The sequence below is a fragment of the Anguilla anguilla genome, chromosome 15 (genome assembly GCF_013347855.1).
Source record: "Anguilla anguilla isolate fAngAng1 chromosome 15, fAngAng1.pri, whole genome shotgun sequence".
Classification (NCBI taxonomy): Eukaryota; Metazoa; Chordata; class Actinopteri; order Anguilliformes; family Anguillidae; genus Anguilla; species Anguilla anguilla.
Genome location: NC_049215.1, coordinates 22,024,354 through 22,096,442, shown reverse-complemented (window position 1 = coordinate 22,096,442; position 72,089 = coordinate 22,024,354). Strand labels below are relative to the sequence as shown.

General features: G+C 39.6%; 1 protein-coding gene across 4 annotated transcripts; it reads right to left on the bottom strand.

Annotated features, from left to right (window-relative positions):
- Positions 1-25,822: 25,822 nt before the first annotated feature.
- On the bottom strand, positions 25,823-45,651 carry nkpd1 (NTPase, KAP family P-loop domain containing 1). 4 transcript variants are annotated; one of them, XM_035392801.1, is made up of 9 exons: positions 45,614-45,651; positions 45,271-45,506; positions 41,935-42,102; positions 34,894-34,963; positions 34,683-34,756; positions 32,926-32,989; positions 30,486-30,614; positions 28,295-30,066; positions 25,823-27,953 (listed from the first exon to the last, which is right to left on the bottom strand). In XM_035392801.1, the coding sequence occupies exons 6-9, from the start codon at positions 32,963-32,965 to the stop codon at positions 27,675-27,677; spliced, it is 2,220 nt and encodes a 739-aa protein (XP_035248692.1). In that variant the 5' UTR covers positions 32,966-32,989; positions 34,683-34,756; positions 34,894-34,963; positions 41,935-42,102; positions 45,271-45,506; positions 45,614-45,651; the 3' UTR covers positions 25,823-27,674. The 4 variants fall into 4 exon arrangements, with proteins under 4 accessions (XP_035248692.1, XP_035248690.1, XP_035248693.1 ...); XM_035392799.1 differs by having other exon boundaries at positions 34,683-34,963; XM_035392802.1 differs by lacking the exons at positions 34,683-34,756; positions 34,894-34,963.
- Between the last annotated feature and the right edge of the window lie 26,438 nt (positions 45,652-72,089).

The following is a 72,089-nucleotide window of genomic DNA, read 5'->3' as shown; positions in this document are numbered from 1 at the left end:
TGCTTTACTTCAGTACAAGTTTAAAACCAAAAATCAATTTGTATCTCTTTAGAAATTCCAAAAATCCACACTCTCTCTCTCTCTCTCACACACACACTCACAAAGTCTTTTCCATAGAAATTTTTTGTTTTGTTATGATTTTTTGTTTTTTTCTATCAAAAGCAAGCCGTCACGGTAAACTCATAATAAACTCAGTAATATAGCATATGAGTACCACCATGAATTTTTCATTGAGGGAACATTCTGCTGGAGTCTGCCTGAGCCTCTTGTACCCGTCAGGCTAAATGTTCCCATCAGCATCTGAGTCTGAGGGAGAATTCCCTCTGGCTATTCACCCAAAGAATGATTTTACATAGGTCCCAATCCAGAGTTCACCCTGCGACCCTTCCTGGCCTCAGCAGTTGACACATCCCATCCATGTCACCAGCAGGAGTGGTTTGATTCGGGGGGATGAGGGCGGAGCCACACATTGGTCTATGACAGAAGCCTGGTCAAACATAGGAGGGAGCGATTTTCACAGTGGCAATAGGGACAACAGCACAGTATAAACCATACATACATATACACTCACACTACCCTGCACTTACACCTGACCTGTAGGGTGTTTTCTTTCTCCTTGTTTTCATGCCAATGTGGTCAGATGGAGGAAAACAACAGATTGGTTGGTTTAAGGACTTGACTTTATTTTTTGTTGTTTGTGTAACCTTTGTTAAGGCCGGCAAGCAGCTTACCTGCCTGGGGTTAGACAGGAGCTTCAAGGCTTTCCAACATGCAGTAGAAAGGCTCAGTTTGGAGCAAAGGTTTTGTTTTCTTTGTCTCCACTGACCTGTGAGACTTGTATTTCATTATAAAAGTCTCGGCATTTCCTTGCAGGAACCGTGTCTACTCTGGGATTGTGTTGATCCGTTACACCGCTCACACCCTCCTGGGTTACTGACACAGTGTTGGGTCACAATGTATACACACACACACAATACTGTCTAATTCTCCCTTTTTGTGTGTAATGCACTGGCAGAGTTAAACTCATCCCAGCACTCATTAAAGACTAAATTTCTGTTTAATTAGCGCTCCAGTGAAAAACCCATAAAGAGCTCAATACCACAGGCATGAACTGACCTGAGGTTGTTTTTGAACACATCCACACAACTGAAAAGCCAACAAGCCCAAGAGCTGAAATGGCATGCCAAACAACTCCTGTCGGTGTTGCTCCTCATTATGTTTTCATATCCCAGAAGAGGGAGAATGTTCTGTGTCACCTGTGGATTGCTTGACATCTCGTCTCATTTTTCAGTCATTTTTATTTTATTTTTTATTTATTTGCTTCTTCCTGTGGGCCTCTCAGATCAAAGCTGTGGCGGCTCGGTGCAGAGGTGTCAGCGATGCATGCCGCTCCCCCGGCAGGTCTGTTTTGTCTGTGCAGTGCACGTTTTAGACCCCTCCTGGGTTCCTGCCTGCGTGTGAAAGAGGGATCCCTCCTCCTTTGGGCCCCACCCCTCTCACCCAGCCTCTCCGGGTAGGCATCTCGCCTGAGGCCGATCACTCTGGCCGCCATCCCAGCATGACCCTTCCTGCCAGCAGAGAGGCTTCTTCGGCCTCTCCAAAACTCGCTTGCATCACGTGCCGTAATTTCATATTATATCTAACAATAAATTAGAAGTGATGAGTGGAAACATGTGGGACACAAATTTTAAATCCTGTCTCCTTTCCAGAGTGTTCTGCGTCATAGAATGCACTCGTTCATCTCCACCCCATGCAGTCCACAATGGAAAGTGATTTGAGGATGCGCATACAGCCCGACACCCTTCTCCAGCATCTGGTGTGTGAGCTATAAGCTATATCAGAGCATGGAAATTAACGCCTGCTTTCAGGAGCTCTACAATTCCATACGCAAAGCAGGGATTCAAAATTAATGCATGCTTTAGTAAATTAGACTGAATAATTAATTAGCCTAATTTACATCTCCACCCTGCTTTAGCGCATTCACTCCAGGTATACATATGCATGAACACATTTAACATTAGTTGCAGAGTAATGCAAGCCCTGCAAATTACATCATAATAGCGATTTTGACCCATTGTGACAGTTCAGTAAATCCAATGTAGATATTGCGACCTTGCAGCGACTGCATTTGCATCAGAAAAGCAGTTGCAGTCCTTTAGTAAAAGTGGTAGCTCCCCTGAAAGTGATAAAAATGGCACACTGGCCTTAGTGTAAAAGAATCTCCAAGAAGCAAGGCAAAGAGGTTTGGACCCCATGGCCCATCTATGGTAATCTAGTTTTGCCTGAACTCACGCAGTAGCCGTTCCTCTCTGCTGGCAGGTTCACGCCTATGCTGGACACACCATAATTTTTTCTGCGTGAGAGGTGTCACCCAGCCTCCCGCCACAGAAGCCCACATTGAACTGAACCTGCCTGACTAAAGAGGGGGCTCCCAGAAGGCCTGGGGGTGGGGAAGGTCAGGTAACAAAGCGGGTTAATGGAACAGAAGGGAACGGGAGGAATAGGGAGACCGGCACTCTCCTCTGGCAAAGGACAAAACGCACTGTGTTAACCAACAGTCCACAGCAGTCTCCATAGGAAGAAAAAAAATGAATTTATCAATTTCAATGTCAAAAGATTAATTAATTTGTATTTGAATGGGTAAAACTCTCAATGCTGTCAGTTAAAAAGGATCCCAGTACACTCAATGCAGTTCAGCCAGTTCACTGGAGAAAGAGCATTGCAATGTTTCTGTAGTTGACTGTGCATGAGGGCTTTTATTGTAATAATTCTGGCTGTTTTTCATTTATTTATTTATTTATTTATTAATTAATTAATTAATTAATTAATTAATTAATTAATTCATTCATTCATTCATTCATTCATTCATTCATTTGTTCTTAGGGAATGGCCTGTACTAGTATTTTTTAAGGCATTCTGAAAATAAAATAAGGAGGGATAGCTAGGAAGGACCCCCGCAGCTGCTCTTTGTGTGATTTATCAGTAGGTTTACCTTTTAGTAGGTTAGTAGGTTAGTAGGTTTTGTAGGTTTAGAAGGTTATCCTTTTAAGATGTAGATCACATTGTACATTTTTTCAGTTATTTTTTCATCATCTATCAAATGTAAAAAGGAAAGGTATAGGGCTGGCACAAATATTTTTCATCTGTATTCCTGGCATACATAAAGATGGAGATTTACATGCACAGGTCAATCACTTCCATGGACGTACCCTCAGAGTTTAAGGGCTCGATTTTGTGACCAGTGCATGGTGTGTTACGAGCTGTTGCATTGGCAAAAGGGTATTTTCGTCTTGGATTCTGACATTGACCTGAACCATTTGGTAATTATGCCACTCACCATGTGCCAGAGTGGGAGGGGAGCTGCTGCTGGGAATGCATCAGTCAATATCTCAGCATCGTGCAGTGGATTGCTAATTTCAGGGCTTTCCCAAACATGCGTGCATAACCACAGCCTATTTAAAAGCAAATCAACGGTTTTCATGGGATCATATGCTATCCATTTAGACTTTGATATAAATCCCATAAGCAGGAAAAAAGCATAATTTGCATTTATTTTTCATTGTCTTTTCTGTTTTAAATTTTAATTCCTGTATTTATTTCTATTTTTTTTATTTTCTAAAATGTTTTTATGGCTGTTCTTATACTGCATTGTGATCCCTGGGGTACTGTATTTCATTATTTTTCTTCACTCATCTGGAATGAGATCAATGACAATAACGCAACTTGAACAATCTTTTCATTTTAATTGACTAATTAAAATTATGGTTACAGTGCTGGCACAAATTATGGATATTATGGATTATGGACTGCAATTAATCATTACACATTCCTATATATTTTATTTCTAATCAACATATTTGAGTAGTCTAACATATATTACAAGTGGACATTTTATAATCAGCTTGAACATGTAGGCATATTGCTTTGTCCAGTAATTTTCTGCATAAAATGATCATGATTGTGCGGGGAGAAAAAAAAAGTAGGATTTTTTGGCTTGTATAATTTATTTCAAATTACTGATGGTCACAGAGTGTCATTGCAACTTGTGATCAAGAAGATATTTTGAATAGTAGAGAACTGATAGAATTGTGAAAATTTTCACTTTTTACTAAATTACTTAGAAATAATGTGACCAAAAGCTATGGAATTTTACTAAAAAGAGTGCACCCTTGTCAACTACAATAAGTCACATTAGGTTTGAGGTGATCACAAATTAATTATGTACAATTTCAAAAAATGTGAATGAAGTGATGTTTAAACCAGCAACAAATTAGGAAAGTTGTGTTTTTTTTTTGTTTTTTTTTGTTCACTGCCAAAACAGTACATATGCAGGATTGGATAAGTGGTGGGTTCCTCATGTTTTAAATACACTTATTTTCTCTATGTAGTCATGCCAGTAGGGAAGAGTAAAAAAACATTTTTAAGCTAATCTTGATTTTCTGTAGGCTTTATGTCATTTGCTGGCCAGTTACTAGTCATGTGTGAGGTGAAAATCAGGTTTTACTTCTTCTATACCCATCTACATGTATGTTCTATTTACATTCTATATGTAGATGTTACAGCCATGCCACATGGGGATAAACTAGCAGTTTCACTACTTACAAATGTCTATGACTAAGCAATATAAGTTGAATATGAACCAGAACCAGATGATAAATGATCAAAATAAGTGCATTTAAAACATGACAAAATCACAACACAGACTCTCACTAAAAGACTGCATGTTTTTGGACAATGATTTCGCTTCTCAGTGCATTTTTTCCTAGCAAGGGACCTAACACTTACTATACACATTGATAGCCTTTTATCTTATTCCTGCTATCGTAGACTGCAAACCTCTTAACATTATTTAACTTTCTGAAATATAAGTATATAAAAAACAAAAGCAAGTACAGGAAACAAGCTGTTTTTGTCTCCTCTTCTCCCAGAAGTCAGTCCTTTTTGCACATCCAAAAAATGAACATCAAAATAATATAGCTGGTGGAAAAAGATAAGTGGAATGAAAACACTGGATCAGGATCAAAGTAGCTAGAGAAAGGATCAATAATTTACTTTAGATCCTCTGTATACAAGTACAGCTTTTTGTAGTCAGAAAGTGTTCTTTCATTGGGAATTATAACTTACAGTAAGATATATTGTATGTGCTATCTAGCTGTATCATTTAATATAATTGAAATGGGTTTAATGCTGTTCTGAAATGTGTACAATATTACAGAGTATGCATTTGAAAATGAACCACAGGGATTGTTTTGTTGGTTATCCTGCATCTTAAGCACGGACATCAAATCAATGGCCTAAACGTATTGAAAAGTTGGCCTATAAATGCTTTGCATTTCGAATCAAGCAATTTCTGGGGTTTGCTTACTTATTCAGCAACTTGTTGTGGCTGTTAAAGGTACCCCAGATCAGGAGCGACATTAAGAGGCTTTCCCCACTGGCTTCAAAAGGGCAATTTGGCTATAACACTAACTCAATATTGTTGCTGTTGTCAGGCCATTCTGCTCCCAAAACTCCTGTTTGGCTTCCATGCTCCAGAGCAACTTTGGCTTCCCCTGAGATTTAAATTTTACACATTTAGCAGATGGTCCTATCCAGAGGGACTTGTCCAGCTTACATTTTTTGTACATAAAATCTATTTATACAGCTGGATAACTGCTGAAGCAATGCAGGTTAAGTACAATGCACAAGGGTACAATGGCGTATGATTGCAAGCCAAGTTCACAAATCACTATACTACACTGGAGGCTATTAAAGAGTCTAGATTAAATCAGCATTTGATCTTAAGTCTCATTCATAGGAAACTACAAGTGTGAGTTTGTTATTCTCTTCAGATCTACAGGCTGGTTTTGATTTTGGGATTATGCAAAATGAACACATCAAAATAGAAAAGCTAATGCTCACATTTAGCTGTATGTAAAAGTTAAGGACAAAATCCAATGGGGAGTAGTCATGGCAGTTGTGTGTACTATTACAAATTTTCCCAAACCAGAGAGCACTTTGCCCAAAGGAGACGTGTCCTACAACCTGCTGCCCACAGCATGACAGAGGGTCTTGGAAAAATGAGGAATGGCAACAGAATGAGAGAAACTGGTGCTCTGATTGCTCACCATGGAAACAAATGACCAAGTACAATTCTTGTGCAAGAGTTTTCTTTTCAGTATAAAAACAAGTACAGACATGTTTTCTTTGTGCATTCTGTGAGCCTTCTGCCATTGATAATGTCAAATATTAATGCTTTTTCCCATTTATTTTCTGTTTACATCCATTAGTCGTGAGTCCATTCATTCATTCATATTTGATGATGAGTTTGGGGGCAGCGCTGCTCCACATTTGCATAAACGAGGGGGGCTGTTATTGTTTATTGGGCAAGGATTGTGTTTACATCCAGCATTCACTGCTTCTCTCATTTGTGTGATCCTGGAAAATAAGCATTAATTTATAATGCTTGACTGTGTGAGAAATGGGTAAATGCTCTGTGGACGTCAAAAAAGGAAAAGCAAATCCTAACTTTTAAGCTTCTGAACTCAACCGAAAACATAATTAAAACGATTAACTTATCCTAGGAAGCTTTACATCACAAACAGTTAGAGGTTGACATGTTTCGGTTCGCTCACACATTTATTCAGCAGGAGTAAAGGACCATCTGATTAGGCTGCAATGTACAAACACAAGAAGCTCCCAGTCTTAGCAGGGGTTATCATTATAAGAGTACATAAAAACATAAAATAAAAAGCAGACGTGTGAGCGTATAATAAGCATAAGGTCTATTGCAATAAGGAACAATCCTCATGCCAAGTGTTGATGACATGTTCACTCTGTTGGGTTGAATCCTCCATACTACACAGTGTCTCTTGATCAAAACACAGGAAATACATACAGTACATTCTACATATATAAGCCCACTGCTTGTTTTATCTCAGTCAGTCAGAAGGGTGTGTTTCACAGGGTAAATACAGACAAACCAGAACAACTGGTCCACTCAGTTTGACCTGTAGTTCAAACAGCTATTTATTTATGTATGTATTTATTTAGCTTCAAATCTCTCACTCTGTCTCTTGCGTTCTCGCTATTTCTCTCTTTCTCATCTAAGGAAACCTCCTTCGACATTTTTAATTGAATTAAGGTCAAACCACAAGGCACAACAAATTAATTCCTAAATGAATTTATAGTGGGGAAAAATAAGGGAAATAACCTTATAGAAATAAAAAAGGAATTTGGTAATAGTTGTATACGTGCAATGCTGTAGGCCACCATATAAAGTGCTTCAAAGCCAGCTATCTGTTTACACAGTTTAATTGAGGACAATCAATAATTCACCAGGAAGTCCTGAATAATTGATGGAAGGAAATGCACCAATGAGGGTTTGTTTGACTTTAAGACAGAACCTCATGGTTTTAAAGATTCATGGTGTCTCTATCTTGAACTTGTTGAGGCCGTATTTTACAAGGAGGCACACAATATCAGACCGGCATCTTATCCACCACCAAGAGGAGGTTAATCTCAGAGCTCAAAATGCAATTAAGATGCAGATAGTGGTTCACAGTTCACAGGTAAGCCTATGGTTAATTAACATTCCAAATATTGTGTGTAAGTATTATGACAGCACTGGTCATAATTGTTCTGTCACCTGCAATTTGGTTATCTCTCAGAAAAAGATCAGCAAACACTACGAGGATATTGATTACAGTGCAAGTGTAAATCTCTATGAGTTACCTGCTTTCGGAAAAAAAAAATGGTGACCCCAGTCATACTACTTAACTGTCAACAAATATTTATCTCTAACTTGTGGTCCCCGGGATATAGGGAACACAATAGTCCATTAAAATGTAAACACAAAAATACCATGGAAATCAAACTCATATCAGATTTCTTTTTTACTTAATTCCAGTCTGCCCATCAACACAATCACAACACACACACATATATCCACACACACACACACGCACGCGCGCGCGCACACACACACACAGCCATCCTATTAACTGGAAAGGCAAAAACGGCCAGAGGGCTATATGAATAAGGCAAATTACATACCAAATTACAAGTGTTTCTGAAATTAATGTGTGGACTAGTGATTTCACAGCCACTGTTGGGCTGAAACCTATGTACTACAGTGTCCCTGTTTACAGTGATCTACTGTAAACACGTGGACAATACCAATATTGCATCCAACCCCACTGCTTATTTTACCTCTCTGCTCTTAGAAAAAAAAAAAGTCTTTTACAAGGTAAATACAGGAAATGATTTGGTCTGCACAGTCTGACTTACACTTCGGAATCCTATTTATTGATTTAGAACAGCATCATTCTAACCCCCAGCACAGTTCAATTTTGCCCATTTGTCTGTTATATGAAGACATTCTACAGCAATGGTTTTCACTTGTGCCCTTGGAGAGCCAAATGGAGTTCAGGTTTTCTTTGTAACTCAGCACTTAATGGATGAAACATTTAACTGACCTCATCTGGTTTCTTCTGTTTGAATTACTTGCTGATTTTTAGCTGTAAACAAATACCAGCCACCATATGGCTCTAGGCTCTAAGGGCAAAGGTTGAGCTCTGGCATCTCCAATGAATTCTGAATTGGATTGGATCCATGTACACCTAGGCAAGGTTATTATAGGTTTGTCTTTTCAATTAGATTTTATTTCTATACTATTTTCAAATTAAATTTCCAATTCAGTTTAGTTTCAGTATTGCATCAAATTCTCCGTGTTAGCTTTTATTTATTTATTATTTTTTGCCAATTTATTTTTTATAGTATTTGTTATAGTTTCAGGGGAGAATGCATGTTTCAGTAAAAGTGCTGTGAGAATTGAGGACCTTTGCCACAACAAAAAGAGAGAGGAAACAAATACAAATAGACCCAAAACAAATGTGATCTCACAGAATATATGCAATTTTTCAGTTTGTACTTTTTTAAATGTCACAGATTAAAATGAACAACCACCTCAGTTTAAAAAATTGGTATGATTAAAATACATCCTTTCAGTTACAAAAGGCAAGATTAAAGATGATAGCTAGCAATGATCGATCCCTTCTGTGGTTAGAGAGTTGATAATGCACAAGGTACTATATCAGCATCTAGTAGCCACAACACCTTAGTGGCCAAACAGGCTGGACAAAAGCTGAGAATGCGAAGGCCAAACCAGAGCCAGTATCATCAGAATCCAGAAGTTTGTTTCCCAGTCCCTGCTGGGAATAGTGATGATGAGTTACTAATTCTGTTGCAGTATTCTGTAAATAGCGTGGAACAATTTTATTATAATAATGGAAGAAATATTAACTTGTGATCCATAAATGTTACAGAAAAACAGCAACCTCATAGCTGTTCAAAGGCCAAACTGGTTGCTTTACTGACATTTTAAAATGCTCTTCAACATTATGATCTCAACTCTTTACTGCTGTAGATTATATTCCCAATTTAATTTTTTTTCCATAACATTGCAGTGCAGCAATTATTGGCCATTCCTTTCCCCAAAGGGCTCAAAGAGACTTGAGAGAAGCACTCATTAAGGGCAGTGTCAAGCCCTCTAACACTTGCAAACTGCTCGTATGGGACAACCCTGAATCCTCACTCAAACCAGTGAACATTCATTGAAGTGTGTGATTGCTGAAGGGTAGACTGTGGGATGGGGGTGCATCACACTAAAATTTATTTGAATGTCTGGTTTTATTGACTTTCACATGCCCTTTAAAAAATGACTACTGTACAGTAAGTGCATTTGATTAAATCTAGGGATATGTTTGTGAAGAAGAAATATCTCCCATGCATTTAATCAAGGGACAGTTAATAAATAAAAAAAGATAATTCCTTCGAACCATACTTTTCACCCTTATTCATTTTTTTTTTTTTTTTTGCTTTAATAATAAAAAGTTAAAATAATAAGAAAGTAAGATGACAGATCTATAAATCAGACCAACGGCTTTAATATAGTTGAAGATAAATGTTGCATTTTAAAGATTAATTTGAGTAGAAGCTAATATCAGATAACCATAGAAATGTAATAATCTTCATCATATAGATCCTATTTACTCATGTCTTTCCCATAGATCTAAATGCAGATGTCACTTTAGTCACTGTTCCTGTTGAAACACGAGCCAGTTGAGCCATCCATGCCCTAATAATGAACCCTCTTTCAAAGTCACTTAAATATTTTCCTCTTGCCATCTAAATCCACAATCGAGGTCAACATGGCCTGCTCAGAATTTTTATATGTTGTACAGAGCATGATAGGATGTTAATTGCTTAATTGTATCATGCGGTACACTTGGATCGAAGTGTCTGCATTCTATAAGATTCTCCACTCATTTATTCAGGTTTTTCCTCTAATTTGTCGCCCGTGGGCAAAGAGAATGCAAATTTTAATTCATATATATTTCTTCAGTTTCTACATAAATATAGATTCCTCAGTTGTACTAGTATCTGATATCCCCAGGTCCCCTACTGAGACTTTTGAAGATTACAGGTCGGCACGACAACCCAGAGATGGATTTCACTAGCCTCTAGACAGGGCATGTCGACGCCGGAGAAAGGGAACTGAGCCAGTCCTGTCACTCAGAAACAGCCTTGATCATATGGCAGCAGTACAAAGGCCCATTGGTGCCGCACCAGAGGGGAACATGTTTCAGAAAGCAGGCCAGTCCTCCATGGTTTTAAAGAGATGGTCACATACATTCAAATGTACTCATTTACTCTCATTATACAAGAAACCTCATAGCTCCTTCGGCTGGCTTCAGTGCCTCCGTCACTGAGCAGACGTGGAAGTCACCTGAATTGGCTCAAGAAATATCAAGCTGTGCATATAGGTTACATATAGTAAATGTTCACATATAGTAATTGCACGCAACCTCAATGATCTCATCCGCCAAGAAAATTATTAATAGTCCAGTCCTCAGTAGTTGAGTAAATTGTTTTTTGGATTAAGTTGGCTGTCATTAAACATCACCAAGAATTGAGAAAGATAACCTTATTATAAATACCATTCAAACTGAGAATTGCTGCCCACAAGGTGGCAACATGTAATCAATGGCACACAACAGGTTCTTGTTGCTTCTAAATAGTGATGTTTTAATCATGATAATGACATCACTGATCATGAAACCACTGCTGACCATCTGATTTTCTCCTGTCCACTTTGGAAAAGAGAAATTTGTTTTACTAGTTTTTTCTACCATGAAAGCCATATGAAGTCTGAAACAGGCTTATTTTTTTGTTATTTGTTAGTTAAAAGTGTTATTTTTACTCAGATCTAATAGTCATACACCAGGTACATTCTTGTGTTTGACAATGTAGCGGTTGATTAATAGCTTGTATGCTAAACGTTTTGTTTCTTAGAGAAAAACTTTTTCTTTCTATATTTTGTTTTTTCATTTTTATTTATTTATTTTTTGTTTAAAAAAATCCCAAGTGATCTTCCCATGCAAAGAATGGGAACAGTGGAACCATAGACATGGGAAAATTTAAATCCTGATGGATACACTAAAAATATGATAATGGAATGACATATAGTACCACAGACAGGATTTGCAGATTTAAGAGCCTGTGAGTTGAACTTCTTGTAGTCTCAAACAGTTTCTGCTGATCTTTTTATTCCATGTATAGGGCGATTTAGATGGTGGGAGTGCAATTATATGATGAAAATAAATCAAAACTCAGTAGGCAGTAGATGACAAACCCTGAATAGGACTAAAGATAATCCTATTTTACTTTGACATAGTCTGCATTCTGCAGCTTTCAGCTGATTTCATGAATAACTGTTATATTAAATAATTAGTGGTTAGAATCACAGATTTTAGGTGGTCGATTAAAATAAAATGAAAAATAATGACCACAAATCAATGAAGACAAGCTCTTAAAATTAAGTGCAGCCTTCATCTTTCCCTGTCAGCATCAACCTTCTGCAAAAAAGAAGTCTTTTTGCCAAGCCTCACATGACACTCATAAAAAGTAATCCGCCTGGCTTCTCCCATTCGCGAAGCCCTCTTCAGCCAGTCAGTCACCTGGCCTTGTCTGACTAGCTGTGTCCACTCCCTGCACTTGACATGTAGTGGTATTAGTAGTAGCAGACAAGGAAACATGGTCATTAATTTATGATTGTACCATTTTATTCTGTGATATAATCTTTAGCAGCTGTTCTGTAAATGTTATGAGTTTACATTGCGTCTGCACCCTTGAGTTTTCACTTTTTGCCATATTGATGAAACAAGCCTTATGTTCAAGCCCAGATTTATGTTCAATGGTGGCATCTTCATTTGAGCCTGACAAGGTTTGTGTGTTCCTGCACAATAGCCACCCATTGTGCTGTATTAAACTCCTAACATATCCCATGCTCTTAATTCCTCTCACAGTTTCCTCAAACTATTCTTGACATCAGCAGTTAGGGGCAATCATACACACTGCTGTAATCATGCACATAATTCTGTTATTAATTTATGTCGACATAGTGATGATGGCTGGTTAAGCTGAAACAGCAAATAGCTTTCATACCCACTGGCATTTCTATTTTTTTGTGGCCCTCTTCATTTTAAAAATAGCCATTTCCTTTATGCAACGTGATAGGATACTTTATTTATTCTACCTTTCCTTTTCAACCTCAAAAATTAAAAAATAAATAAATATGTGCAATGTAAACCAAAATAGCCCCAAAAACTAAGCACCATACATAAAGTGTATCACTCTAGAGCTGACCTTTATCTTGGCTTTGAAGAGTACATACAGAGCAAGTTGTTCAGTTGCAGCCTGCCTTTTTTGGAAAATGTCATTGTGCTGGTTCAGTGCTGGCGTTTCAAAGAGTGATTACTTCACATACCTATAAATGTCATTTGGCAAGTGGAAGAAGACAATTGTTCATTCTGTCATAAATTGAACTTGAAAAAAAAAAAAAGATCGGAAAACATAAGGAATGTTGGTTCCAAACGATAACAGCCAGAGGCATAGATTGGAAATCGTATAAACATTATTAATCAACATCTCAGATTTTTTTTTACATCATAAAAAAATCCAGACTTTAGAGGTTGAATGGTTGAATGGATAAATGATTGATCCAGTGCCATGTCCGCAAAACATGTCTCGTGTGCTGTAGACAGACACCCCAAAAAAATAAATAAATAACTGGAGAGACATAATTAAATTAATCACACTATCTGTCAGAGACAACCACCTATTCATTATAATGCTATTTTTAGATTGTGAATGACTGCCTCCATCATGCTTTCATGAAATAGTACACTCGGTATTGCTACCTTTCGTCAACATAAGTATTATTTCTGTATTGATTTCCTGTATTTCCATTCCTGTTTGAATACTATCCTAAAATAACACACGCATATGGGTTGTACATTTGTCAGACCTGATCCTGAGCAAAAACACTCTTTTTAAATCACCAAATACAGGGCTTAGAATGTATACTAGTCTGCAGCAGATATCTTATCCAAGGACCAAGCAGGTAGGATCGGTGGCGACTGCAGTCTTCTTGAAGTGCACCCTCGCCCCTGGAAAGATAGCAGGAGTTATGGCAAGACCGAATGGTCTTTTTGGTACAGTTGCAAAGTTTGGATGATGTGTTGCGCATGCAGAGATGACTGTAGGTTCATTCCTCTGTTGATGCAGGCAGCAACTATAGAAAGTGCACTGCAGTGCAGCATTCTCTGCATACTGAAAGCTGTAATCCACAAGGTGTGCACAATATTTTACTTGCGTTTTGTCTAAAATTTGTAAATCAGAATTTTACCCAAGCTTTAGCAGTCAAGCACAGAAACAGCCATTATTTAAGCTTTGAGCGACTCCATAGGTAAGCCATGACAAGTCTATTTATTTATTTATTTATTTATTTATTTATTTATTTCAGTACCATGATTACTTGGGTCCTATGCACAAACACCATTTTTAGGTGTAGAATTGTGCTCTGACTGTGGCTAATATTCCACAGCCACCCACAGAAATGACACACCCGATGACTGGCTGGAAAAGTGATCGACATTTTATGACGTCTCGTTTTCAGCGGGCTTGTTTTTGAGTGGCCGTAAAGAATCTGAAGAGACTGTCCGTGCGGAGACAACTCCTGGAAGGTTTCAGTGGGAGGCAGGTGAGGTGAGTTAATGGGAGCGAAACAACCGAAGACCCTCAAACAATAAAGCCGACACAGAAATAGAGAGCTGGCGCAGTAAAAAACGGACGCTGTTCAATCCAATTAGCGCTTAATGGCTTATGTCAGCACGCCTTCACATCCACGCGTTTGAGCTTGACATTTGGAGCGATGCCATTGCGGTCTTCACAAGTCATGGCACACGCGGGGTCAAATTAAAGTTCAGCACACAATTGGCACAATTCACATGAGATAATCATGCTTTAGAACCTGCAATTGTGTGAAAATCCTGCGGTTGAATGGAATATAAACATGAAAACTGAGACATCCCATGCTGGCTGCATTCTGAATGCGTTTCATGCAATCGTTCCTTGTTCCCCTTCATTTGATGGAACTTTTGAATAATAAATAAGGTCACACAGCACGTGTACCATGTGCATCCTATTTTAAAGTCGGTGTCATGCCATTATGGCCTGTAATCAGTAGATCTGTAACGACGGGATGTACTTAGCTTTATACACCAGGAATAATGTACATTTAGGCCAGCCAGGGTTGCACCTATTTTGGGCCTCTTTACATCCCAAACAGAAGCACACACCTATATTTCTGCTGCACATTATAGGAGCTGCATATTTAGGATAAAAGTAAGAGTAAATAACCGCATTTATATGTGCAAAATAGCAACAGTATGTTGTAGCCTTGTAACCATGTGAAATTTAACTTTTACGTTGGCAACCCAGGACTCCTAAATAACGATGTTTCTATGACTATCAATGTTTACCTAAACATCATTGTATTTCCATTTTGTATATTTCATTGTTATAAATAAAACTGTTACCAATAATTAGTGTCTCTTTCTGGATGTAGATGCACATGGGTTTTAAATGAGCAAAAATCAAAATGGAACTACATCCAGCATTGCATAAATTACCATGTACCACCTAACAGAATTACAGATTAGATACAAAGGTGAAACTAATAGTGAGATTTTCCAGAATCTAATGTTTATTTTGACAATATGTTGGATCAAAGGAGAGCCATACAATTTCTTGACTCTGTCAGTCCATAAATTAGTGAGCTTAGAGGCAGTTGATTAGCTTATTAGCATGGATGTTTCTTCTGTCAAAGTAGGGGAAAACCTGCATTGATTCATTTGAATTCAGAACATGAATTAAAATGGATATCTGAAATCACATTAGCTGTCATGACTCCCATTAATTTTCTTTTCTCCACACAGAATTCTTTGATAGCCCTTGACTTCGTAAGACTAATTGAAGGTAATCTGAAGATGTCTTGTCCACAGCCGTGCACAGCTGAAAGAATTTGGCCTGAAATAATTACAAGGTTCAACAAAGCTGATACTTCAGAAATGAGCTGTCAGTACAGACCTATCCAACTTGACAACTGAAAGAAATAGCCTCATCATGATTTGAAAGCAATTCAAATTAACATAGTAGCATACACTTTCAAATGCTCTTGTTGCAATATTCCTTAATGTTAACATTTGCAAACACATTGCGTGTTTGTTTGTGTGGGTGCTCACTATAGCCCAGTTTCTGAATACAGAACTGATTGGTGGCCCAAATTGGTGTATTAAAATAAGGCACTTCAGTCCAGAAAAAATCCTATGAACCAATGTTGCAGTTGGCAGGAGTCCCATGGGTGCCATGCATCACCTGGGACAGAGGTTTTATTTGGAAGGGCACAGTCTGCCTCGTTGCACAATAGTAATCCCTCTGGTAAGCCAGGTGCCTACATTATGTGCCAGTTGCCAGTAACCGTCTAGTGTAGTGTGCAGCTGGTGGATAGTCCAATAAATTTGATTTGGCTCTGTACTCCAGAATTTTGAGTACAGAGCCTGAAATGGAGCACTATGTATTAAAGCACCGTCATTTTTATATGGTGAAACCAAAATGTATAAAAATGTAACCCTTTAATAAATGCTGAGAATCTGCACTTTAACCATATGTTAATTGTTTGATTACAAATCTAGTATTGTGGATTACAGAGCCAATAAATAAAAAAATGCTTTTGTCCCCAAACATTATAGAGCCCACTGTAGAGTCGGTCATATATACAATTCAGGGATTTATTTTATACCAGGGGAAAACAAACATTTATATATACAGTCATAACTGATATTTTAACCTTCAAAAATATGGCATTTTTCACACCATTGAAGGAAGCCACATACTATTCAGTAGCATTTTAAAAGTATTGCAGTGTCAAAGGCCACGGTGCAGTACAGATCACAGTAAATGCCCTTTTCTTTGTCTACTCTACATTTTTCATCGTATAGTGTTTTTGAGAGGTTTCACAGTGAGCTTGGTAACCTGCTGAAATCTGGAAGAGTAGATGCCATGAAAACTCTTCTTTTCATTTTCCATTTCATGCAACCAATACAGCAAGGTAGATCTAGATCATAAAAATGATGTAATCTGGGCAGTATGTGAAATTGAATGTTCTTGCATTTGAGGTAATCGAACAAGGAGTGCATTTTGAACTACTTCCATTAAAAGTGATTTCACATATTTATGGGTTTCACTTACTGGGTTATGCAGAATGGTCATAAACTCAGAATGAGTTTATGACCAATAGAAAAGGATTAAATTTATTGTGTACAGTACCCAAGGCCATACTGACCACTTTCATTCATCTCATGGCAATCCAATGGCAAATTACACAATATGCAGAAATCCATATGGGATTATTAATTTAAAGGGCACCCTCAATATTTAAATACATTCCAGCTATGCATTAAAAGACAGACCATAGGTCAGGTATACAGGACCACAAGGACAGAATAACACAATCAACAGAAGGGATATTGGATTTCACATTTTTATGAATTAAATTTCCACCTTTGTAAGATGTCAATTGCACATTTTATGCCTTGGAGGTTTCTCAATATATACTTTTATGAGGTTGTGGTGGGGGGTGGGATGGGGGGGGGGGCTGCTTTATGAAGGGTATACTGGTTTCTTTAGTGGGACCATGGGTGAAAATTTTAAGAGGCTAAGGCCTTCCCCAGCAGAGGTTGCAGCCATTTTTGGGGTAGGGTTATGGGGGAGGTCTTAGTCTTTTTCAAGGGTACAGCTGCACCAAACTGTGTGGGGTATCACCCAAAAATATCACAGCTGGGGTAGTAAATGGCCCCAGGTTGGTTGGAAATCAGTCACCTTTTATTGAACAATGAAACATGCACTTCAATTCCATTTTTGCTTACCCTGTTCAGCATAAAATTAATATGATTAAACCGATTTTATAAGTCACCTTTCTAATTTGCTGTGCATTGGCTAAGGGATTGTGATGTAATGCTATGTAATAATTTACTGACTCAGTACATACTATAACTTTATTGAGAGTAAACCAGGAGAATCTCACCTGAGAATTGAACATGTGACCTTCTGGTTACAATTCTACTCTTCTGCCAGACCCAAATAGTAGAAAGACTCAGATCTCTACAGTGCAGGCTAAAACAGATTTTACCATCAGACCCCAGGGAGAGACATCACCCTCCACAAGTGCCTTAGAATATAAATAAACCATGTCACATTAACATTCAGGGAAATAAAAGGTAGCACTTAAATGTTCTCATAATTGTCCTGAAAACATTAGCTTCTTTAAAATGTGTGAACAGAATGGCTTTGTGTTTCAAAGGTGCTATAAGTGGTTAACAAGAAGACATGAATTTTGAATTAGTGAATGCAAGGTAATGGAGGGTTTATTTGGGCTATTTTTTTATTATCCAGAGAACATCAGTACTTTCACCACAATTGTTATGCACGTAGCATATTTGCAGCAACGAGCTTAGTTGTCTTAATTGCTTTTCTGACACTCCACAACCGAGCAGCTCAAATGGTTTTTCACAATCCTGGGAGGGACTGGGACAGAGGCTGTACAGCCATCTCCCTGCATGTATTCCCTTATTATCCATTAATATGTCTCTGTGATATTGATTTCATATGAGCCTCACCTTTTGAAGTTCACCGTTTCAAAGGAATGAAGCTCCATTTCATCATGGGCTGCATGACCTTTATCTGTTCTTGTTTGCTCAGATCATGTACACAAATGTGCTCTGTTCATCTTCACTTTCTCATTTTAATTTCATTCTTTTTTCATGTAGTTCATATATATATATACACACACACACACACAATATATATATACACACACACACACAGTGAGCTCTCTAATGTTTGGGACAAGCACACATTTTGTCCTTGATTTGGCTTTTTACCCCAGAATTTCAGATTTTTCATCAATTACAAATCTATTTGTAATTGCTTCCTTAGTGCAGTTACATATAAGACAGCTTTTAGTGTCTAGGCTTGATTCTAGGCTTTTGAATGCCTTTGGAGACTGCCAATGAATGTCAAGAATGCCATTATAGTGCTGAAAAATAAGAAAAAATGCAGTTGGAGAGATAGGTCAAACCTTAGGCTTACCAAAATCACCATTAAGAAGAAAGTGAGTACTGGTGAGCTCAGTAATTGCAAAGGGCCTGGTAAGCCAAGGAAGACCTCCAGAGTTGATGGCCAAATAATTTTCATCATAATGAAGAAAAACCCCCAAACACCTGCCAGCAGATAAGAAACAATCTTCAGGAGCCAGGCATGGATGTGTCAGTGACTACTGTCGGCAGAAGACTTCAAGAACAGAACTACAAAGGTAGTTCAAGATGTAGACCATTAGTTAGCTGCAAAAACAGGATGGCCAGGTTGGTTTGCTAAGTCATACCTAAAAGAGCGTGTTCTGAAAAGTTCTGGAAAAAGGTCCTGGAAAAAGAAAATTGGCTGCTCAGCTTGGCCAGTAGTGTGTTCATATGGTGCGTCATTAGGTCATACATAAGAAAGGTGTCAAATTTTCATTTGCAGTTTCCTTCTGTTGTCCCTCAACATGACAAAAATAAGTCTCAATGCCATTAAAGGAGGCCATCAGTGGGAGGAAAAATCAGCAAGAACACATTGAGTGTGTCAAATAATTGTTTGGTACATTGTTAAGAAGCAAGAATGCACTACTGAGCTAAGAAATAACCTGGTAGACCACTAACAATACTTTCAATTGTGCAGACAAAAAACCCTTTTTAACTGTCAAACAGATCAAGAACACTCCAGGATGTAGGCAGAGGTGTGTAAAAGGCTGAAGTAAAGAGAAGAGTACACCAGTATAATTTCAGAGTTCACTGAAAGATGCAAACCAATGGTAAGCTTCAAAAACAAAATGATCAGGTTAGAGTTTACTAAAAAGTACATTAAAAACTGAAGAGTGCTGGAATAAACACTTACGGACAGATCAGATTAATATTAACCTGTACCAATGTGATGGAAAGAATGTGGACAAAGAAAGGAACTGCTCATGATCCAAAGCACCCCGTCATCTATGAAATAGGGTTGCCACTAGAACTGGCTCACTTGTCTTTATTGATTATGTGACAGCTGACAGCAGCAGCAGGATGAATTCTGGAGTGTACAGAAACATCTTATCTGCTCAGATTCAACAAAACACCTCAAAACACATAAGATGCCGCTTCACCTAGCAGCAGGACACAATGACCACAAACACACTGCTCAAGCAACCAATGGTTTTTCAGGGCCTAAAAATGGAATGTTCTTCACTGCATGCATTTGACTACTTGGTGAAGACAAGACAGAAGACAAAAATCCCCCAAAACAAACAGGAAATGAAGATAGCTGCAGTACAGACCTGGCAGAGCAGGTCTGTACTGCTATATCCAGCATCTAGTAAATTTTATGTGTCACTGACTTCATGCAGTCATTGAATGCAACCAAGTACAAAATATGATTATTTCATTTAAGATAAATTTGTTCGGTTACTTTTGGTCTTCTAAAATGTGTGCGTGCGTGGGGGGGGGGGGGAGGACTATGTCTAAAAATGACTGTATTTCCTATATGGATCATTGGATATGGAGGTAAATACCCTTAAATTAAAGCTGACAGTGTACACTTTAACCTCATCTTCATTGTTTCATATTAAATCCAAAGTTCTGGAGTACAGAGCCAACAACAAAAAATGTCATTTTTGCAGTGCAGTACTTAACGACTGCACTGTATCATTGCTTGCTAAAAATAACTATTCTCTTCTGAGAACAGCGTAAAAAAGTTAAATTTGGAAGCTTAAGGAAATGTTTCCCAACAAAATATAAAAACTAAAAAGAAAGAACTGAGCACTCTCATGCCCTGCAGCTGGATCAGCAGAACATTCAACATTTCTCCCTTTCTTCTCATCCGCAAAACAAAAACCATGGTAAACAAACGCGAATCTGCAATAGCTGCAACCGCACACGTGCATGCATCCATGTGTGCATGCACCCACGCACACCCTCACACAAACATTTGATCTCTTCTTTGGCTCATGACCAACCTTTCCACAAAATCTTGTGCAAATCTATGAATCAATTCGGGAGTTATGCGCCTTTTTGTGATAGGCCATGCCCATCACCACGCCCCCTCTTGGTCAATCGGCCTGAAAGTTACTCAGCTCTACCTTTGGTCATGACCAACCTCCATGCCAAATTCCAGCCTCCTGGGGCGAAAACTGTGGCCGCTACAGGGTGGGACACTATTGTGGACCGACCGACCGACTGACAGACAGAGCTATAGAGCTGTGGGTGCAGCTGATAAACAGGGCTCTACATGTAGCCAGTGAAAAGTGGAGGACAAAGAAGGCAGACATATTGTAAAAGAAGCATTAATGGATTTTAATTGCACCCTCAAACCATTTACAAAATCTTTTTTCATTATTTTAACTGTTAATAATTAATGTGAGGACTGTCTGTGCTGGATAGGATATCCTCCCAAGTTTCATGATAAACTTGCCACTTTCATAGAGGCCACCAGATCAGAATCTATGCTTATATTGTGCTCACTCTCTACCATGATGCATATGACAAATGCCGCAGTTTTAGGTGCATACTGAAACATTTCATTATTGCCATTTATAGATAAATCTTAAATTAATATTCAGTTTGATTATATTCCGTAGCATTAATTCAGAAGTGGTTTGAAAAACCTTCTAACAGTTCAGTGGTATATGAAGGTAGATTTGAACTCTGCTTTTCAATAACTATTGCTTACTTCTAAGAAAGTTAGTTTGTGTATTGTTTTTCATCAAGGTTCTTTATTTCCATTACAAGATGATTGTTTAGATACAAAATGCATTACTATGCAATATTCTGTGCAATGAAAACTGCATAAATCAATCTCTAGATTATTGGAGAAATGTTATATTTAGAAGGTTTTGGCTGGGCAAGCTCTATCTTGAGTTTATCAACCAGATAAATGTCAGAGAATTTTCCAGAGTTACTTACACAGTACAGTATACAGTACAGACTTATTGTACAGTCTTGGTATTATCATTTTACAGAGCTGTGTACTCAAAACATTATTTTTTCGAGAGTACAACAGGATTCCCCTAACATCAGTGCTGGCATGATGAAACATGTTGCATTTCAGAAAAACGACAACAGGAGTGTTCACTTACAACCGAAAATACAGGCGCCAGAATTAATTGTTATAGGCCATACGCACTAAAAGACCTGTAGCTACAATTTTCCCAATAAGTATAAATAAAATAACTCATCATGGTAATTTTGGTCTAGGATACTCTCCAACATACTCTCAGGACCTACATATAGTATATATTATATTTGTTTTGCTATTTGTTATTGTGTTTTCCGATTTGCATTTGCATTCTGGTAATAATGCGTTCCTTTCGATGTCTCGACCACCATAGAATTGAAATATCAAAGAGGTGTTGGCATGTTTAGTGTGTTGCTGGTTAGTTGTCCAGCAAACTGGTTTTCTCGAGCTTATTTTACATTTCTGATTCTTATTTTAAATAAAACCAAATATCAGCCAATGCAACTGTCATCTAAACACACAGATCGTGATTCCCCCGTCATCCTGATTCACATGTCATTCTCATACCTTTTTCACATTGCATGTGGATGCCAGGTCGTGTATGTCTACTGCAACCAGACCAGTTCCATGTTGTGCGCTGACTTATATATTAATGATAATGAGACCTGGGTAACCCATGTAGGCACCATGCGATTGGCTGAATATTCTGTTTCACAGTAAGTTCCTTATATTTCTCGTTATTCAAGCTTGGGCAGATGGGCTTCATGTGAACTTAAAATACTTGTTTCTATATTCAGAGAGAGTGTGTGCCACACAGCTTATGATGATATAAGTGACATTACGTTGTTGTTTACTTATTCATCCCTGGCGGCTCACACGGTCAATGGGCTATGCATTTTACACGGTTGGATACAAATCAAAGCAATTTCTGGTTAATCTCTCAGCTCAGAATTACTAATGTAATACCCAACAAGGGATTCAAAACCCTCTGGTCATAAGTCCAATTTCAAAGCAATCTACTTCACCAAGATACAGTCTTCTAGTGGCATGTCTTTAAAAGCAAAAACAAGATGCACAGAAGAACCCCCTGGTGAATAACACGCGTCGAATGCAGCAAATCCCAGAGTGGGAGCCAGTGACCCAGACGAGAAAGGCTGACAGCTGCTGGTTTTCAGCACGAGCGCAGTTATCCATCAGGCACGTCTGAACGTGCCAGTCTCCTACCTGTCACATCTGTCAACTAAAAGCCGTAAGAAGCCCATGAAATGGATGGTCATGCAGTCAGCCTTGAGGAAGCTGTTCAAGAGAACACAGTACGGCTGGGCGTTCCGGGATCCTAAACCTCTTCAGAGAAGAGAAAACTACTGCAACGTGACAACCTGACCACTGGAAGAGATTAATAAAATGCTAAGCCTTATTCAATGTAGGATCTGCTTACTTTTTAAAAGACAGTATGTCCTCAGCCATGGAAAACAATACCATTGCTACAGATGCTCTAGGCAATGCAATTTCATTTCCCCCCTCCTTCACAGTTTCTCCCTATTTTAAATCTAAATGCCTAATCTAATGGGTCCATATATCATCCTGCCTGTCAGAGTTATTATTTTTAATAACCAATGATAGATAGGCACTGTGTGTGTGTGTGTGTGTGTGTGTGTCCATGGCTTACCAGTGATTTGCCTCTTGCAGTGAGCCCTCTGAGGTTATGCTGGTGTAGTTTTTTCTGTATCATAGTCTTTCACATGTCTATGTGTTCTTGATCTGTTTAACTTGAATGTTAATTGTTTTTCATTAAAAATTGAGAACCCACAAATTGTGGGTGTTCCAATCAAAAACTTGCTTGGTTGCTCTAGCCTTTGCCCTGCCCTAACCCAAACCCTAGCACTAACCCTAGCTTGGGGTCATCCCTAGTGCTACATGGTGAAACCAAGGTGTATAAAAATACCTTTAAATAAAAGCTGAGAATGTGCACTTGGATCACGTGAATTGTTTGACTACCAAATATTAAGGAGCTCACCGTATGTAGGCATGTGCATATGTATGTGGAATAATTGCACATACATATAACTTTGTGATAGTTCAGGGCAAACACCCCCTTTCCACTTGGTGAACACTGCATGAAAAACTGAGTTTCTGGAAGATATGCTGTAAAATCTTTATGAAATTTGGGCCTGTGTCAGTCATGAGCGGAAGGGGTCGGGCCACATCTGTGATTGGGGATTTCTGGACTCGGATATTTCTGGTTTATTCATGGGCTCTGCCCGCAGTGAAATTTCACGGTGTGTTCTGAGACGTGGACTGCCATGTCTGGGACAAGAACACCTTCGTGCATGAAATTACGTATGTTTCTGACAAACACTGTGGTTTCCTACATTGATATTCCCACAAACAGCAGGAAATGTATCCATTTTCGGACTTGTGTCCGCCTGTAAAATATACATTTTCATGCAGTGTAATATACAGTAACTGCTCTTTCCTTTTTTCACCATTCATTTAATGCTTTTTTCTTTGTTATTGTATGAAGGTTGTAGCAGGTGAGCTCTGACAATGACCGGAGACTGGGCACAAATGAACTCTCAAAACTTCGGATTCGATCACTCTGATAAACCTGCAACGATTTTCACACCACCTTATGATGAATTATGTCTCAGGACAACACTTCTCCTTGGGGGCATCCATCTTTATTCTTACCCTTTAACCGAGCTCAGAGAAGAAGCTTCATCTTATAGTTAAGCAGTGGCCGAAGGTGACACAGTGGCTATTCACAGCATCATTTTCAGTGCAGGGTTTTTTATGATTACCTTACAATGGAAGGTCAGAATCTCCACCTCCCCATATTCACAATGGGCTCTCCTGAGAGATAAGGTTATGTACCCTTTCACGAAGACATAACCAAGACTTTTCTAAGGTGAGCAGACAGAATCCACATTAGCTATGTCTATATTTCTGTCCGTGATGTTTTAAGTTAGCAGCACTCGAGGCTTCGTGTGTGAGGTTCAGTTTAAACATAACATTTCCAGTTAATTAGATTACCATCCTCCTTTCCGAATCCCTGCCCTCCATGGAAAGTACGGTTAAAAATCCATTCTAATTGTGAGCAACGCTATGGTGTATTAACCTTTTCAAGCATATTTGAAAGGCAAGGCTGCCAACACATTACTAATCATAAAGACACTGTCCACCATTTATATCCCTGCTTAGGCTTCTGATCCAGCCAGGCATAAAAATGTTTTTTCAAGAAAAAGGGAAGCAGATAAATAGGCGATGTAAACGAGGCAGTCCTCCACTCGGCAACATGCTGTGCAATCATGTTGTGTTTTTTCTTTTTTTTTCCATCCCTGGTGCTGTGGCCTGGCTGATTGATGGTGCAGCACAAACGGGCAGATCCATCATGGCACCCGTCGGCCTTGTCCGGAGCAGCAGAAATTCCCTAGCATCCACAAAACGGGGAGACCCCCCCCCCCCCCCCCCTTAAAAACCATGGAAAGAGTGATTGAATACTGTGGGAAATGAGTGTCAAACTGTTTGTCTCTGACCCACGGTCCCTTTAGTATACCTGGGGGTTGTGCAAATCCCAGCTGAAACTCCTGCTGTGAGATGAGAGATATATGCAGGGTGTCTCCCTCTGTTTCTCTGTCTTTTCATCATGTTGTCTTCTGCAGAAAAATAAAAATCCCATTGCAAGCTTCCAGAATCACAACAAACAGCCCAGTCAGTGAGTAGTACAAATGCGCCATGATCCAACTTGGAATTATTATTATTTTCTCTTACATTTTCTTTAACAATTATGTTAATTACCAATGCAAGCAAATGAATAAGCAGAACATTGTAGCCTTCGATAAAATAAACAAGACTGTGAAATATGTTTTTGGGCTATCAAAGCCACCTCATCAGCCCCTCAAACCAAAAGTAGGCTTGCTGTAAATGTGGGCTTGACATTTACACAAACACAAAAGTGGTCTCTCCCCATCAGGATCAATTCCATCAGAATGGAAGAACAAAGATAATCTACTGTGATGTCACAATGGTCCAGACATGCCCGGAGGGAGATGGCCAAATTGTGTCATCAGTGCTTTTTCCTTGCAGCAAAATGAAATGTAATTTAACGTAATAGGCAAGGTATTACCTTGCTATAGCTTTATGAGGCTTCCCTGAGGCAGCCCTCAGTTGGCTATGGTATTTGCAAATAAAGGTTATTTATTTAACTTATTTATTGGTTGGGCCCCTGCCTTGATATAGGCTTGCAACCACAAAATGATCTCAGAGGACTTATTTGTCTCGTGGCTTGCAGCACATATTTATTGTGCATGTATATCTGTAGATACTGCTGAATATGGCAAACATGTCAAACACTGTATCTGTTTTTATTGTTTTTATTTTTATTCATTTATTTTTATTAAACTAAACAACAGTAAGGTAGTAAACACTAGCTTTCTTTTTCTTATTCCAGAACAGAATAACGAATACATTTTCGGGCACAACTGCGTCTAGTGCATCACAATCACTGCAAAGTATACAAAGAAAAAGTCTTTATAACCAAAAAGATGCACACAGCTATATGAAAGATGCCTTACAAACAATGCAGCAAAGCAGCGAGTCTCCAACGTTTGAGTCATTCATGTCAGAACCTCATGTACACATGTTGGATAGTACCTTGATGTACAATGATGCAAATATTGATGCTTATCATATAAAGATAATGGCACAAGATTGTCATATTTGTGGTAATGGCTGATGCGGATGACTGCCTGCATTCTTTGAGCATGATAATGCACTGCAGGCTTGTAATTAATGACAGGCATTAGCAAAGTGGACTTGAATAGAATATGCTTTCAAACAACATAGTTCCTTTTTTATAATAAAATGTTTAATAAAAGATTTGAATATTATAGTAAATAACTTTACTATCAAAATGTGTTAAATCATATATGCTTATCAATCATCTGTTTGTTTTGTCTCTGGTCTAGGATGTCAAAATTGACTTGAGTTGACTCAAGCAAAGAGAATAATGTTACTAGGAGACAAAACATCATACAGAAGTATTAATAGACAGCTGATGCCTATATTTCATATATAGGGGGGACATAGCTCAGGAGGTAAAAGCGGTTGTCTAGCAGTCGGAGGGTTGCCGGTTCGATCCCTGCCCTGGGTATGTCGAAGTGTCTCTGAACAAGACACCTAACCCCTAACTGCTCTGGTGAATGAGAGGCATCAATTGTAAAGCGCTTTGGATAAAAGCGCTATATAAATGCAGTCCATTTACTATTCATTTATGCTTCATCATATTTGAAGGACTAAGCTTACTAATGGGAAACCACAAACCAGTGCCAAAACAATTGACAAAAGAAAAAGAAACTTATCTGGAATGAAAACATGTTTTGTATTTGTAGACCATTACATGTGACAAAGTTTGAATTCATTTAATTCCAGTAGGTAATATTTTGCCTTGCATATAGTTTTCATATGCTCACAAAGGAGGAGAGGAAGGGGGAGGGTGACAAGCAGGGAGAAAGAAACCAACTTTTTTTAAGCATACTTCTCCCAAGGGCATTTAGTATACAGTGTATAGAATTTTACACCTCTAAAGACCTTTTGAAGTGTCCTTTTGGATGTCTCCAAATGGCCTTTTTGGAAACCTGTCTACACTTAGCTCAGAAAAAAATACTATGCAGAATGTTCAATTTTGGTAGCATTGTCATCAAATTGGAACCAGGATTTGTCCAGCATTGTGGCTGTGTCTGCACTGTGTTTTTAAGCCCATCAGGCACAACCTCAAGTATCTGTATCCACTGAAAAAAAATCATCTTTTAGGTGAGAAAAAACTTCCACTTCCACTGTGCTTGCGCTTTTCTAATCTTGTTTCAGTAATATTGACAGTAATTCTGACTCTTGGAAAACAAACTCCAAGATTATGCCCATCATCAAAAGGGTTCAAGAATAATAACCACATTTTCAGGCACATAACCATGTCATTTTCAGGCTTGTGTTAAAAAGGGGGCGATACAGAAGGAGGGAATGTAAGGGGTTAATGAAAGTCTTTCTGGGGTAGAGAGCCTATTATGTCAGGTTTTGAATGAGTGGATCTCATCCACTTTGAGAATTTTGCCCCTTGCTTGCTCTATCCATTGAGGTTCACAACGCTTGGCCCTTACCCTTCCATCACAGCTCTCTAGTTTACAACAGAGACTACCAACTGCTCTTCTAATTAATCATATGCATGCAGTCTCGGGCTTCTCAGAGTGACAAAGTGAAGGAAAGCAATCTTCCAGGGTCACTGCAGATGGACAGGCAAGAGACGCAGACTGCAGCAAAGGAAGCCGGGGTGGACAGATGCCCAGAAGGTGGATGCTGAAGGTTGTCCACTCTCCCATGGACATTTGCAGCACACGCTTGATTTCTGCGTTCTCGCTGTAGATGAGCGCCTGTCCATTCAGCTCATTCTCACGGATGACCTGGCTGTACTTCTCTGGCAGTTTGAGCCTCACCATCTGGAGATTTTTTAAAAAAGAAAAAGGTGAAAAGGCATAAGCATCAATTAAATCCATACCCTTTGCCTGAAATGACCTGTTAATGCACTAATGGTTGAATAAGCCAGTAATTTTTCAGTGGTGTAAACCAAGGAGAAAGAGAATGCATTCTGCTTAATAAAATAGTGAAGGTCGTTATATGCAGTGTATGGAGAGCTGGTTTTCCACCATGTATCAGATTCTTTACTGCTGTTGTATACTTGAGCAGGGTATGAAATCTGTATTCAGAAAAATTAGTAGTTTTGATTGAGCTATGCAATTCAATCAAAATAAAGGCATCTCTAAAGCCAAAAGAATGTTACCTCATTGCAGACATCCTCTGTGGTCATGTTGATCACAGAGCTCATTGGGAGTGGGATAAGAGTTTTCTTCCCAACTGTGTCCCTCCGTGCTATGCTTCCTCTTATCCTGGATAGCTCCTTCTTGATTGAGTGGTCCAAGTTGACTGTGGCCAGCTCAAACTGGTCAGCATCTTTAACAGTGAGCTTGAAGTCAACCTTGAGAAACATCTCAAACAGCTCAGGATCTTCGTCGTGCTCCAGGTGCATGTTGATCTGGTCCCTGATCATGTAGAGCTCCAGTCTGTATTCACTGAAGACTTCCCATAGTGTCCTTGATTCATCCGAGGCAACTGCTATGGATGGCTCTGGGTCTAGCTCTACCCTTTGCCGCTCGTCCTCTAGACACTCCAAAATCCAACTCAAACGACAGGGCCACTGGTCAGCCAGGACTACCCAAGCTGCAATAAGCTCCATAGAAGGCAACTCGATCTCCATCGCCTCCATGATGATGACTGACACCCTGATCGAATTGATAATTCTCCTCATGGATATAGTGTCCCCCGTGATGTAATTGTGGAGCTTACCATCCTCACTGTAAATGCACTCGAAGGCATTCTCAATAAGCCACTCCAAATCCTTTTTATTCAGCTCAAATGTGACATCCATTTCTGCTTTGTGGTCTTTGCTGAACAGCTCCATGTGTTCACTTTTTGTTGAATTATCATTTCCAAAAACTACTTCGTCCACAGAAAAATCTTGTTTGATCTTCTTCAATTGGCCCTGGACAATATTGTGAAAGACCTTGCGCTTTGAGAAATCACACAACTGGGGCACGGTGAAGGGCAAGGTCACAATGCGGTTCAAGAAGGCTCGAGCATGGTCCTCTTTGCAGAAGCAACCATCTGCGTAATCTATCTGCTGCACCAGGATTTCCGGATTAACGGCTATCATGGAAATGAAAGGACTCTCCTCATCTGACAGAAGGATGTTTATGGCATTGAGCACCCCCATGATCCGTTTGGGTGTACACCGGTCCAGGTGGGTGATCTGTAGCACCACACGGATCTTCCTCCTCTCAAAGACCTCCATGAACTGGATGAAGCAGGAGATCACCCGCATCTCCTTCCACACCTCATTCATGAACCCTAACTTGCTGCTAACCTTCTCATTGTTCATATTCCACCTGATGTTGAATTTCGGGTTCATGATGACGCTCTTGATCAGCTGGAAGATGAACCGAGCGGCACCAAAAGCGGGGACCCCAAGGATGCCAATGGTGACGCTTTTTAACATCCCCAGTTCACCTTCATCTGACTTAATATCCTCACCTCCATATTCCCTCTTGGGGAAAGCACACATAATAAGGAGGAAGACTATCACTGGGATAACAATGAACACAACAATTGTCAGTAACCACAGGGGGAAGCAGCAGATCTTCTTTGACCTCCAGTCTTTTTCACTATCTTCAATGACCTTCTTCACATCCTCCTCCTTGTGCTGGGTGAAGCGGTACAGAGGGATGAGGAGCATGCCAAAGCTCTCCTGAAGACCTTCATAAAGTCTCATCACCAAGCCTGCCCAAAGCATGTCACTGCCAGCAAAGTGCCAGGCACTGAACTTCAGAAATATGTAGCGAACATTAGTCTGTCCCTGGTTCTGTTCAGTCCACACAGGGATGAAGAAAAGCATCTTGATGATGGCACACAGGAAGTAAGTTACAGAGGACTTAGAACGTGGCTTAATTCTTCCTTCATATTTTTGTTCTCTTCTCTCCGCCTCTTTCTTCATGTGGGCTAAAATTAAATGTGATATAAACATACAAAATTGGTGAATAGCCACTTTAAGATTTGCACAGGACAGTTTAAGTTTTGAGACCGCTTGTATCCTGAATCAGAGCTCCTACCTTTGCTCATTGCTTAATGGGCCTCATTGTTACCCATGTAATGTTGATAAATTATCAATTAAACTTTCAGGTAACATTTGCACCGTAAATATTCATTTTACAATAAAGGTTTTATTGCAGTGCATTCTGGGAGAAAAATGCCACAGTAAACATGAGCATTTGATAAATTAATTGGAACAATGATGAAAGTGTAATTCTTTAGACTAAAAAAGACTTTCCATTCAGTCTCTCTATTCGTTTTGTCAGCGATTGACCATCACAACTGTAAGTGTATGGCAGCATGATGGACAGAGGGAAAGAGCAGCCTACCTTCTATGCACTTGAGGAGCATATTGACTCGACTGTGACAGGAGGAGTACAGTGCCACTGTAATCGGAGGTGCCACCTTCGTCAGAGTCTTAGACAGAGCGTAGCCATAAATGTTATCCGATGGACGATCTGCAGTCAAAACCCCAGGTCAGTACATATCCTTTATGCTCACCTATTTCAACACTATAAAGGTATTTTCTAAATTACAGATAGCCAGCAAATGTGGTATCTCTGTGATAATATGTAAAAACAGAGCTTCCTTTTAGTCAGTTGAATGGAAGGTGAAATATACAGTATACATTTGAAACACATTCCAGTGTTTGAAGTGTATATGTATTAATAAATTTTCTGTGCTCAGACCAGACAGTGGGTCCTACAGATAAGAGTATTTTTTACATTTTTAAGAATTAAGTGATATTCACAACTCCACCTCAGCACTGTAGAATGAAACTGGCCACATTGTCAAGCATAGACAGTGGTGCAATAAATTGGTACTGTATGCTACACTGGTAAAACATAACTTTGAACATTGCACTGGTAATACATTTCCAAAAATTTAAGTTACTGCCTAATGAATTACAAAAGATACAAAAAAAGATGAGCAGAGACAGATGACCTTTATACATCATGATGCAATGCAGCCAGGTGATGTCTAGTGCAGTCTCGTACAACTCAAATCTATGGCTGGGTACAGTTCCATTTCATTCAATTCAATTTGAGAAATTAACGGAAATTCATAAATTAATTAGGAAATCCTCACCAAAACTTTTGTTACGCTTTCCCCTCAATTTTTTCTCCAGTTTGGAATGCCCAACTGTACATAGCCACGCCCACAGCATAATCTCTTCAGCCAAGGTGGGTGTGTGACAAGCACACTAGAACTCTCAACGGGCCTGAGAATTTGAGCCCAAACAAACTCGAGAGAGCCGTGCCTGAGACCAAATCTGGCCAAAACTAATAACAATGAACTGAGCCTGAGAAAGACTTAGTTCAGAAAACCTGATTTCCAGAAACGACCACAGTGTGCTGTGTGCCAGTGTGCCTTGTGGCACAGCACTGCAGCGGGCAGGGAGAGAGATAGATCTCCAACACCAACTTATGAAGCACTTTTTGCACCTATTTATGTCCAGCATTTCAAAAAATGCTTTGATTATTTTGTATAAATTATTATATGAATTCATTATATTGATGATTTTATTGATTATTGAAACCACATTCATCGGCTTATCAAATACCAGGATGTGAGAATATACATATTTATAAATATCATCATTATATTATACTATTATCTTCATAATCATAATAATCATCATCGCAGTATTTGCAATTAGCAGATCGCACAGCCAACACCCCTAAAAGCACAGCTCCATGTCATGGCTTAAATGCTTTTAACACAAATACAACAGGAATATAATTTGAACAATTAGGCTTAGTGGAAATATATAGCATTTTCTCATTGCAAATTAACTCAATTAAAATAGGCATATATGAACTATATGAGACTATATATAAAACATGAAGACTGACAACAAACAGCCAATACCAAGTAGCCATCACAAGTTAAAAAAGTGAAAGGCTAAACTTTGCATTTACTTGAGAAGTTAAACTAAACATAAAATTTTAAAAATGTTAAATTGTCAATACAAAAATAAGCCTCCAAAACAGTTCTAGTAGGTACTGTATGCACTGATGTCTTTCATTGGGCTGTGTGTTTTATGTTGTGAGAGCCTGGGAGCAAATCCTGCGATGCACCTCTTGTTGCTGGTGATTGATAATTTAAATTAATGTGCAGTCCAGAAATGGATTCCAGCAAACTGAACCTGACCCCTGGAGGATGTTACTGTATTACGCTTGGCCCTGAGTAGGCTAGTTACCAGCCATAGTCAGCACTGTACAATTCAGGATTCTACCCTGGGCTGTGGAGCCTATCCATGCACAAGAATAGTTCCTTAACAGGAAAAGCCACCCAGTAGCCCCATTCTTGTGATAGTCTATGTGTAATATGCTCTCCCAGATCATGATTTCCTATTTCAGATGCATTTACAATGCTGTCCAATCCTATTCTCTAAAAAACCTATGAAAACAAGTGTGACATGAGATGTGAAACATTTTTCTTAGAGCACAATTCATTATTAAATGTCCTGACATTTATTCAATTTTAACATTGACTTGTGACATTCTGTTGCAATTTCTTTAAAAGTTACAGTAAAATTGCATTTTCCAGCAGAAGACTTACTAACAGAGAGGGCTTAGTTGCACATTACTCAGAGTGCATTTCATTCACTGTATAATCCATGTATTCAGTTTGACATGCTGAGGTGGTTCAGGTTATGCATCTTGCCTGCAGATATGAATGTACTTTCCTGCCTGAGAATTAACCCCTTAACATGCTGGTAATAAATTAATGGCATTACCAGCTCCACTACTATTGCTGTCTTACCTTTGTGGATCATTTTACAGGCTGTGTGGTGAGTGTCCATATCCCCAGAAAATCTAAGGAATTTCTGTAAAAAAAAAAAAAAAAATTAAATAAACAAAAACATTTTTTGACAGAAAATCCTATTATCATCTAAAGGCCTTCATCTCTCATTTTATAAAATGAGCTGTACTTACATGTAATTCTGTACTCGTGTATATTTGTTTTAATAGGTGAATGCGCTATGCAGAATAAGCATTATTGCCCACATTCAAAAACCTATGACAACAGTGGAATGCCAACAGTGGAAATGCTCCTAATCGGTCAGCAAACAACTTTTTATGACACTTGTGTTTATGGTAATCTGTTATGATGGGTTACTGTATGTAAAGTATCGCCTATTCATTTTATAACACATTTTATACATTTATGTGCCACATGTCTAAAACTGAATAAGCTATCTTAAATGAATAATTGCTGGGAATTGTAAACCATTTAATAAAATAAATCAGCAGAGATTAACTAAAATATAATAACCACAAAATAGACAGAAATGCATACAGTGATACAACCTGGGAGCCTCATGCAAGACTCACTGAACTATTCTGTTTCTCTCCTTAAGAGGTAAAGTCTGAGGTGCATTTCAACTCCTCCTACCCCACAACACCCCCCTCCCCCTCCTCCCTAACATTTGTTCAGTCAGGGTGTAGTTTAGAGGGAGACAGCAGGTTAATGCACATGATGGATTAGGACTGATTCAGGACACAGTTACAGCCCTCTGTTTGTCCTCTCCATTGGAGTGTCCTTGTGGCCCTAGGGCTATGGGGGCTCATGGTCCTACACAAACCAATACAGGCAGAGGCTTGGAATCCATTTGTAGGCAAGTCACAAGAGAATTAGGCTACTTTATTTAGTTATCAACATGCACCGCACCCATAGACTTGCAGTTGAAAATATATTTTAAAAGAACATTTTTTAGGCTACATTTTGTTGTCCCAATCTCCGCCCAGACTATGAAAATACAAAACATACTGTGATGCTCATTTCCACCTCCAGAAAATGTACATATGTCAGGCTTGGAGCTGGCATACGTGTTTGAATAGAAGTAAGTTAACTTCTATATGGATAAATCAGACACTGAACATAAGTGCAACCACACGTCCAATCAAATTCAGTGCAATTAGTTGATAAATAAAACCCTGGATGGATAAAGCAACTACAGAACAAATGTATGATTCAGTTTTGTGGGGAGATTCTTACAATTTCCAAAGCAAGCTTTGTTAGCATCATCCCTTTATAATATACATTTTTATAAAGGTACTTGTACTGAATACCTCTTGTGTCCTGACAACTCTCCATAACCCAGCTTAAACACAAAACAGGCTGTTAAGAGGCTGCATTCGTATTTAAATTGCGAGTCTGTGGCAGTACAATCTACATAATTATGCTACTTTTAGTCAGTACTTTACTCCTTATAAATATAGTAATCTGAGAAGATGAGTATGCAATAGTTCGCAAAATAAGCTTGGCCTCTAATGCTTCCCTTTTTAAATTTTCCCTTTTGTTGTGCCTTCCTACAGTGAATGTGTAATATGTTGACAGCACCTGCTTTGTTTAGTAACACCTATAACAAAAACAGTTACATTTGGCTTTTGCTCCTGATCATGCTTTCTGTTTTTTTTAATTTTTTATATCAAAGCCATACTTTTCAAATACCCTCCAAGTAAATAAAACAAAGGTGAGCTGAAACAGCACTACAGAAGTTACCAGAAGTTACTTACCAACTCTATGATAGCTTAGGGCACATTCCTTTAAACAAGTCTTTCAATTTGCTGCGTAATGAAACCTGTGGGAACTTGTTGGAAACAGACAGCATCTGGGTTATGCTAAATATACTTGAATGCTTTAATGTTAGGCATTGAATGCAAAAGACTGTATATTTGCCATTAAATGAAGAAGAGAGGAAATGAAAGGAGCAGAGTGAAGCGATACCTAGAGCTGAAGAGGGAGTGAACCTTGATCGAGAAGGTGTGTCACTGTGCGGCAGGATTCGGCTGTAAAACTTTATGACGTGAAGAAAAACAAACAAAAGGCCAATTGAGCGCTCTCAATTTGGGTGGCTACTCATAATGAACAGTATGATTCATCACGATTCTGAATGCATGTACAGCTGAGAATTGACGGTGCTTGCATTTAAGGGACAAAATCGAAACCGAAAGTGATCACTGTTCATCTAAAACGTCCAAATGTACAGTATCAGTTATGTTCCCTATGGATTAAAACTCCGGGCAAGTTATAAAAAATGACCAAAAGTGTCTGGACACACCTTGGTCTGGGGCTGTGTTTCATGGTTTGGGCTAAACCCCTTAGTTCCAGTGAAAGTGAATCTTAATGCTACAGCATACAATGACATTATACATGATTCTGTGCTTCCCCAAAAGTTTTGGGAAGGCCCTTTCCTTTTCAGCATGACAATGTCCCCGGGCACATAGCGAGGTCCATATAGAAATGGTTTTGTTGAGAATGGTGGAAGAACTTGACTGGCCTGCACAGATCCCTGATCTCAACCCCATCCAACACCTTTGGGATCAGTTGGAAAGCTAACTGTGAGCCAGGCCTAATTGCCCAATCAGTCTCCGACTTGACTCTTCTGGCTGAATGGAAGAAAATCCCTGCAGCAATGCTATCTACTGTAGTATAAAGCCTTCCCAAAAAGAGTGGAGGTTGATATAGCATCAAATGGTGGGCAATTCCATATTAATGCCCATAATTCTGGATGCGATGTTGGATATCAGGTGTCCACATACTTTTCCCAGTGTAGTGTTATATGGGGTTCTGATTAAACAATTTAAGTTCTGGTTAATACATTTTTTGGTGTCAAGTCCTTCTGTAAATTGATCAGTTTAATAATTATTTAAGCTAGTTCAAATCCCTATGCAAATACACCATAAAGCTGTGTTGGAAAACATTTATGGAGCATCGCGTAGTTCTGGCAGGTCACGAGAGTCAAGTGCTCCGGCCGAATCAGCTGACGGCTCAGCTGAGTGATGTTCGCCTATCACAGTACATTCACTAACAGGGCGGTCTACTTAAACAGGCTCCCTCTACTCATTCGGCTGCTCCTCCTGCATGCAAGCGCTGCACGTAGCTAGCTCAACAAATACGACACCAACCCGGAGATGCGACTATTGACAGTTATATCAATAACCGTATTTCTTACCTGGCTTAAATACACGATGTCCACCGCCGACCAAGACGAACATCTCTGGGCAGAGGACGATGCCGTAGAGACGCAACCGCAACCAGACGGCACAACCAGACATGTCCAGGACGAAAACTCCACTTCCGTCCGTAGGAGTTCCCGCCTGGCAACCCACAGCCCCTCCAACCGAAGCGCCTCCAACTGGCCGGTGGAGAAAATCCTGGAAGCCCTATTCCGACGTGGACTGCACCCTCCCCTCGGAGCCAGCCACAAAGAACTCTTCAGTTTCCTGATCGAGAAGGTTCCAGATCTGGATACGGCCACAGCCGCAGAAGGCCCTGCAGCCGCACCATCCGCCCCCAGGAAAGCTACAGCAAAACGCAAAAACTGCGCCCGCGCCCCCGAGTTCCCCGCTGCAGCCACCGCCCCCGCAAAAAGGGCAAGAACACAACAGCCGCCCGATCCAAATAAGCAAAACGAAGACCCAGTCCTGGCCGCCTTGCACAACATCCAATCCTCCCTCTCCCAGATGAACGTCCGGATCCAAGCACTAGAAGCTCCCTCTTCTACCTCAGATCCCCGATCCGCTACCTACTTCCAAGGGAACAACAGGCCCGACATCTCCCCGTCCGCCGTCGATGACGTCAGCTACGCGCCACCTCCTACCGTCATGGCACCGCGGAGGACGCTGGCTACTGCAGTCCCCGCGGCCCCGGCTGGGGTGCCCTTCATTCCGCCAGCGGCTGCCATCTCTCCCCAGCTGCGAGCTTCCATCCTGGCAGGTAATAACATTAACCTAGCAAAAATATTGCTGTGCTCAGAGACCAGTGACAATCGCATAATAGACTGCGGGGACGTTTCAGTACTGCTTAAAGATAGCGACCCCAGGCTTGCCAAAAGTCTGACTATGGCCGAATTTAATACAGCATTTGGAGTTTACAGAGACACAATATGCGAAATCAATCCCGAACGCAGGAAGGAACTGGACACTTACCTGTCTATTATTTCTGATTTAGCCATGTCGTACGGGGGGACCTTGTTTTATGAATATCATAAGTCCTTTTCCGCTAAAGCGGCTATGTACATTCAGCGTTTTAACCAGAGGCTTGAATGGTCCGTGGTCGATTTGTTGTGAGCCTAACATAATCTCACGTAGCATGTTCCCCTGGTTTATTAATTAATAAGTATTGGCTTCAGGGGAACGTCCAACATGCGTTGGTACACATAACCACTGATCCACACAAAAAAAAAAAAAAAAAAAAAAAAAAAAAATTTTAACGGCCTCAAGCCGAAAGGCTCGACTGGACGAAGGGCTTCCTCCAGGTGGTCGCACACATAGTCATCACGCCATCATTGAACACGTGCTCCACATCACTCCTCTTACCGCTGCTGCGCTACGGCTCCTACGCTGCCGCGTCACTGCCACCGCGTTCCTGATGCCGCTACTACTGGCTCCTCCGGTAGACCTTTGCAACGAGTGAGGATTCATTTACACTGATGCAGGTAGTAGCATATTTCCCCCCGTTTAGTTTAAATCTCGGCGCTCGAGGGGAAATACCGACAAGCTGTCGGTACACATAGCCTAATATTACATCTCACGTAGCATGTTCCCCTGGTTTATTAATTAATAATACATCTAAGTATTGGCTTCAGGGGAACGTCCAACATGCGTTGGTACACATAACCACTGATCCATAATAAAAAAAATAAAAATAAAAATAAAAAAAAATAAAAAATTAGACGGCCTCAAACCGAAGGGCTTGACTGGACGAAGGGCTTCCTCCAGGTGGTCGTACACATAGTCATCACGTCATTGTTGAACACGTGCTTCACATCACTACTCTTACTGCTGCTGCGCTATGGCTCCTACGCTGCTGCGTTACTGCCACCGCGCTCCTGCTGCTGCTACTACTGGCCTATGCAACGAGTGAGGATTCATTTACACTGACGTAGTCGGTAGTATATTTCCCCCGGTTAATTCAAATCGTGGCGCTCGAGGGGAAATACCGACAGCGTCGGTACACATAGCCTAATATCATACCACATAGTATGTTCCTTGGGGTTATTATTTAATATTACATCTAAGTATTGGCCTCAAGGGAATGTCCAACATGCGTTGGTACACATAACCACTGATCCATGTAAAAACATAGACGGCCTCAAGCCGAAAGGCTCGACTGGACGAAGGGCTTCCTCCAGGTGGTCGTACACATAGTCATCACATCGGCCGGAGACACTTATTGATAGCATATCGGCATATGGTTGTTTTGGGGTTTGGCTGCTGGCCTCCCGGCCTTATCCACGCGGGCTGCGTGGTTGGCGGGAGAGCTCCAGAACAGAGCCATACCGCCAAACATAACTGTATTGCCTTTATTGTCAATAAAGTTCTACTTGATGACAGTGGTCCTGACAGAAATGGAGCATCGCGTAGTTCTGGCAGGTCACGAGAGTCAAGTGCTCCGGCCGAATCAGCTGACGGCTCAGCTGAGTGATGTTCGCCTATCACAGTACATTCACTAACAGGGCGGTCTACTTAAACAGGCTCCCTCTACTCATTCGGCTGCTCCTCCTGCATGCAAGCGCTGCACGTTGCTTCGTAAATCCCCTCCACCACCCCAGCTCCATCCCCATGCGTCAAGAATTTGCATTCTCCATTCCTATGTGTTAAGAAGTTGTATTGCTCCATCCTTATATGTTAAGAAATTGCATTTGCTCCATTCATATGTGTTAAAAACTGCTTTGCTGCTGGATCTGTTCTGTGTGTACCCCCAAAGGGGGGGTTTGGCTGCTGGCCTCCCGGCCTTATCCACGCGGGCTGCGTGGTTGGCGGGAGAGCTCCAGAACAGAGCCATACCGCCAAACATAACTGTATTGCCTTTATTGTCAATAAAGTTCTACTTGATGACAGTGGTCCTGACAGAAATACTTGTATTGCTGCTCTTGAAAAAATTCAGTTTATGTGAAGGCCTGTGTCAAGTTGTTTTTACAATTTCTTTAATTGATACCAGACACTTAGCATTGCAGAATACTGCTGTATACCACTTACTCTTACCTTGAAAATTAAATACACAGGGTAACCTCCCTCTATAAGCCTCTCTTCAGCCTCTGTTCTCTACAAAGGCACAGTTCCACATAGCAGAAATTATTTAAGCCAGTAAGATTTTCATGTGGACAGTCATTGATTTCTGTGTTACCCAAAGCACGGCTTGAAAAGATTGCATTTACATCAGATTATTTGGGTCCTGCTACCACTTGTGAGTCCTGGCAAATATTTAATACCTGGGTTCTACACAGGTAGTACACTAAAATCTTCAGTCACTTATAGGAAAACATTATCTCAGGCGTCATTTCAGAATATTCCATGCAAGACTGTGCGGGTTCAGAATTAGTAAACGAGAATGTGAAACATCAGTGTCCTGTTCCCCATTGCCTAACTGCTTATGATCTGTGGATGGGGCACTCTCACATTGAATGATACTGCTCTGTTAGTAATAAATGCTTTGATGTTATATTTTGAATGATCACTCAGTACCATTTAGTTACAATAAATATTGGCCCTGCCTTCTTTGAGTATGAATGCACACACACACACATACCACGAAATGCAACCCACACCATTAAGAAACCACCTATGTGTGGGGGTGGGGGAGTTACACTGTCCTACTCTTGCTTGAACATTAAAATGTTCTACCTGAGCTCCTAAAAAGCCCCAGGAACTGTTCGCTAAATGCAATCAAAGACCAAATCTCAGGGACTCACATAAGCTGGAAACAGTAAAAACAGAAATCGTGACCTCAAGTAGTGAAAGAAGGCATTTTCCACAGCATACTGAAATGGCACCATCTGCTGATTTGAAGCACTGCCTTTTTTGTACACAAGGCAGTGCAATTGCCATTACCAGCAAAAACATTCTTCACTATAAACAAAGTAATCACACATTTCTGACATGTATTCCAGTGAGAAAAGAGAATATATATTTTCCTTTTCTTTTTGCTACAGATTCTAAATTGGCACTGGCAGAGTAATCCGTATCTACCGTCTTCTTCGATTGGCCTTGCTTGTACAGTTAGAACAGATTTTTATTTTTTTAAAGGACTGTTGGGTGGCTTTTCCTGTTAACATGCTAGGTTTGCTTGTAATGAGATCCCCCATGGTTAGGCATGAAACCTCGATTGTCCCCATGCCAGCAGGAGCTGGCGGTCCCACAGGGCGGAGAAAAATTGGCCATAGCATTACTCATAAAGGGTTTCAGCTGACTGGGTTGTCCCTTGCTCGCTGCATGAGAGCAACTGCTTTGAACCTAGAATCAATCGGAACCAACTGTGCATGAACTGCACTCAACCCAATGACTACAAGCTTCAGTTGGGTGAAAAGATGAAGAATCCTTTGGATGTAAAAGCATAACTTTTGCTTTTCCCAACAGCCACATCAATGTGGTAGGCTGTACTAATGATATAATGAGAAACTTTTTTTTAATTTTGAGAAAATAAAATAAATGAGGATTTAAAAACCGATAAAGAAAAATATAAAGATATTTTCAGCTGAATTCCGTCCACACAATGCCATGATTATAATACATAAAAAAAGAAACCCCAATCATGATTCGGTAACATTCTATATATTTCATGAGTTTAATTGTCTTGACATGAACCTGTGAGAGGGAGTACTAAATGGAACTGGTAACAAGCAAAATAACACGGTCAAGAGTCCAAACACAGCTCCCGTTTTATCTGGGCATTACCTTCTCATTTCTAAGGGACAAAGAGCTTTTAGACACGTTTTAGATGTCTCCAATGAGGACTTAGACTGAATGTTACAAAAAAAAAGAGGATTAAAGAAGGAATACCAATGGGCACACAAAGGCATAAATACAATCCTCCCCAGGGGCTCATTCTGTGAAGGCCGGCACCACTAAATCACTGGACATCACTGCTTTCAGTCTGGGCTGTCCCATTAGCTGTGACTGGAAGTCAGGAAACATTTGGGTTTTTTGAGCTGACGGTGAGTCACCAAAGGTTGCATGTTGCTAGCTGTTTCTAGCAGGGGTGGGGGCGGGGGTCTCGTTTTCCCCCAGAGACAGAGGAGAGTGTGGCTTGGACACAGTGTGGAGGTCTCAGTCAATCATGGCATATTGCAACTACGCAGGAATTACACCGACATGGCTGGAGTAATGAATCGGGATGCGGGATTGCCTCTCAGTCAAAACCCTGACAGGCACCCGGCCACGCTACCCCCGTCGAAACGCCTGCCGGCCATCGTGGTGAAAGACGGATTGCCCCTGCCGTCATCCATAAACAAAGCCCGCGATATCTGGAGGCTGAAGAAGAACTGTATCAAAGTGCTTGCTGCTGAATTCCCACCCTTGGTTTCTGGACATAGCTGTGAAAAAATGAACCCACTCATGTCGCCTGAATATTTGTAGAGGTGTCAGTGGAGCCCAACAATTCAATGCCCCCGCCCCATCCCGGAAGCTAAGGTTTCCACACAGTCTTTATAGATGCATTAATTTAAGCTGAAATTGATTACTGAAGGAGATTACATACCAACTTAAATTCCTCTCTCACAACCAAATGCCCCCCCCCCTCCTCTCAACCCATCCACCCCCTCCATCCATTTTTCCAACATGCAGCAGAGCCAGAGGCACAGTGACGAAAGAAAAAAAAAAATCTCTTTTTTATCTCTAATTACAAAAAAAAAACGTGTTGGTGGAGATTTGTGCTGCTGTAAAGCAGGAGGCCAGGAGACTTAGTAAGGGGCAGGGAGAAGGAGAATGAAATACCGCCACACATTCAGTAAAGAAAAAATAAATAAAAAAACTCCGAAGAAATTACCTGCTGAAAGATCTCTCTCTGATTGATTTGAGCCCGTCGCCGGCATCGTAATTCCGCCCCGACTATCAGCAAACCCTGGGCTTTTCTGCTGGGGCTCGCACCTCATTTGTCCTCCCCGACTTCCTGCATGCTTCTCGCGCCCTGACAGAAGGGCAGCTATCCCAAAACCTAATGAGAATGTATTATGAAAGAGTAGCAGCTGTCTTTTCATCAGCCCACCTCTCTGAGGTTTCACAAATTGAAAATATTGCATGAAATATTTCCATGAGCGTAAAAAGGGTGAAGAAAAGAGCTGGCAGGAACATTAGCTGTACTAAAAAAAACAAAAGTACACGGCTTTTAAAGCCAACACATTCCCTGATGATTGAATCCATTTTGAAAAGTTAATTAACAAGTATGCTCTTTCACATTTTGCCCTTTACTCATGGACTGCACCCCCCTTCCCTGCCTTATTAATATTTCTGGTTATAGGCTGCTACTTTATATCAATTTATTCAAGGATATTATTATTTTATAATAATGTAGCTTCATATGTAAAGCTCAGAGAAAAGAGAGAAATGATAATGAATTATGAGTGCAATTGTGGTATTAGAACAGCATTAATAAGCATCTCTCCTTGTGGAGTCATGGGGCGCTTAAAGAGGTGCTTCAGAATGACTTATTAGCTTTGCAAACAAAATGTTTACGCATGGAGGCCATTACAGGATTAAATGCCTTCTTTGATTGAGGATGCACTTAATGTTAAACTATTACAGTTCAATCTAGAATTTAAAGAGCACCTGCAGCTGCTCTATGAAAAATGAGGTGTAGTTTAACTCAATTATCTTTTCACTTGGATTTATAATTGGTACTTCCACTGTTCTTGAAAAAGAAAAGGAATCTCATTGCATGGTGCTCCAGGGTGGACCAACTGGTAGGGGTATTTGGTATAAGAGCAAGCTGGTGCTGGGTGTGGTTACGAAGGCTATTTTGAGCTAGCTGAATGTGAGAGAAAGTAGGTGCAATGTAAATGCAGCCCAACTGGTTTCCTCTCACCAGAATCTGTTGGTGGGGACCAATAACATCCCTATTGATTTTACCCAACTAGCCTGGCTAAACCAGAATTAATCCTCTGACTTTCTGCCTCTTTGTAGCATTTTTGCATCCCACGTTTCTGGAGTAAGCTGTTACATTGTTGGAGTGGTGCTTTTGTGTAAAGCAAACTTGTTTTTTTTTTTTTTGTAAAATGGTCCTAGAATGCCTATTACAAAATAGGCAGGCAATTTAGATTGAAAAAAGCATTGTGGTTTATATTTCTATGCTTTTTTGTCAGGGAATTTTCAAAATTATGGTTAAAATCAACAATTTAAGAAATAACGTACAAAACTATGTTTGTGTGATAAGGTTAAACTCGCTTTTGAAAATGTGAGGTAAGAGGATTTCAGCAAAGCTGCATTTCTAAATAAGTTTAAGATTTAGTTTTGGGTGTTTCAACAGGGATCTGAGGTATGTCAGACATGGAAAGTTAGGATAATGTGGTATTTCTGATGTACAGGATGCAACTATTCTGTATTTGAATATACCTTTTAAACAATGGCTCTCTCCTCTCCTAGGAGGCAGACTCTATAATATTTTGTCTACCATAGGTTGCAGATTCCAGTCCTAGTGGGCCGCAGTGCCTGCTGGTTTTTCATTAATTTTTACCACGTCAGTGATTGGCTGGAGAGCGCAAACACTATGTTTTTTTAATCCTAAATCGACTGCTGATAGAAAGGAAACCACAAAAACCTGCAAACACGGCAGACCTCCATGACCTGAGCTGGACACACCTGGTGTACATCATACGAGTGCAAGTTGGATTGACACTTTTTTGGAGCTTGAATTGGAGAGAAATGAGATGAAAGAGTGATACCTTTATAACTGAAACAACACACCCAGGTCTTACAGGGGATACCCCAAAGGGAAGTTCATGATAAATGAAAGATTGTGGAGCTGGGCCTCAGGTTCTACCACCCTTGATTTCTGAGTGATTAGCATGCTCAACCAAACACTTTATTTGGGTTTCACATGGAGCATTCCATTTTAAAGCATGGAGGCAAACTGTTGCAAATATGATTGATTTCACAATTGCTACACAGATTGAGTTCAGATTTTCCAAAACAGCACAGAGTGTGTGATTATTCTTAGTCATTTGAGTAAAATATAAAATTTCTTAAATGTTCCTTCATTTATTAGATATGATTCATCAAAAATGTCAGCAGACTGAAGTGCACCCTCTGTGACTCTAAACCCCAACTCCTGAGATTAATTAAAATATTTGGTCTGAACCACGCTTCAGCTACCTCTTCAAAAGTTTTACAATCTTTTGATGACTGCATTAGACACACCGATCCACTCTGGAACGAATTCATCCATCATTCATGTCGTCTTGATTACCATCATTAATGCAGTAATCTAAAATGATTGCTTTTTAAACATGGTTAATTGACACCTTTTGGGCCACTATCATAGACTGCCATAGACTTCCAATGTGAAATGCCTGCAGCAGAGGCATTGAATAAGTACAAGGTTGTTTTAATTGTGAAACTATTAAATAAGTCCCCATTAATTACATTTCACTAATTATATTTCACTTCGAATGCACCATAACGATGCCATTAGCGTGCTCTCCGTTTGCTTTAGATGTTCAGCCTGCTCATGAACTTAATTTATAATATCAAGAACACTACTGTACATTATGAATCATCAAACATGATGCACAGGTTGAAGGTGGAAGGGTCAAAAAGTGAATGAGCAGATGAAGGCATGCCAGAAATACACTAAATGAAAAAGGTGCAAATTACCTTGGATGAGTAGATTAGATATTTAGAGAGCAAAGATGGCAGACTCATTTTACAGATAGGCACTTTCTTTTAGATAACTCTCTATTCAATAAAGCAGTGGTAACCAACCCTGTTCCTGGATTGTAACATAACATAACATAATGACAGGAACAGGCCATTCGGCCCAACAATGCTCACCATTTTCCTGACAAAATTAGTGCTCTGATTACCTACAGACTAGATAGTATCTAACACTGTATCATGCCTAGTCTTGAAAATCCACAGAGTTTCTGCCTCTACTACGTGACCTGGCAGGCTATTCCACACATTGACTACTCTCTGCATGAAAAAATTCTTCCTAATGTCTGCATGGAATTTACCTTGCTAATTTCCATTTATGGAATAGTTACATACTGTAAGTAAAATACAGATTCACCATGGAATATTGTGAGATGATCCCAGATTCAAAGCAACTTCCCTCAACATTCACCTTACCTGTAAGTGTTTCACATAATTTCTTTGAAAGAGACCTTACCTTTAAAGATTGCGCCGGGTGTTTAGAAATACTGAACCCAACACCCAGTAACTTTGCATCCCCACTCCACGCATGAACAGTCAGCTCTGAGTTCTTCAGTTTCGGCTGTACAGTTATCCAGCATTTGTTCTGCTGCCATGGAGATTGGGTGCTGTCAAACAAGCCACCGCAACAAATGAAGTATTGCTTTCAGTCCCAAAGATTTATTGCACAACACAGGACTTCTGAAACCGAGCCTGTCAAAGAAAAATAAATAAATAAATAAATAAATATGCACAGGGGTTTGTATTGAAGTGTCCTTGTGACGGTAAAAGATTAAATTCTGACTCGTCACCACACTAACCCTGAAACCTCCGGATCCTTCCACGACATACTACACATGCCTTTGGATCGCTGATTGGGTAGTGAGACTGCATGAACCCTCACCCTAGGGTGGAGCTTCTATGTGCTGTCAATCACTAGCTCATGCAAATCAAGTGAAAGGCTTTGCTTTTCCTCCAGCTCAAGCTGTCCAATAATCTAATTCCTGGTAAGGATACTTATACTGGAATTAAAATAACATTTTAGAACTGATGGAAGTGTTTTGCTCCGCACAGTTCCCCCTTGCCCAGCACACAGTGATCATGAAAAAAGGAGCCCAAAATAGCAGCAGATAATTGAGTTTAAAAACAATGCAGATTAAATGTTCAGATAAAGGAAATAGATCATCTCCAAGCTCGCTCTACCTGTTCTGGTGGTTCGCAGATGCATAAATTAGGCACAGATAACCATTCACATTCCATTTTCTAACATGGAGACTTAGCAGGTCTTTCTTTGCATAGAGGCAGGTTATTCCTTAAGCTTTGCATTCACAGAGAAGAGGGTGTTCCACTGCTTGCCTTTGAAACAGCTTTCCCTCCACTTAGAAGGCAATGAACATTTCCTCAAGCTAGTGAACGTGTCTGAACTAACAAAAGTTTGAGAAACATTTTGAGGTGCGAGGGAGAGGGGAAGACAGCCTCCTCTGCACTCACATTGCACGACCTGACCAAGACATGGCGTCTGTTTCACAAACTTCCACAGAACTTTTCATCAGAAGGAATCGAACATAAATAATTAATGTATTTACATTCTTATTGTTGAGAAGTTATAGAAATTTCTGTAAATGGCCATATTTGTGAGTACTGTACCTTATTGTAGTGTAAAGGTTTGTGTGCAAAGGCCAGAAAACTAGTGTAATGGTACTATAAACAATGCAGCTTTCCATACGCGTTTGTAGTGTGTCATTCGAGAATGATTAGTTCTTTGTGAACTAATCTTTTTGATGAACAAAAGGAACTGTCAACTCCATGCAACAATATGTTCCTTTGGTTCAGCTCTCAGTAAGTTTCAAACTTACCATTTGCTGAAGCTGCAGCTACTCCTATGTAACAATTGGGCTCTGCAGTAGCCATTAGTCAACAGTGATACAGCTCTACCAATTTCCCTCCTGCTGTCTTTGTATTTCCATGATGAACATTTTCCTGAGTAAAATTAGAAGCAATTGGCCCAGCCCTTCGACTGCATGATATAATGTAACTGTGAATTGAAAGATGTATGTTTTCAGTATGCATTTCCCAAGGGATTCTGTACCAATAAAGCTACCCTTTCTTTAGAAATGGTCCTAATCTGCTAAATATTGTGCTATTTTAATAAAGTAGCCTAGATTATATTGTTATAATCAACCCTTTGTTGATTGCAAACAATTTTGTAACTTATTTGCAAACTAACAAATTTGCACAAAAACATGTCCAGATATATTTATTTTTAACTGTTGTGCAAACATCTGTGAAGAGCATAACAACAGTGTATGCCACTGTAGGAATGAACCAATAAAGGACAGTAACTGACTCTTTTCTGAGTACCAGTATGAGAGCCTGCATAACAGAGTTGGGTTCTTTCCTCAGCCAGAGTTTTCAGTCACTGCATGACGCATTATCATTCGCAAAGAACGGGAATCTGAAGTCACTGCACTCCTTCTCGTTCACGGGAGTCTGAAGGAGAGCAGCGAAGGAACTGGTGAACAAATCTGCGAATGAATGGTTTTAGGGAACTGAGTCAAATGAATAGAGTCCTGGAAAAGAACCATAATGCCCACCACTTACGCCTGATGCAAACACTCAAGAATGTGAATCACAAACCTGGAAAGCATGAAGATTAAGTCCACAAAAATGGACTTATTAGCCAAACGTATTCAAAATTAGAATTTACACTACAGTATGACAATGTATTGAATGATCTTAAACTTTCTGAATATTATATAAGTGAACAAAACATAAGTATTGTTGTAACCAGGATGTTGCCGTTTTATTGGATCATTTAGCACTTTCTATTCAGCCAAGGGAAATCGGAACAATCTGTAATCACACAGAATAATTACGTAAGGCATTGATCAGTGTGACTTTATTAACAGGCCACTCAGTTTAGGCAGCCTAAATACTAAATGGGGGACAGAATGATGATGATCAAAGGCAAGTATTATCTGAGAATTAATTGAAAACCTTTACATAACCTATGATACTGTGTTTTCCACATCAATAGCAAATTAAAAAAAAAATAAAATGTGTTAGTAAGTATTTTTCTTTACCCCTGCATTAAAGGACAGCACATATTACAGCACACGCACACACATGCACACACACAGAAAACAAGATGTACTTTAAAAAGGCGTAGAGAAAACAAGATGTGCTTTAAGCCCTTATTTGATTGTCTGTCCTTGTCCATGGGCAGAGAACAGTAATCTCTCCTTCCTTTTCTCAGCTCTAAGCCCTTTGGGCTGCTTCTCAAAACTTCAAACCTGACCTCCGACTCATTACCCATCCAGTCCACAGGGTGTGTGCCACTGATACACTACACTCATCTGGGTCTCTACCTCAGGCTAGCTGGACAGGCTAACAGCAAAATAACAGCTATATTCACCAAGTGGGGAGTTATTTCCATAATGTAAGCGGCAACCCTACTTGTCATCTATTTAAATTAGTAAATCACTTCTAAAATTCTAAAAGGTACAGACAACCGGAAATGGAAACTCATTTTTCATTAATTCATTCAAACTTTACTTAAATCTTGGAGATGCATTCAGGGAAAGACCCACATTTGCATCACCAATAGAGTTAGAGCAGAACAATCATCAGATAAGACAACCAGATACATTTAAACTTAAAATCAAGCTCCAGAATTTTCTTATTGAAAACAATGATAATTATGAATGTTCCTTTAATGGGAAATGAGTGGCTGTTCCTCAAAGGTCTGTTAAAAGAACCAAAATTGGCTCTGTATGTGACTCAGTTCACCATTGCTTTCTCAGAAATGTATCCATTGTCTAATTCATGTGTTAAGAAAGCATGGCATTGTTCCTCATTGCTAGTTAGAATCTTTTTTTTAAATCCCTATGGCAAAAGGGGATATGAAAGCTTTGCCTACAGCAATAAAGTTACAAGTACACAGCAAGTGAAAGGGCTTACTGTACATCCATACCATCATGGGTTTTAGTTGTTCACTGAAGACAAACTAAAACTTACTTGAAAGGCAAGAGCAAATGGCACATTTTCTGTGTCGTAGCTTGGAGTGACATCAGTGCAAAACTCAGGAGGGAATTTCATTCTTTCCTCCTTTGTGGTTTTTCTGTACCACCAAGACTTAAACCCCCAACAGTTACAACACAAAGACTACACTGAAACACTTAGAAGGCAGAGGAGCAGCCATCAGTGGGGCTTTCCAATCCACCTTCATGAGCAGGACCACCCCTGACTTTTGGCTTTTGGGGGCCAGAAGCAAAAATTTATCTTGGGCCCTTCCTCATTCAGACCGGGTTAGGAGGGGGGTTTGAGTATGAAAACAAACTGTCATGACCACCAGTGACAACAGATGTCACTAAATCCACCAAAACGAAAAAAAATGCAGATAGACACTTTAATGTTATTATTATTAATTATTATTATTATTATAAACATCAATCTGAATTTAGGGTATCATGACTGTCCTTACCCAAGATACAAAGCTGAAGGGATGTCATGCCACAAATATTTAGATTTACATGCAAGAAACAAAATTTTCCACAGCCCTGAATATTAAACAAAATTTTGAATGTATTTGCAGTTTTTTTATTTTCTTTTGCTTGCTTTGGGACAATGGGATCCCTAGCCGTCTTCCTGGAGGTAATTGTGTTTTGTTTTGTTTCATTAATGTTAATTTAATTTGCAATGTTGACCTCAGCAAGGATGTAGGGCTCACTGAAGATATTTGTTTGTGCATTCGCCCACTGGGAAACATACAGGATCACAAACAAACTGATGTCATCTCACACCAATTTAATATGCATCAGAAAGTTTTGAATTTATGTATTGTATTCAAAATTAAAAACTAAAATGAATATAAAAATGTCCCTGTTTTTCTCTCTCCCTCTTGGGTGCATTTTCTGAATATGGACTCTAATGCTTAGAAGCATCACCAATACTTGAAACACTAAGCAATGGGAGATTACAGTAAATATGAATATCAGCCTTCTTTTTTGCTCATGGAAAACTGTCAGTCACGTGGAATCTCAGTAAAAATAGTACATATATTAACAAAACCCAAAATAGCAACATTTGATCTATCCGTACATCTGAGTTCTCCTGTCATTAACTCACCTCCATTCGTGCCAATGTCACGCAAAAAACTCGGTAAAGCATGACAGCCATTCTGAAACAGACTGCTCCCCACACATGATGTGGCTAAGCTAGCTAGAATTATTTGTTTAGCAAATGTTTCCATGATCCATACCTGTTTAAGGAGAGAGATATTTACATGGATCTACTGTAGTGCATGGTTTTGCTCACAGGTACAAGAGCAGCGTCCCAATCCGAGATTCAAATTCGCAACCGTCAGGTAATTGATCAAAACTCAGCATTATAGCATGGATTATGACAGGCTATTCTTGAGTCTTGATATAACCACAATCACTATTAGCTGTAGTACAATCAAGAAATAATCAATCATTCCTACATTTGCCGCACAGACCTGTCTCTCCAAGGGCCAGAAAACTTGCACCGTGGTTAAATGTTAATATTGGCTGTGACACACCGGGCGATCGTTTCCTCAGAAAGTGATAGTGTTCATTAGAGCGCAGCTAAATGGTATGGTATCCCCAAGCAAGGAAACAAGAGGTGGGGCTCCAAGGATGCTGAAGGTGATACTATGAGAAAATGCACTGGACCACTGGAGCAAGAAAATTATAGGTGGTTTGAAAAAAATGAAATACATAACTCAAGAGGACCAGGGAGAAAATTCTTATCAGTCATGTATTTTGTGAGACTGACAATCCAAGAGGAGGAAAAGAAAAAAAAAACGCTGGGAGTGGCATTGTGAGATTGAGCTATTGCCTCTTCTGAGAGGTCAGATACAGTACAAAACCCTATGCAGTTCAGGACCCTGCCTTTCTCTGTGTGTGCCTGTGGATAATTGAGGCTTAACCAAGGGTTAGCGGGGCGAACGCTGAAATCGGATCACCTTGCCTCCTGGCTGCTTCTCCAATTCTTGGCAGGGTGGCCCAGGTTTGGCTGCCTTTCTCAAAGTTAATGTCTGGTGGCATTCCTGCTTATCTGTACGTGTGTGTGTGTGTGTGTGTGTGTTTGTGTGTGTTTGTATACTGCATTTCTTTTTTTTTTCTTTTTTTTTTTGCTGGAAGCTACTGAGTAGATGTGGGAAGAGCCTTCCACTGTTACACAACATCATTTAATCCCACTCAACCTGATAAAACAACAGACCAAGTGAGAATTCTCAGGTGGGGGTACAAATGCAATGCTGAGGTTTCACTCCCCCACCTCGCCCCTTCCCAATCTGAGAGTGTACTTTGGAGAAAGGAGACAGTATCTGCTTGACTTCCTGCAGCAAGTTTCCTGTAATTTACCACTTAATTTCTTCACCGGTTGTTCTAATTAACACAGCCAGAGTCAAACAAACACAGACAAATGGAAAACTTATTAATACTTACATTTCAAATTCAGCCATAAAAATAGGACCTGCTATTTATTCACGTTTCCATTTGGCATTTTGAAGCGTGCCTCCTTCAAAATGCAGAGCAGCCCCAGATAAATGAATACAAGAATAAATACAGATGAAACAAACAGACCTTTTTGTTAACCTTTATTTCAAATGTCATGATCACTGATAAGGTTAGGGTAAATGGCATTCTAGGGTTCTCTCTGCAGAAGATCTGGGCTGGTTTACAAATGGAACAGATTTCATGGGAATCTCAAATAAAACAAAAAACACATCCCTTTCAAACGTGTCTGTAATGCCAAATGCACATTATTGACTTTGTGTTGAAGGCTCAGCTGCCGTGTCCCTGCACCATCGCAATGTGGATGGGGACAGAGTTTGCATTTTTTTGTTGTTGCATGATTTAGATTTAGCATGTACACTGCAACATGACGAAGGTACATTGCTTTTTTAAACCAATAAGCTGCTTTACCAGCCATCGTATTTTGATTGTGTCCCTGTGCAGGGTGGAGGTACTGGTCATGTGCCACTGGTTACATGCCACGGAGTCCATCTTTTTAAGTGGCCCTTGTAAGAGAGCTCTGGGTTTTGATCCCCTCTTTGCTGGTGGGGCAGATGTTGTGATCCAGTTCCACCCCTCTACTTGTTTTTTCTTCCCTCTGGAAAATGTCCACTATGAAGGATCGATGTGTGCCCTGATAGTAAATGCTGCTTTACACAGTAAATAGTTGATTGGTAAACATCCCTCGTTGAACAACTGAACTGCAAACACGTTTGTTGAATACGCCCAATGAAATTATAAGCCGAGTGAAAATTAAACACAACAAATAGAATGGCCCTCAAACCCTCAGCCTGCCTCTGTAGGAAATCAGGGATAAACAGTGACATCTATTATTAACATTTAAGGGCGGAGTTACAACTAAAATAGAGAACTACTACAGCCGAGATAATTTACTTCTGGCTGACGAAAGACATTCTGCTTGGATAAGCTTGTCCGATCACCAGTCACCTGAAGACGACCTTAGGGAATGCGTTTCATTTTCCGCGCAGCCTGTTTTCTTCACATGACTTCTCCGTGCTCCAATTCAAGTCGGCTCCACATGTCACACGTGGTGGCATCGCATCATAACAAGCGTGGGTGACCTGGGGGACATTGTGAGTCGCAGCCATTCAGATCGCTACTGTAGGACTCCTGAGAGAGATACCTTTCTTCGCCATTCTACAGCAAACTGCATTGTTAAAGCTCACCACTACCTAAAAATGATGCCACTCTGAGAGGTGAACCTTGGATAAAGACTATAACATCCACGCTGCATCAGTTAACAACCTCTCTTCTGCCACAACCTCTTTTTCCTAAAAGCCATTGAGAAATTTGTGGGAATTCCAGGAGGAGCCTGCCACTGCGTGTATGAGCACGCACGCACAAGTGTTCATAGGGGAAGTGTTTTCCAGGAATTATCTACATTTTTTGGCTCTCCTCATTATGCAGTTTCTCTAACAACCACTGTCTCTAAGCAACAACACCCCCACCAGCCACCATGAAAGCTTGCAACTCCCTTTAAAGCCATGACCATGTAAGCCACATATATTCCAGCTTGTCTTTTGTCTTTTTGGATCGGTTTAATTGACTTTTTTTTTTTTTACATATGCCAAGAAAAAAAATTAACGGCAATTCTGCAGGCAAGTTCTCTTTCTCTTTATGACAAGCACCATGCATCATATTAGAAAATAATAATCTTGAAAAACCTACACTCCCTTTCCCTCCTGTTCACCCCAATATTCTGCAGCTGTTCTCTGCTGACACTTAAGCCTGTAAACAAGAATAAGAAAAAAAGAAAACATTTTTCACTGTCACAATACGGCTAACTTAAATTAGCATTAGAGTTGGTAAAATAATTGCATCTTAGACAATTAGCCATTTTAAAGATATGATCCCATGAATGGAAAGCAACAGGATCTGTGTACATTTAAAGACCCCTTAAATACCACCTCGGTATTAAACATTGTGTCCATGGTGTACGATCAATATTTCTGAATTTATATATGGTGACAGTGATAAAAGTGATGATTTTAAATGAATAAACTATAAAGCCATTCAGAACCCCAAGCATGTATTAAAATCAGCTAGCTTGTAGGCTCGCCCATGAACGATTAATCCTGCCTTTACTGATTAATCTTTCTGCCAGCACAGCAGAGTGGCAGAGGAATGTAGCAGAATGAACCATGAAAGCTATATTTTTTTTAGCCTGTCTTACCAGAATGCTAACTCATTTAGTATTTGCCTCTGCATGAGCCCTGAAAAATGTAGAATGTTTGTGTCTCAGGAGTATTTCATATTATCCAGACAAGCAGAATAGGTTATTAATCCAAGCAGCAGTGACGTGTTTGTGTGTGTGTGTGTGTGTGAGAAAGATGGTGACTGTTGAGAGGCCTTTCTCTTTAATGATACATTACTTCACATGATACGTTTTCTGTGTGTGTATACACATAGCAAAATAATCTACAATATTTTTTATTCATCCCATCTCAAATTTTGAACAACCTCTGTTCTAAAGATGTTCAATCATTTCAGTCTTATCCTGAATTATGAAGAGTTTATATCAATGCTGCTGGGACCACAGAGGGATTTCAATCTCAGTAAGTAATTTCCATGATGGACAAGTAAGAGAGAGAAAAATGTTTCAGACTGGTAATGCTTAGATTTAAGGTAATGCATTGTGTAACTCAAATAGACTCACAGCAGCCATTATTCAAATATTCACTGGGCCTATTAACCCTAAACTAGGATATGCTCAATGGCAAAGTCTGCTCAGAAACCAGCATTCATTGACGTTGTTGATGCCCACCTTTGACTGCATCAAAGACGTCTGAATTTGCTACTGTAGCTAATAGGATTTCAACCAGGTCAGCTTAGTTAGGGTAGAAAGCTGATATGGCTTGGAGCTTATCATTTTCATCAGTAACAGAAACCTCAATTGTACTACAATTAAAAATAATAATGATAAAAATAAAAAAACAGCCTAGAATCAAACAATAACACTGTCAGCCCCACAGGGAGGTTTCTGTCAAAGGTATTTCCATATTTATCACGGAAGAGTGGCTAGTACTTCAGTTCTCTGGAGACTTTGGCATGAAAAGAAGGGGCAGCTGGCTATGCTTGCCTCAGAGGACGTGTGTGGTAGTCTATATCCTCTCCAATCAATGAGGGATGTTACTGCAATGGTAGGGATACTGTAGGTCTACACATATGATGGGGAATTCCAAACTCATCGTCTTTTTATTTTTTGTTAAATCAGGAAAATAATAAAGCAGAAGCTTGGCTCCACTAGTTTCAAAATGATTCATTACAGTTTATTCTGAAACCCATATAGAGTAATGATAGATTTTTTTTAATAGACTAAAACGGATTCTTAGGCCGCTCGCCACAGCTGCAATAGTAAGCCTTCCAGAATGGAGAACCGGTACAGTGCTAGTGAAAGCCTGCCTGTCACCTCATTATAGCAAATGCAACAGAAAAGTGATTAAATTAGACACGGGCATCAGTACCACCATTCTCCTGTACTCCTGTCTGTAATTGAAATGCTGCCTCTGGAGACCAGCCTACATTATAGATTACAAAAGCTGTCACTCACCTGCACTGACCGGTGTCTAAGCAACAGTATGACTACTCAGAGTACTCTGACCCCTGTTCTCAGGTCGCAACGGAAATACTTTTCACCTTCAGTAACTGTTGAAAGGAATGATTTATATCCTTCTTAATTCATTGTTCATTTAATCAATTCATAAGACATTAGAAACATATTTTCTTCTGTATTTTGACATGCCCAGAAATTGATCTTTATGCACTTAAAGCTGCAGTTGGTGCCAATAATATAATTCAATAAGTCTTATAATAGCATGTTCTGACAAACCCTGAAAACCCTCTGAAAACTGTGTTCCAGATAAAGTTGGAGTCTACAGCACTACAAGTGAAGCAAGTTTTATTTTCTGAGTAAAAAAATCAATTGTGGTTCAGACACATCAGAAAAAATCATTCTTCCTTGGGTGGAAAATAAAAGTAAGACCATGATTTTTGTATGCATTCAAAGATGATGCATGTATTGACAAAATAAACAAAAAATGAAATAAAAAAACTGAACAGCTTACAACTACTCTTCAACATCATTTACAGGGTATTCTTAATCCCATTGCTTTTGCCATTTGTTTTCCCCCTGTTTAATATATGCCCATTTATACATGGATCATATTAGTAAATATGAAGGGATGTGTATTATTTTATTTAATAGATGTAATTTCAACGGCATATTGTATAATCTACCTAATAGAAACCATTCCTGATACATTTGTCCAGAAAATGTATGAATACACTGAGACACATTTTTGACAGTTTTATCATTTATAAAGCAATGTAGTAAAGTGTACTGTAATACACACTGCATAATGACACATCCGAATTGACTACAAGATATAGGCAATTAGAGCACATTTCAATTGTCACTTAATCATGGGCTGTCCATTAAAGCAAGCAGGGGTTATTGACCCAGTCGGCAGACTTTATAGTCATCCATTAATCTGGCCCCTGGGTCCTTGAGCCATCGCACCACATTTATCTCTCTCTCTTCCCTATATGAAGTCCAGACCCTAGAGGAATTCTCAGTGGGAGCAGACTCAAGTTCAACACAGTGATCATTATTCAGCATAAGATCCGGTTAAATAAATTAGAAACTATATGATCCTTAAAATGACCTTATTATAATAAACATGAACCACTGCACAGGTTTTTAAATCAAAGGAAAAGGTAGATTCAAATAAATTTAAAAAATGATAATAAAAGAAATGGATCATTAAAACTAAAACAAGAAAATGGGCTTGCTAAGCCTTACTAAAGCTCAGTAATACTGGGCAATGCATCATCATCCAGGAAGCCAGTTTTACTTGGCAGGGTTCTCTCTTCTAATTGCACAAGAGGAATCCACTGCTCAGTCAGATGCCCTACGGTCAGTGTCAGCTGTGCCAGGCAGCTGCATCGTCCAACGGTCACTGGGACTACAGAGTCATGCTTTGGATGGTGCTCTTATGGTAGGGGCCCAAGAATGTGATTGGGCATTCTAAATATGGGGAAAATTAGTTATAAAAAAACCTGAGGCATAATCCACAATAAGCAAGCAGGGTCTCTGGAGGCAGAACAGAATAATTATTTATTCCAAAGATTGCTGAGGGCATCAATGTCAGTTCAGCATGTCCCAGCAGTCCTACAGAATGCACAGCAATGATTCCACAATGATCGTCTCTCTGCTAAACTAGACAGCAAGTTTGGATATTTCCCTGTAATCAATCATCTCGTTCACAGTTTGTATGGGATTAACACCACAGACATCTTCATCCCAGCAAGGGGACACACCCGTTTGAAGCCCAGTTGCCTTGTGGGAGAACTGTAACCACACAATGAATAAAAGGACAGAGAGTCACTAAAGCAGCCATGGCCACCTGTTACGAATGAAGTGCAGCCACGTTTAAAGATGCCAAAAGCTGATTACTCTCATTAGCCTTTCAATAACAAAATCTGATTTTGTTCATTTATTTTTCTCACGCTTTGTCTAATTTCCACCATAATTAGATTCGCATGGCATGACAGTCCCCTGCATCTGGCCCCCGTAAGAACATAGAGAGATGTTTTCTTGGTGCTGACAGCACAATTCAATTACTTATTATACCCACAGAAAAACATGTGACCCAGTTGGTATTATCACCACCAACTGGAAATATGAGTTGGTGCAATCACTGAATAATTACAGCTATTTTTTTTCCTGTTATTTATTTTTTGAACATGGAAGAGAACCCAAACACAATCAGTAACGTGGCCAGAAACTTCTGGCCTCAAGAGAAATGGCATGTCATTTGCTGATATATTAAGGTATATCAATTTATTACATACTTACAATGAATCTGGAACATTATATTACATTACAGGCACTTAGCAGATGCTCTTATCCAGAGTAACTTACACAACTTTTACACTGTATCCATTAATACAGCTGGATGTATACTGAAGCAATTCAGGTTAGGTACCTGCTCAAGGGTACAACGGCAGTGTCCAACCCAGGAATCGAACATATGACCTTTCAGTTACAAGCCCAGTACTTACCCACTGTGCTACATTGCCAAACAGGAACAGTCCAAATGTGGAAGTCCTGTATACATGTTAGCATTTTTGTGATTTTGCAAGCGAGTGAAAGTGATTGAAATTTTGTGGGAAAATGTAGCCTGCTCTGAAAGAGCTTAATTCCATTAGACAGCAGAAATTAGTTCATTAATGTATGTGGTGTTGCAGAAGCTAAGTTGCCTCCTAATCCTCTTTGTGGGTATGTGCAAAAAACACCCCTGGAAATGTTTAGTAAATCTGGGCCAATAAATAAAAAATAAACACGCACGCGCGCACGCACACATACACACACACACACGACTCAAGGCTCAATTTGAAAATAGCATCAGGTGTAACAACATACATTATTTCTGATATTTTGCTGACAAGAGGACATTATGGCGCAGGTTTACTGTATATTAATTTTTAAATTTCGCAAGAGGAGAATAGAAGTCCTCAATTTGGTAAATTAGCAAAATACTATTTTCCCAAAAACAGATGGATGAGCCCATTTCACAGCATATGCATATTTATGGATCATTACAATGGAAAGCAGTCAGCATCCAATTAGAGGGGCAGCCGTGCCGTACAAGAGAGCTGGAGCTCAATTCAGCCAGCTGCCCGCTCAATCAGGAAGTATGCAGCACACAATTAGGCCCACATCCTCTGACCCACCCTCTTAGGCGTTTAATGGCCATGCTGAGGGCTCGGCCACGGTTCCAGACTCCTTAATCTCCTTTCCCTCCACGCTAATCATGATTCACAACCATGTTCTGGCAAAAGTGTTTTAGCCAAATGTTCCTATGAGCTGAAGAACCAGTGATAAAATGGAAGTGTGTAAGGGGTCATCACTATGTTTACAAACGGTGCCAAGTGATTCCCCAGAAATTTTTTTTTTTTTTTTAATTATTTTTTATATATATATTTTAAAAATTCCCCGTGGAAATTAATGTGCCCACACAACGACTCTGTCTCCCCATTAATGCATGGTGTACCATAAACTGGCACATGCAATAAACAGAAGAGACAGCGCAATTAGCTGCTCATAAAGAAAATAATTGATATTGTTAATTTAAAGGAGGAGTTTCTTTTTTTTTGCAGTTATGATAGGGATGATGATTATGCGACTGGAAGCTGGTGCTATGCATCATCATTTTACATAATTTCTGTTTCTTTGCTCTGGGGAAAAGCAGCATTTATCAGCACTGAGCTAATACCACTCCATTTCATTCAGCTGGCCTGATTAAAGACAGACCTCCGGATCTTCCAAGCTGGGCCACATTTACGTCACTAACAGCCTGCATAAACAACATCCTCCATTTCAGCAAATGTATGCTGCAGTGCTCTTTCACTCTCTGACCCACTAACTGTGCATCACAGTCACTGTGAGCACACTGCAGGCTGTGCACAATTAACAGGCAGACTGCAGGTACCCAGTATTCACTCACGCAATGACACCAAACCAATCAAATGAACACTCCTTTCTTGGGTGGTGCTACAGCCAATCATGTGCAACTAGCTACACTGGGCAAAGATATGTTCAGCACTTCACACCAGACCAAACAAAATGTTTATAAACAGGATTAACTACACAACAGCTCCAAGAAGTTTAATTTTTGCATTCATTTTGATTTGTAATCATGAATCAGTGAAATAAATTAACATTTGACACAGACGTAGAAGTTTACTGTGCTGTGTAATAATTATAGATGCAACTCACAATTTAATTAACTTTCCCCCCCCCCCCTTGAAATTGAATAGTGGAGGGGGGTTGGGTGGAGAGAGCCCATGGATTTACCAACCCCATATTTGGTTAGAATGAACCCCTCACATTTTTAGAACCATGTTCTTATTCTCAGGACTATGTTCAGAGAGACTGCAATTTTCAGGGGCCACCCATGCACAGTATAGGTTCTGGTTGGACAGTCACCAACTTGGAGGTTGTTAAGCTGCACAAAATGCTGCATGAATCAAGGCCAAAGCCAATTAAGGACCAGCTTCTGTGGTTTGGACAGCATTAGCATAGCTAAAATAATCGCCCTTTGGTAATTTAGTATGGATAACAGGCACAAGGTCACAGGGAATGAAGGTCACCACAGAAAAAGGGACACTGCTTCAGAGCCTCAAAACAAGATGATTGAGTGCTGGACCGAACAAATCAAGATTCCAATTCTTAACTCTGAAGGATTTAAAAACCCTTGGTGGAAGAACATGAAAAGGAGGTGGCAAGAACTGGTGTCAAGTTAATTAAAAACACAACCCTTAATCCAAGACAACAATATCTGATACTGTTTCCATGTTATGACTTCCACAACCTTCCAACATTTACCCAGTTGAATGCCTAAAGTAAGGACTTCAAATACTCTGTAGGCCTGTCAGTAATTTAGTAATCTTTCAAAATAAAATGGCACGAGGAACTTGAACTTATCCCCACTTAAAGCGAAACTATACACAACTTAAAACAACAAATGGTTATCACATACACTTAACAAACAAGCCCACTGAAGAACAGCCAGGAGTAGAAACATCTCTTCACAAAAGTGAAGCCACTACACATGGCAACAAGAGAAACCAGTAGCAGGTGCCAGGTGATTGCCTTTATCCATTTTGGAGGTTCCACTCAGGTGATACCACTCCCCCTAATCAAAGGACAGGGAGAGAGGCAGAGAACTGGAAGACCCGGAAAGCATGATCCCTCCAGGAACGTGAGTTAATCACCAGAGTTACAAGATCATAACAATGACTGTATAATGCTAAATTCATCAAACACCTTGCAGCTTCTGCCAACTATTAGACAACTTTATTGCATGTGTTGTGGAAGCACTAATGATTTAGATTTTCTGGGCACTACTTCATCACATTAGTGGGTAATGAGGTGAACTTGAATGTCTCTGAACAGATGAACAGCAGGTGTTTACACAACAGTTCTGACAACCTGGAAAATTACAGAAATGATAACATTCACATTGTCAAACGCATACTTGAAAGGTTCCAGTAGCCGCATGGTTCGCCATATGGAAGTTGCACCTAAATAAATAGTGTGGAAAATATGACTTGATTTGCAACATAAACATGAGCCCTCCTTCTATTCTCTTATTTTAGAAGCTAGACTAGAAACACTCCAAATTGCATTCTTGCATTTGATAATCGATAATAACTGACTAACTTGCACCACATATTCGGTTATAATCAGCACTGTATTTATGACTGTCTCAATATTCCAACCATTAAATACATATTATAATGTGTCTATTCTTCAGGATTCACTTTCCAGTGTAATCTAATAGAAATAATCACTCAATTAAATATAGGCTTTAAAAATTCCACCATGAGAGTAAAACTAAAGCAGAAGTCATGGATTTGCTGTGCATTTAAATGTTTTATGTCATTAAAACCGAGGCTTACAGAATGTACAGAAATCTCTAACCAACACTGCTGGTCCCTGTTATTCAATTTTAGAGCTTATGTAGAACCAAGACCCGCTTGTTCAACAGTTGATGTATACATAAGGCATTAAAACAGTATTTTGTGAAGCAGCCATGTCACAAGCATACACCGTAACGCAAGTACACACACACACACACACACACACACACTATAATTTTGGGTCTAGCCTATTTTTAAACATGTTATACAGGCCCTCTTCTATGGTTCTAAGATTTATTTTGTATTTTTTTATTCTGTTAATGAGGTTCCAAAAATACAAGTTATGCAGAAGTTCTAATGATTTACCCTCGCATTTTCAAACAGCAATGAAAGAGAAAACAGTATGTTCAATTCCAGCACATTCAAACAGGTTGAAAGGGTTAGATGTGGTGAAATGAAAAGAAGTCTTTTAAGAATTGTGTTTTTCTGAGAGAGAAAAAAAACAAACAAAAACAACAACAACAACAAAAAATAAAAAACAGGAAAAATGATGAAATCAAAAGTCGAACATGGTTTGCAAATCCACAGGGCTTTAAAAAACGTTTTCATCCAGGGTAAACAAGGTCCCATGCTCTTCAAAGAAATCATTGTTTTTAATCTTAGACCTCGGAGGCATTTGCAATGAATCTCCAATTTTATCCCAGAAACAATTCAGTATGGCTCAATACAATACAGCACATGCTGCTACAGGCTCAAACCAGTTTTAATCCTCTTTTCTTTTAGGCTTGTCTTTTATTTTATGCTATGTCCTCCTCTTCTGCTGTGCTGCTTTTTTACACATTCTTCTCTTCTTACTGACCCGATCACAAGCTGAAGTAGAAAAAAGTTTTTGTGCCATTTTATCTGAGGTGCAGAAAACAATTGACATGCAGATCTCTGAATTTTGAATGGACATAGTAATGAAACATTAATCACTCTGAGATCTAATTGGGTTTGGTACAGTAGGTTACCAATACTGGTCACATGCACACTCCAAATGTGTCTGTGTATATCCGAATCATCAGTTTCTCATATAGAGCTCAAACACATCCCCTCTGACCTCTAAATCCGCCAGAGACCCATTCTTCATCCTTATGGTGAGCCATGCAGAAGCATAACACCAAGTCAAAACCATTACCATAAAGAGCTCCAATAAGCCAGGTTTCTGATGTTTGTTCAACCTTCACTTATAAGTTTCTAGCAAATGGTACGAGATTGATCTTAATATGAAGTGTCTAGTCAGAATCATGGTAGTTTATATGGTTATAACAAACACTTTTATTGATTGCAAATGATTTTGTAACTTGTGCTACTGCAGGAATTCATCAATAAAGGACAGTAGGTGACATAGGCTACGTTTACACAGTCTGGTAAAAGTGACCCAATTTCCGATTTTTTGCTCACATGTGGCACAGATTGGATATTTATTATGAACGTGTAAACACAAAAAAGCACATGGAATCAGATATTTTCAGATCCATTTTGGGCCACATTCATGTGTGGAAATAAATCCGATAGGAATCGGATATTGGCGACTGTCATCTAAACACACAGATCAGAATTTCCCGGTCATTGCGATTTGCACGTTATTCAAAATGCAATATTCTCGTACTTTTTTTTTTCTTCCACTTTTAAATTATGCACAACCACTCTCTGCTGGTAACAGTTAAGAAGTTAAATGGAGAAGGAAGGCTGAGACCAGTGGCGAATACTGAGGTTACGTGCCTTCTAAGTATGTGGGGCAAAGAGTCGTGTAAGTCAAAATACAGGGGATGTTTGTTGCGGACCTAAGATGCTTCAAAAAACAATAGTTAAATTATTATTTCTGTCTCACTTTGAGTCCATTGTAGATGGTGATATAGCCATGGAGGTGTGGTTGTTTACTTTCGTATCGGTAACCAAACCCTCATGTATGCATGCAAGTCGTTTTAAGTGTAAACCGTGTAAACACTGGTATCGGATATAGGTCATTTTTAAAAGGAAATATAAACAGGCGGTCAACAAAATTTGATACAGGCAAAAAATTGGAACTGGACATCAAGACCTGGGGTGTAAATGTAGCCTTATTTCTCAGCAGTTTTTCATTGAACCAGTTTGAGGATAAGCCTGCATGACCAAGTTGGGTTCTTTCTTCAGTCACAGTTCTCAGTCACTGCATGACTCTCATTCATTCACAAAGAATGAGAGTCTGAAGCTGGAACTGGTCACTGCAGGACTCTCATTTTCGTTTGCCGAGAACTAGAGTCTGGGAACAAGAGGAATCTTGAATCATGTCCATTCAAAAATATATATTATTTAGCAGTGTACTTTTGTGTTTTCCCGAAAAAAGAATATCTATAAATTACAGCACATATGTACTTCCAGGTCATTGCCACAGTGTCATTTCCTGTGGAAAAGTAAACATGGAGCAGCTACTCGTGTTTTACTACGAACTTGGCTTTAAAGATCTTAGCTAGTCTATTGTGAATACACATAGCCATCATTCCTCTGTCACACACAGGAGTAAATAAATGTTGTGCATGTAATGGCAAGCGAGAGATGCTAGCAAAGTCTATCTCTTGCTTGCTAGTGGTCTACCGCTCACAAGCTAGCTTGCTATCATTACCTTTTAATGGATGATTACTCTCAACTAGTTTTTGTTTACTTTGCCTGATTAACAGATAGCTTTGTTGTTCTTTACATTATAAATGTGCAGTAGTCACATTTCCTATATCTACATTTATGACATAAAATGACACAAATTGTTAATATACTATAAAGAGATTCAGCAGTGTAAGTGCTCATGAAACAGCACAGATTTTCATAAATTGTCTTTCTAGCCTAAATTATGCATTGCACTCAATGGCAGTTTCATACTCTTAGAGGTTTTCCTCTATAAATTTCCAATATATAAATCATTTTGACTATGTGTCATCCTAAAATTACGGAAGTCTGTAGAGACCATGCTATATATATATATATATATATATATATATATATATATATCCCGTTATCTTGTGATCTCTACATAACGAAAGTTGTTTTCTCGTGATCGCAACTTACTTATCTGGTGATCTTGACATATTTAAAGTTGTTTTCTTGTGATTACGAGATAACCTCTGCAATCTGAATGCACAGTCATTGTGTGTGACAGACTGGGGATAGAATGTTGCCACACTGATGAGCGCATTTGTGTTATTATTTATAGATTATTCTTTTCTCAGAAGAACTCAAAGGTTTTGGAAGATATCACAAGTCATTAAAAAAAAGTCTCACCCATGTTTCTTTAGGTGCTCCGTATGTCCGCTACTAGGGGAGGCCAATGCATAGTGAAGCATTTTAAAGTTGATGAGCGCATTGGTGCCAGTATTGGAGAAACATCAATTTCAGGAACAACAGGTTTTATTGGGGACAGTGACATGCTAACAGTTGCACAAAAAATGTGTCATCCAAATTGTTTGACTGTGCATAATTTACTAAATTCAGGCAGGTAATGAAATACTTATTTAAAGTAATAATCTCAAAGATTTTCATTCAAATAAATGTCTGTTAAGTCACTATCTGTCGGCGAATTAGGTAACACAATGGTGATTGAGCCTATTATTATATTAATTTATATTATTATGATTAAAGAACTGCGTGTTTGTGGCGACATTCCAGGGAAAAAAGTCACAAGCGGCGCATAGTTAGTGACGCGTTTTCCATCACCCATCAGTGGTTGGTCCGCTAGTGAGGGTAGGCGAAGCTAACGCAACAGGCTCGCTCTTCAACTCTCTTGTGTGTGAGCGGCATACTGTTTTTTCCGGTGTCTGCTAGCGTTACAATAACGGGTGAGGGGGGCAGTTATGGAACCCTAAAATGTTTTTCTGTAACATGAGAGGTCATATTATTTGTTGATGTAGATTTCGTATTACATTTGATGACAATGTAACGTTACTAAATTACATAGCTATTTGCACAGCTAATGCTAGGTACCGGACCATGTCAAGAAAGGCAACATTAGTTTAGACAACGTTGCGCACAGTATCCATCTCTCATATCAGGTAACATTGCGTTAGCTAACTAGCTAATGTAATTAACACAATCTAATGTCAGCTAGCAATTAGAAAAAACGCTAGCTAACGCTACCGACCGGTACACGCCTCGCAAACCGTCTCTCGAATGCAATGCTACCTTGTTGCAATGTTGCAATGTAACTAAATAAAGGCCAGTTCAGATCAGTGATTCGCAACGAGACTGGATGCAACTTGCAAAATTCCAAGACGTCTGATTGTAAACGTTCTAAAACTGCACTTGGCGATTTGACAAGGTGGGTCTTTTGAGACCCCAGGCAATGGCTTCAGACACTCTGCAACTAACTAGTTCACACCGCTGCAATTTTCTCTGCAACATTCTAAAACCGTTTTGTCTCGTTGCGAATCATTGATCTGAACTGGCCTTAACTACATTTTAACCAGACTACTGCAGCTACCCTATGATGCCACATTTCTAAATTAATGTTAGCTCGCCTTATAGGTGCTACTATATATACAAACAATTGGTAGGTCTGTCGCGTACACAATAACCGCATTAAAAACACTTCCATTTAAAAATGAACCTCATTTATTTGTCATTCATTGTAATGGACAAATAACTGAATCCATGCCTATGTTTTTTTTTTTTTTTTCCAGCTAGAATGTATACGTGTATGCTTGTCTCTCTCATAGCCTATATTCCTATGCATTACTATTATCACTTACTCATCACAAAGACAATATAAAAAGTGATATCTGAAGAAAAACACATTTTCAATGTACAAAAATGGCAAGTTACTCACATAAAAAGCACTATCTACAGGTCATTAATTCAAACTTGCAATATCTAGGCCTGCCTTATTGATATCAAAATTAGGCCGAGATACAAGAAACAATATTGGCCTGCTCACACAAATTAAACAAGCTGTATTCCAAAGCAATTATACCCATTGTTTCCAAAATTATTTCAAGTAACTTGAGGCCCTAATAAATACTATTTGTAAATTAAATACTGTATATACATACATAGATCTAATACAAGACTACATGATTTCCCTAGCAGCATATACTGTAACACTCATGTTTACAAACAGACATTTATATCAAGGAGCATACAAAATAAATAAATACAGATAAAATGTAATATTTAGCAGAATTTAAATTTTAATACAACGTCCGCTTTTTCACAGGGCCTGAAATGTCAGGTTTTATTTGGAATGCTCCAGGAAGTCACACGAAGGAGACCTGTCATGGGTAATTGAGTCTTCTTTGTCGACCTGTCAGTGTCTACCTGCAGTTTGCCCCCAAAAATCAGTGTCTTGCAATGCCATCATTCCATTTTAATGTGATAAACCGGGGGTGACATTAGCTTGCGTGATTTGGTTGGGCTAGGTTAGCTGTGTGTGGGAGGGTGTGGAGCCATCTCCCCTGGGAGCTCTCTCCAGGGAGACCGTGTACCTCCTCCTACCCAGTGCCTTTTTTAGGCCTGAAGGTTGATGTGTTATTTTGAGTCATAAAAGCCATGCCAGAGGCAACGCCTCATTTAGTTTAATTCTCATTTGTCACCCATTGGCTGTTCCTTGACTAAGATTTAACCTCCACATGCATGCAATATCATCTGAAGGCAGCCACACTGGGGTATTTTCCATTCGAGTGTGCAGGAGAGTGCAGCTCAGTCTTCTCTAGATGGGATGCCGAAAAGCAGACAGAAGGCTTGAGGGAACAACATTGATGTATCAGACGCTGCTGTTACAGGGAGGGCATTCTGGGAAGCTAGCATAATGTCTCGTAATTAGAGCTTAGAGGAAATCAACAGGTCGATAGGCACCCACCTATAGCAAGGCTATTGAATTTCGCCTCTTGCTTTGCTTACTGTACATCAGGCCTCAGTCAAAGGAGAGACTGGTGAGTATCTGAGGAGACAGTCTGAGAATTTTATGGTTTTTTCCCCCACCAGTTTTATTTTGGAATTGACAATTCTATGCCGTCGCATAACCGCTTACCTCCCACGCCTGCACTGAGCCTGCTATAGCTATGAGTGTTCTTTACCAACGTTAGCCATTTTTGACTCCATAAAGTAGTCTGACATAATTATGTACAGGTACCCACAATGATAATTACCTACCACACTGATAATGAAAACCAAAATGATAAATAAATGCTCACAAGAATAATTGAGCCAAAGCAATTTCTCTCCAATCAGAAATGTTTCGGAGGGTCTGTCCACTCTGATATCACATGAACAGTCAGCAGTGCTTCTGAGACGGCTTCACCTTCAGCCTGCACAGATCGAGACAACATAATAGAAGTTTTCCTTTAATGATTGTTTCTTTTCCACACATATCTGTCTCTGCAGGTTAATGACAGCCACCTCCTACTGAGTATTAGGAGAGAAGACCCGCCTCGCTGAAAATCTCTTGATGCATCTCTGCTGCCTGTGCAGCTCATTAATTCTGTTTCTCATTTGTCAGACTGTACAAGCATCAGGTGGTCATTTTGCTATTGGTGAAGGTTCTTTTTTTGCTGGAGTTTCTGCCCTGATCATGGAAGGACAGGAATTCAGTTCCCTGCTAAATCATACCAAGCACTAAAGATGGTACTTAATGGCTTCCTCCTACTTGCCACCCTGTATTAAAGAGATGGATAGTGGGCAACAGCTACGTGATATAGTAGAGTCCAGGGAGTACATGAAGCTCAGGTCTCTTCGTGTCCACAGGAATGGGCTAAAGCTTTTACTTGTTGAGTCAGTGTGAATGTGCTGGCCATGGCCCACACAGAAGCACTGTAAAAAAAACAGAGCTATGCACAGGAGAGTAATAAAGGCTAATTGATTGTGAAATGTGAAGTAAAAATGTTCCCTGCTTGGATTCACAAAAATCCCTTTCTTCTAATTGCACAGGTTTTAAACTTGCGTGTTATCCCTTTACTCTTCATATTTTTAACACTGTAAAAAAAAAATTGAAATCTAAAAATTGATGACAATTTTTTAAATTTATTTTCCACACATTTCATCCACACATTTTTTTTTTTTGCATTTTTTCCAAGGGCATTTTCACAACCACCCAAGCTTGAAGAAATGGTTTACTTACTTTTACAAAGCTTACCACATGACCAGTGGTGAACATTCATCATTCATTTAATTAGTTGGATCCAGGGGACCAAGCCCCACCCCCACAGGACCTATACACACTCACGCACACACCCAGGTGCCCAGAGGTTGCAGAACAGATGTGTGGAATAGCTGGTGTGTATGGTCTGATGATATTTTGAAGATGCAAGTGGCTAAGATTGTCAATGTGAAGTGCGCCAATATTGGTTCATGTGGTGGGGGAGAAGGGGAGTGATGACATGGCTGCCCTGGGAAGGCTGTAGATCAGGCCACAAGTATTGTTTTGGATGAGCTGCAGAGGCCTACGAAGATGGAGTTGCAGTGGTCCAGACAGAATGTCCATTGAAGCACAGTAATGTCTGTCTTTGACTGTGAGGTGTTTTCCCACCCCCATAACTGTTTTCTTATTTTAAACTGAGAAATCATAGGACTAAATTCATCAGTATTTCCTTGTAAGGCAAAAATTCTCTGTCTCACTTTTTCCACAATTTATTTTATTGAAGATTGGCATAACACAGGCAAACTTTACAAAGAATACCAGTTACATAACCTATTCTTATAAGATAAAAATAATTCTTATTCCAAGGTAGATCGTGGTAGAATAAAGACATAATATTTTTTTTTTACAGTTGTTCACGGCAAAGAGCCATTTCTCCTAGATAGTGAACAATAGGCAAGGTGCTGAAGGTTTTTTTTTTTTTTTTTTACCAAATCACACCATAATGTTACACCTTCTATCAACTCACACATCCTGTACACAGAGCTCTGCATTATGGGCAGAATTATTGGAGCTGACCCTTGACCTCAGTAAGGTTGGTGGTCTGCTTTCGCACTGGTTTGAGCTCCTGCTAAAAACGTTTTCACGGGTGAATAAATCTCATTTCGTCCTCATCAAGAAGTTCTCTGACAGCATCTTGGAATGGCGGACAAGTTTGAACTGACCTTCTGACCAGCTTCGCAACCACATTCCTGCAGAACACACAGCACCTGTGTGTGTGTGCGTGTGTGTGTGTGTGTGTGTACGAGTCAGTTTGTGCATGTTTGTGTGTGTTGTGTGAGAGAGTGCACGTGTCCTCATTTGTGGCCCGTCAATTCTTTTCCCTTCTTGTCCTGTCTATAATTTCCCCTTAACTCTGATCCATGCTTATTTTACGGCCTCATAAATCCACAGGGATTGAGCATCTCACAGACACGATCGCTCATCTTCGCCCGAAACATGCTTCACGCCTTAAATGACGGCCCAATCTCAGCTTGCTTATGAATCCCATAAATTCACCCCTGTGATGCAGGTGATGTTGACATTAAATCACCCAAAACGATGCCTACCCTCTTCCAGAGATGTGACGCAGTCTTGTCACTTTGGCTGAAATGTCAGCTGCAGGGAATCGGATAGCAGCGCTAAATTAAATCCTTCCATTCAGGTGTGATTTGGTGGAGCAAGCCATTGTGTGATCGCCAAAAAAAAAAAAAAAACTGAATGGTGACAGTTTTGTTGCCGATGTCCAAGGTTGAAACTATTTTGTTCAGAAGGTGCAGCTGGATGACTTGTCTGTCTGGCAGGGCAAGTCTGTCATTTGTCATGTCAGTTCAGGACATGTGGTAAAAAAAAAGGTTTTTTAAACTCACCCAGTTGCTACATATGGTAAAAATTGTGAATGTTTGTAACATTTATGAGTCATGGCACTTGGCAGAAAATTTGGAGATCTACAAGGTTAATGTTAGAGCATTCTCACAGCTGAATAAAGCTGCCACATGCTGATGGCCACATAATGGACTGAGCTCGAGCAGCAATCTGTCTTTCTGAAAAGGTGGATATATAACTGTGCTCTCTCTCTGCTCGCCTCAGCCAATGACGCTGTTATATGCCACGAACATATTTTTTCAGGCACTCAACAGCTCTGTAGTGGTTTGTTTGTGTCCTGGTGATGGCAGGTTGATCATGCGACTACCATGTGTTATTTAATGTATCCATTAACATGTATTTTTTCATTATTATTTTAACAATTTTGTTAATTTTTCACCTCCACAATTTGCGCTTCTCAAATGACCACATTTTCCACTCACCGGCAGCAGAAGTGTGCATGTACATTTTGTGTGCTGAATGTCATGCAGCACAATTAGAGCACTAGTGCTGTTCAGGAAGAAGCTTGCACATGCTTGCCTGTATTAAACTGACATGACGTGTGCCAACGAGAGTTGCCATGCATTCGGTTTTTGACCAAAATGTCTGGTTTTCAAAGTATTTGTACAGGTCCGGATCGTGGTCCCAGCCTGACAATGTAATGTCCAGTTTGAGTAAGTGATGTAAGAAACTTGCTGGTTGTTTATAATGAAGTAGTGCTTTCAATGACAATGAGTCTGATAGAATGGCCCCCCGGTCAAAGCTTCCATTTTTTTGTAGTGTATTGTTATGCTCAACAAGCCAATTAAAACAGCTGTATTCAACAGCGCAGGAGTGACAACCTTATTAACAAAACGTTGAACAGAACGTTATGTTCTATTTAACAAATATACTTTATGCTAAAATGAACTAAAAGAACGAGTATGTTTGTTCCAGAGGTGCAAGTGACAAATGTAGTGTCACTTTTAAAAATGTGTTTAAAAAATAAGTGTGGAAGTTCAAATACAGCTGTTTTAATTTTCTCATTGAGCATAATAGTACATGACAAAAAGCAGAAGCTTTGCCTTGTGTTATTGTTGCTAATGTTGTGACGGAAGTGCTGCTTCCCCCTGGTTCTGTGATTGCAAGCGCCTTCACTAGCAGCTTTCCTCTATTGTTTTGATTGTGCTGTATGGTGTTGTTGACTTTTTATTTCAGCGATCGCGCTCTATTGGGTTCAGGTTTAAAATCTGGCTTGAGCTGGTTTGGGTCAGGCCATAAATACATCAGGCTTAGGCAGGCTTGGGCCTCATTTCTAGCCCAATGCAGACCTCTGTTGCACAACATTTTGAATTGCTGGGCATGCAAACAAATTGTTTATGGGGTGGGAGGTTAGGACTGGGGAGGCTGTCGAGCAGACGCAATTCAATCCATTTATAATTATAATAAAATTGTCAATAAAATTATGCTAAATTGACCACCTACAATAATGAAATCCCTGCATGGTTGCTTTCATTAAGTGTGAGATTGTTCCTCAGTGTGTCACACTAGATGTGGGTGAGTGGGATGGGGTTGGTGGGATGGGGGGATGACAGCCAATTTCAAGGTCCCTATCAGTGATATTGTTGGGTCTCTGGACCCAGTGTTCAAGCACCTACTGACTGCAAGTGTTAAAGGAGTAACCAAATGTACAAACACAAAACTATTAGCTGAAAAACTCAATAAAGTAACAAGAGAAATAACAATAAGTCTGCCAGAACACAATTGGCAATAAAAATGTATGCAAGGTCACTTAGTCATTAGCAATTATGCTACACTGCTGCCTCACAATTAAGTGAGACAGCAATGCAGTATAATGGTTACGGAACTAAATGTGTAACTTGTAATTTGTATTTTTGTTAAGCCAGGCAATATAGCACTTCATTCATTTTTAGATAAATAAAAAACCCAACAAGTTGCATGAAAAATCTCAATCTCAGGCTAGTAATAATACACAGATAATAACACAGTTCACCATTCAGGATGTTCTGTTCAAAATGTGCTAAAAATTCTTAGTCAAGATTAACCTTAAATATTTAAATATGTCTGCATATTGCCTTCATTGACGAAATGCTGTCGTATGCTGATAGCAGTCTTTTATACCTTACTCTACAGCATAACCACAGGTGTGCAGGCTGATTCCAGTTTAAAATGATGCAGTTTTATTGTTATGGGAAACAATCATTCTCTATTCCTGTAGACTTTTGGTACCTGCTGATAGGCAAATTAAACTGTATCCAGCTTAATTCTCTACCATCAATAATTACTGAGACATGCATGAGAAGAGAGAGTAGGTTAATGAAGGCTGCTTTTTGGCAGGCTCGGAACCAGGAACAGCTGTGTGGCTATTTCACTTTGATCAGGCAGCCACGTCTCCATTATTTGGAAAAGACAGAAAGAGGGAGGCAAAAATCTGGCCATGCAGCTGGGAAGAACGATTGCCTGTCCACATGGGTGACAGATTTCATTTTCACTCTCATCCACATCTGCATTGCGGCCTATTTGACGAGATCACTTTGGGGTCACTACTTT

Bases quoted from the DNA above. Each gene is read 5' to 3' on its own strand.
- nkpd1 (XM_035392799.1), bottom strand. From the start codon at position 32,965: ATGGACACTCACCACACAGCCTGTAAAATGATCCACAAAG. The intron at 30,615-32,925 runs GTAAGACAGCAA...TTTTGACTGCAG, and splicing joins CTGTAAAATGATCCACAAAG to ATCGTCCATCGGATAACATT. The intron at 30,067-30,485 runs GTAGGCTGCTCT...ATTTAATTTTAG, and splicing joins GCTCCTCAAGTGCATAGAAG to CCCACATGAAGAAAGAGGCG.